This window comes from Nicotiana tabacum, chromosome 11 (genome assembly GCF_000715075.1).
Source record: "Nicotiana tabacum cultivar K326 chromosome 11, ASM71507v2, whole genome shotgun sequence".
Classification (NCBI taxonomy): Eukaryota; Viridiplantae; Streptophyta; class Magnoliopsida; order Solanales; family Solanaceae; genus Nicotiana; species Nicotiana tabacum.
In genome coordinates this window covers 31275563-31347651 of record NC_134090.1, presented here as the reverse complement: position 1 = coordinate 31347651, position 72089 = coordinate 31275563, and the positions used below count along the sequence as shown (strand labels likewise).

Below are 72089 nucleotides of genomic sequence, written 5' to 3'. Positions count from 1 at the left end.
AAGTAATTTATTGAAAGCGCGCCTAAAGTGACTAGCGCGTTATTATTTTGAGGAAAGCCGTGAAATTCATTAGACGGTCCGTCCCGAAATCTAAAATATTTTAATGCAATATTTACTGAGGGGACCGCAACTTCTGCATTTTATTGGGCGAGGCTCGTCTCATTTATTATTTAAAGGCTAATCCTAAAATGACTATTCTTCTTCTATTTATTTGTCTTTAAAGAAATAAAAGGGGGCCCCAATTAGTTAATATTAGAAAATCCTATAGTCTATCAATTGAAAATTAGTAGACCAAATGTCATTTCAACTTTAGGTCCAAAGAACCCAATCCATATGCTGGATCGAGTTTTGAACTACACGACTCGGTTATTTGATTCTGCTAACATTCATAAGCTAACTGATTCAAATTCAAGTAGACTATTGATATTAACCATTAACATGCAATTACTTGTTCCTGCGTCGAAATAGTGAGCTTAACGAACAAAGGAGAGGACATCAATAACTAGCATGTTGGGCTATTTTTAAAAAAAATGCGTTTAACCTGAAATCGGAATAAGCACCACATGTTGACTCCTGGATTAATTGTAGGTCCAAACAATACTGATATTCAATTTTTAACTCAATGTTAACTGAAATCAGTACTAAACTATACTAAGTCTACAACTAATGTACACGAATTAACAGTTTAAACAGTCCTAATTAGGTACAAACTTCACAGTCCACATTTTATTGAGTTATAGATCAAATTGGACTATACAACTACTTATCATCTATATCTACTGAGCTACAGATACAACATCAAATAACTAAGGGCCCGAGCACTTCCATTTCATGTTTACATTTCCAGGGCTACATCAAATTGAGCTTAGTTGTATACCTGGATTGGAGTGAACAGAAGAATAAAGAGGAGGTCAGCAGCAGTACAACACAGCAAACAACAACAGCAGCAAATACCACCAGCAGACAGCAAATTGGAATTCAGAAGCAGCTCCAAACCCAGTTTCAAATCAGAAAAACACTTGACCACAGCTCATAACCAGTTGTGAAACCAAACAGCAAACAACAAATAACTCCGGGCAACTAATTGGACCTCAAACTCAACAAGAAAACCAACCAGTGAACCTCAAACACTCCAGTAAACAGGCTTGAAACTGGAAACAAGCTCTCCAATCTTTAAGCCTTAGAAACTGATTTTCAGGACCCTCTCTAACTGATTAAAGACTCTCAAAAGTGATCTCTGAAACTTGAAGCAGAGAATTTTAAAACTGTTTATGATTCTTAGGGAGCTGGACTATTGGCTGAGACTTTGACAAGTTAATTAAGGTACTCCAACAGTAAAACTCTCTCCCCTCCCTTCCTTCAGGTCTCCCTAAAAGACTGATTCATATCTCTTTTAATAGGCATACCATTAGTGCTCCAATCCCCTAACATCTTATCTTTTCAATTCTTTTATTACCCCCATTACCCTAGTGCTTTTATTTAATCATTAATGCCTATTTCAGTCCCTAAAATCAGCAAGTGCATTCCCCACTATTATATGTTCCTTTCCATTATTAATTCAATTGGTATGGGCATGCTATATTTTAATCAATTCCTTTCAAGCCTCCACATACCATTATGTTTTATTCCCCACTAACACATTAGATTAATGGTTAATTAAGTGCTTTACTGACAGCCCACTTAGCAAGACCATTTTGCCAAACTTTTAAACCCCAAATTACCCCTGAAATTACTGTGATTTACTGTCCTAGTCCAATCCCCTTTCAATCTGCACCCAAAACCTATCGGCTATAACTCATTCCCTAATCAAATAACTAAGTTGATTCCTAATTGATCACCAAACTACAGCAGCTATAACCAATTTAATTCAAATTCACTTAGCAGTTCAAACTTAGAACTCAGATTAGATCAAATGGTATCCAAATGAAGGCCAACGAATCAGGACAAAACATATTTGAACATAACCAGGTTAAACTTCCAACCATGATTGACACATTACGTGGGAATGACTAACTATATTCACAACTCTAAACTAAACAAAATGAATGAAATATTGTAACATACTGGACGAAAATAAACTGAAAAATGATGAACAACAAAACAAGGAGCCAAACATCACAGAAAATGAGACCATTTGAACTAGTAATACTAGTAACCAATTACAAGACTAGACACAGTTTTTGTACAAGAACATTACGGACACTGACTTTTACAACCAAACTAAAAGACAAACACACTCAATCGATTCAACATATGCCAATCAACCACATGAGAAAAAAAAGAAGAAAAACTGGACCAGAAAAAGGTCTGAAAGAGAAGAGAGAAATAAGTCGAAAAGATGATGAAATACACCGAAGCTTAAGCCGATAAACAACAACAAAAATAGAAAAGAAAAAGAAGAAAAATACCTCAAAATTACCGGCTAAACTCCAAACAGTTCCCATTTTAAACTTCGACTCGAACTTTTGAGGTCCAAACGGACCTCAATCGAGTGTTCTCGACTGAAAACACTTGACTAAGGTCGATTAAGAACCTCAAATTTCCCCTTTACTCGGACAGGTTCCAGGTTTTGGCTCTCTAGGGTTATTCAATAGATTTAAAATTTGACCAGTTCTAGCAAGATTCGAGCCAAAGTAGAGGTGGTTTGGGAACGAGAGAGGTCAGGTGGAGCTGGGGTGTGAACTTGGGACTGGTTGGTTAGGTTTAGGGTTTTGCTCGAATCTTCGATTGAAGATTCGAAACAAACTGGGATGATTCGAGGTTAAAGGGGTAGGTATTTGTGTTGAGGGTGGTTAGAAGGTTTAGGGGTGTGAGTTTCGTGGTCACCGGCATCGTTGCCGTCGGCTTTCAGGCGAAGGGGTACAAGGGCGGCTAGGGTTTGGTGGAGGGTCGTTTGGTCTCTGATTCTGGGAGACGAAGGGGAGGGGTTTGTCTTGGGGGGAACGGGTAAGGGATTAGATTTATATACCAGAGGGGGAAACGAATCTTGGCCATTTGATCTGATGAGATCAACGGCCTGGATTGATCATTTAAGTGGAACGGCGCCGTTTAGACACTCCTGAGACCGGATCCATCTCCGGTAAATGGGTCGGTTTGGGGAATGGGTAAGGGATAGATGATCTCGGTCGTTGGATTGATTCAATCCAACGGCACTGATTGAAAGTGACATAAACAGCGTCGTTTGGGATGTCTAAGTGGGTTGATTAGTTGGACCGGGTTAGACACAAAATTTGGACTGGATTTGGTCAAAATTAATACGGCCCAGTCCGATTTCTCTTCTATCTTTCATTTTTTTTTTCTTTTTAAACTAATCTTCAAAATTAAAACCCTAATTTAAATTGTAAAACCAAAATTAACTTAAAATGCTAATTAACTCTTAAAAAAAAGTATCACACAAAATTGAATAAAAGAAAATCACACGATTTTGACATTAAATATTAAAACGCGAAGTACATTATTTTTTGTGAGTTTTTCATTTTTGTAGAGCACACTTAACTACTCCGAATTACAGAATTAAATCCTAAATGTCAATGCAACCTATTTTTGTATTTTTCTTTAATTAAAACAAAGTTTAACATGCACAGACAACACGAATAATTAACAAAGTGCCACGAAAATTCTCCAAATTGCGTACAAAGAAAAACTATTTTATTTTTTGATTTCTTTTGGAGTAGTTCCTGTGAGGCAAAAATCACGTGCTCACAGTTGCACCTCTTTGTCCGAAAACACGAAGAGTTTTCGTGCAAAGATAAAGTGGACGGATACGAACGATTTTTGTCTGTTTGAACACTCCGTGTGAAGCATTTTCTTGAAAGATTTGACCGAACCTCTGCTTCGAAGGTTTTCCTACATATCCCTAGCTAAAAGGGAATCAGGTCAATGTAGTTCGGGAAGTTTTGGTTGCTGAGACTACCATGAAGCTGTGGTTTTACTGTTACTGTTGTTGTTGCTTCTGCCGCTACTTACTAACCTCCTTATTACACCTTGCTAAAAGAAAACAAGAAGCTAGACTAAACTATAGTCGATGAATTACAAAATCTTATCTAGATTTTCAGTCTTGCTCTTGTGTCTCTTGTTGCTTTGATGTCTTGCTGACTGGTATTTCCTCTGACATTTCTTTCTTTCTGTCTTGACTCGTAGTCTTCTCTTGATTGTCAAATTTGAACTGCTTATTTCCTTCTTGTGAGCTTCGAATTATTTTTCTTGCGAAGCTTGAACTACCTTCTCCTGACTAGTGTTGCCTTCCTTCCGCCTTTTGAACTTTAATTTATGCTGGGGATCTTTGTTGCGACCCTCCGCTCTCCGGGCGGGCTCCTGACTTCTGCTATGACTTAATAAGATAATACCTCCATTCTCCAGGCGGGCTCCTGACTTCAATAAACAACTTAAAGATAATACCTCCATTCTCCAGGTGGGCTCCTGACTTCGCCTACAACTTGAAATGATAACAACCTCCATTCTCCAGGAGGGCTCCTGACTTCGACTACAACTTGAAAAATATAACAACCTCCATTCTTCAGGCGGGCTCCTGACTTCAACTACTTAAAATATAATACCTCCATTCTCCAGGCGAACTCTTGACTTCAATAAACAACTTAAAGATAATACCTCCATTCTCCAGGCGGGCTACTAACTTCAACTACTTTTTAAAATATAACACCTCCATTCTCCAGGCGGGCTCCTGACTTCAACCAATATAACACCTCCATTCTCCAGGCGGGCTCCTAACTTCAACTACTTCTTAAAATATAATACCTCCATTCTCCAAACGGGCTCCTGACTTCCAGAAAAATTTCAAAAATTTTCTGCCCCAGTTTGACAATCTTTCTTGTGGCATGTCTTTCTGTCATCCATAACATTTCCTGTCCCTGCTTAAAACCAAAGAGAATTTGTTAGTTTAAAACGTGGGGATGCTCCTGTTGGGGACGGTTTTCCCTTTCGCTTTTTCCATGTTCTGCGTTGTTCGACCATCTTGCAACTTGGCTGATAACTTCCGACCTTCTTGATGATTCTGTATTCACCAACTTCTCCACCATTGTTTTCTACCTTTGCTCCATACTGTCCCGAAATCTTAGACCAATCCATCATTTGGTCTTACAATGACGTCTTTCCCATCCCATCACATTATCCTCGCATGTTTTATCCCCATTTACCTTGCACCATGTTGGCAACTGGTAGTTAGCTCTGAAAATCCTTCTTAAAAACAAACTACTATTGATAAAAAAGAAATGGAAAATGATGACTTCGAAAGATAGAACAAGAAAAATCTTTCTGAACAATTGTTTGAAGAGAAAATAACTTATCTGAATGGTATAACCGATCCCAATGGTCATGTCGTGCATTTTTGGATTAATCAACCCAGTCTATTTACATCAATCAATCTTTCTGATATCCCTACTTTGTATTTCAAAGGTCCCGCAACCCATCTTCCTTTGCCAAAACAACATCTTTATTCTGCTTGATGTCCCGACGGATCCTTTCCATCAAGCTTATCTCGTTTGCCCCCTTTTAATTCCTTGTCACCTTATAGTACCCTTCGAGGGGTTTTCACTAATAAGACTCTCTCGTTTCTCTCAACTCCTGTTGTCTTATGGTGCCTGTGAAGGTTTTCACCGATAAGACTCTCTCATTTTATTTCTCTCAACTTCCATCGCCTTATGGTGCCTGTGAAGGTTTTCACCAATAAGACTCTCTCATTTTCATTAATTTCCCTGCTTGGACCGGAGTATTACCCTGATATGAATCACTTCTGTTTGCTCGACTTGTCATCTCTCGAAAAACTGATCAGAAGGTCTTTCTTTGGACCGTAATGTGGGCTTTTGGATGGGATTAGAAAGAAAGGGTATCAAAGGCTCAAAATAATTTGACATGGGTTTAAAATTACAACTTTTGGATTCACATTTCTTATTACAAAACAACCTCTACCCCAATTTCTTGCTTGGGGATCTTCTGACTTTATTTTACTATGATCGAGCCGTAAAGCTGCCTACGTACCCTTAACAAGGATCAGGTCAAACGTAGTTCACCTGAATTTCCTTGTTGTTATATTTTTTCACTTCTTTTCTTTTCTCTTTTTCTTTTCTTTCTTTTTCTCTCTTTTTCGTTATTGATTCCAAAAGAGGGATATGAAAGAAATAAATAAGGCTCAAAAAGGGGAACAAAGGGTAAAGTGTTTAGATAGTAGAACAAATTGCCTTCGTCATTTCAATCTTCGAAATAATGCCAAATACAAACAATCAACAATTATACCAAAGAAATCATACATAATATCTTTTTACTGCATCAGAATTGATAGCCATGTCTATGCATTTTCCTTCGATATCTGTTAAACATAAAGCACCATTGGACAATACTCTGGTTACAATGAATGGCCCTTGCAAATTCGGGGCGAACTTGCCTTTTGCTTCAACCTGATGTGGAAGGATGCGTTTCAGCACTTGCGACCCACTTCAAATTTCCGGGGACGCACCTTTTTGTTGTAGGCTCTTGCCATTCTCTTTTGATATAACTGGCCATGATACACAACTGTCAATCTTTTTTCATCAATCAAGTTCAACTGCTCCAGACGGGTTTTGACCCACTCATCATCAATCTCAGCCTCAGCGACAATCCGAAGGGATGAGATTTCAACTTCCGGTATTACGGCTTCAGTTCCATATACCAACAAATAAGGAGTTGCCCCTACTGAAGTACGGACAGTAGTGCGATAACCCAGCAATGCAAATGGTAATTTTTTATGCCATTGCCTAGAACCTTCTACCATTTTCCGAAGTATCTTCTTTATGTTTTTGTTGGCTGCCTCAACTGCTCCATTTGCCTTGGGACGATATGGGGTAGAATTGCAGTGTGTAATCTTAAACTGTTGACATACCTCTTTTATCAAATTGCTGTTAAGATTAGCACCATTATCCGTGATGATCACCTTTGGGATTCCAAATCGACAGATGATATTTGAGTGAACAAAATCAACCACTGCTTTCTTGGTCACAGACTTGAAAGTTTTGGCCTCAACCCATTTGGTGAAATAATCAATGGATACCAGAATGAACCTATGCTCGTTAGATGCTGCTGGCTCAATTGGCCCAATAATATCCATGCCCCAAGCGATGAAGGGCCATGGCGCTGACATTGTGTGTAATTCCGATGGCGGAGAATGAATCAAATCTCCGTGTATCTGGCACTGATGACATTTTCGCACAAAACTAATACAATCTCACTCCATGGTGAGCCAATAATAACCTGCTCAGAGAATTTTCTTTGCCAACACATATCCGCTCATATATGGTCCGCATACTCCTAAATGTACTTCGGACATGACAGACGCAGCTTGTCTAGCATCTATGCATCTTAACAATCCCAAGTCTGGTGTTCTTTTATACAAAACTCTTCCACTCAAGAAAAATCCGCTTGCCAACCGTCGAATTGTTCTCTTTTTATCTCCCGTGGCTTGCACTGGGTATATTCCCATTCTGATGTATTCCTTGATATCATGGAACCACGGTTCACCATCCAATTCTTCTTCAATCATATTGTAGTAAGCATGCTGATCCCGTACTTGAATGTGCAAAGGATCGACATAAGCTTTGTCCGGATAGTGCAGCATTGACGTTATAGTAGTCAAAGCATCGGCGACCTCATTATGGACCCTTGGAATATGCCTGAACTCCACTGATCTAAACTATTGACAAAGATCATGCAAGCATTGCCGGTACGGTATGAGCTTCAGATCTCGAGTTTCCCATTCTCCTTGAATTTGATATACCAGAAGGTCTGAGTCTCCCAAGACCAAGACTTCTTGGACATCCATGTCTGCATCTAGCCTTAAACCCAAAATGCATGCTTCGTATTCAGCCATATTGTTGGTACAATAAAAATGAAGTTGAGCTGTAACAGGATAGTGATATCCTATTTCAGAAATAAGCACGGCTCCTATTCCCACTCCTTTCATGTTAGCAGCCCCATCAAAGAAAAGTTTCCAACCTGGTTTTTTGGCCTGTTCTAGTTCATCAATATGCATCACCTCTTCATTAGGAAAATAAGTCCTTAGTGGCTCATACTCTTCATCGACCGGGTTCTCGGCCAAATGATCGGTCAATGCTTGGGCTTTCATCGCAGTCCGAGTCACATAGATTATGTCAAACTCTGTGAGCAAAATCTGCCATTTTGCGAGTCTTCCTGTCGGCATAGGCTTTTGAAAGATATACTTCAATGGATCCAAACGCGAAATGAGGTAGGTAGTGTAGGATGACAAATAATGTTTCAATTTCTGCCACCCAAGTTAGGGCGCAATATTTCCTTTCCAAGTGAGTGTACTTAACCTCATAAGTTGTGAACTTTTTGCTAAGATAATAGATGGCTTGTTCTTTCCTGCCAGTGACGTCATGCTGCCCCAGTACACAACCAAATGAATTTTCCAAGACTGTCAAGTAAAGAATCAAAGGTCTCCCTGGTTCCGGCAGAACCAGCACAGGTAGGTTTGTCAAGTAACCTTGTATCTTATCAAACGCTTCTTGACACTCATCAGTCCACTTGATTGCAGTGTCCTTCTTCAACAACTTGAAAATAGGCTTACAAGTTGTCATGAGATGAGCAATAAACCTGCTGATGTAGTTCAGCCTTCCTAACAAACTCATCACTTCAGTCTTGTTCCTCGGAGGGGGCAATTCTTGTATGGCTTTGATCTTTGATGGGTCCAACTCGATGCCTCGCCGACTGACTATGAATCCTAACAGTTTTTTGGATGGAACACCAAATGCACACTTGGCGGGGTTAAGCTTGATGTTGTACCTGCGGAGCCTCTGGAAGAATTTCCTCAAATCCCTAACGTGGTCGGCCTGATGTTTTGATTTTATGATCACATCATCTACATATACTTCAATCTCTTTGTGTATCATATCATGAAACACAGTAGTCATTGCTCTCATATAAGTTGCCCCAGCATTCTTCAACCCAAATGGCATTACTCGGTAGCAATAAGTTCCCCATGGCGTGATGAAGGCTGTCTTTTCTGCATCTTCTTCGTCCATTAAAATCTGATGATACCTGGCATAGCAATCCACAAAAGATCCAATCTCGCGTTTGGCACAATTGTCAATCAGAATGTGGATATTGGGTAAAGGGAAGTTATCCTTCGGACTTGCTTTGTTGAGATTGCGGTAATCGACGCATACTCTGATCTTGCCATCCTTCTTCGGCACAGGCACGACATTATCCAACCAAACAGGATATCGGGTGACCCAGATAACCTTTGCATCCAACTGTTTAGTAATTTCTTCTTTAATCTTCACGCTCATATCAGTTTTGAACTTCCTCAACTTTTGCTTGATGGGAGGGAATGCTGGATCAGTAGGCAATATGTGGACCACTAAATCAGTGCTCAAACCCGGCATGTCATCATATGACCATGCAAAAATATCTTTGTACTCGATGAGTGCTTTGATTAACTCTTCCCGGATTTCTGGCTCGAGGTGGACACTTATTTTAGTCTCTCGGACATTGTCTGTGTCCCCTAAATTGACGGCTTCTGTGTCATTCAAATTGGGTTTGAGTTTTTCTTCGAAGTGAATTAACTCCTTACTAATCTCTTCGAAGACTTCATCCTCATCATCATATTTTGATTCGTAATCACAATCTACTTCTTGAACTAATATTTCGGGATCAGATTGGTTTTTAAGACTGGGCTGAGGATTCCTTATGCATGTCATGTCATTAGAACCAGCGTAAAAAGAACTGTATAGAAAAGAAAACAAAACAAAAAGAAAACCATCAGGAATGATGAAGAAAGGCAAATTGTATTTCATTGATTGATAAAAGATAACAAGGTTTGCACACTCAAACAGACAGAAAAAATGAAATCTGGATTACAACCCTGGAATAATCCGTACAAACTTAAAGGAAAATCAGAGCAAACTACCAAGACTCCTTCCGAGTAGGGAGAGGAGTAGCCTTCCAATTATTAAGCTTTGTTTTTGGCCCGACAAATTGCACTTCCGTGTTGCTAGTACCCTCTCCAATTTTCACCATGTTCACACTGGCGAACAACTTCTCAAATCTTTCAATCAACTCCTTGTCAGGATTAATCACAGAACTGGGAATTGTTGTCACTGAGCGACTCCTTGTACCGTACTTGACAAATGATCTGGAAAGACGTGGGACCAGCTTTGGAAGGACCTATGCCCTCTGTTTCAATTTCCTGACTCTTTTTATATCTGCGGTTGTGGGCTTGAATCCTAGACCAAATGTTCCCAAGTTTTCAGGAAGAGACATGGGCTGTATGATGCCTTGCAACGCTGATCCCAAGCCCTTTCCTGGTACAAAACCATTCTTCAACATTTCATACGCTACCATGAGTGAGGCAGCGTTTATCTTTGGATTCGGGATACATTTCCCCTCTGGAACTTTCTCGACTAACATTGCGTCAGAAACTTGGTAGACCCATGGTCCCTTGACATCTTCCACTTCAATGAATGGCACAATGGTGCTGTTGTGAGCGCACAAATTATCTTCGCCTTGCACCACTATTTCCTGTCTGTCCCATTCAAATTTGACCATCTGATGGAGTGTTGATGGTATTGCTTTAGCGGCATGAATCCACGGTCGCCCTAATAGCAAATTGTAGGAAACAGCTATATCTAGCACTTGGAATTCCATTGTGAATTCTACTGGACCTATGGTCAGCTCCAACATTATGTCCCTGACTGAGTCTTTGCCTCCGCCGTCAAATCCCCACACACAGATATTGTTCTTATGGATCCTCTCCTCTTCTACTTTCAGCTTGCTTAGAGTGGAGAGAGGACAGATGTTTGCACTTGAACCATTGTCAACCAATACCCGGGTAACCACGTCGTCCTCGCATTTCACTGTCATGTAAAGGGCTTTGTTATGCTCAGTACCCTCTACCGGCAATTCATCATCGGAAAAAGTGACTCTGTTTACTTCAAAAATCTTGTTGGTTATCTTTTCCAGATGGTTTACCGGGATCTTGTCGGGAACATGGGCCTCATTCAGGATTTTCATCAGTGATTGGCGATGTTCATCTGAATGGATTAGCAACGAGAGTAACGAGATCTGAGAGGGCGTTTTCCTCAACTGCTCTACAACAGAATAGTCATGCACTTTCATTTTCCTCAAAAATTCCTCTGCCTCTTCTTTAATTACCGTTTTCTTTATCGGCGTTGGATTATCTTTAGTTCTTCTTAATTCCTCGGGAGCGAAGCACCTTCCTGAGCGAGTCAAACCTTGCGCTTCACAAACTTCTTCTTTGACTTCTTTCCCCTTGTAAATCACCGTCACCCGTTCATAATTCCAAGGAACAACCTTGTTGTTGATTACTGGAAGTTGAGTTACTGGTTTTATAATAACAGGCTCTGTGCGAGCACCCTTCACAACCACAACAGGTTTACTTGCGACCCCTAGCACTACCACTTTAACTTTCTCTGGTTTCACTGCAACAATGTTTGACGACCTTCTCTTGGCTACCACAACTGGCTTATCATCTACCCCTCTCAACTGGACCACTGATTTCCCGCTGATTACTTTTTCCTTTGAGCTGGTTTCGCTGAAACAGATCATCATTACCGTCTGCGAGGGCTTCCTGGGCTCCCCCTCTTTGTGTATCAACTCAATAATATGTGTCTCCTGGTGAGTTGGTAGGGGATTCTGATTGATATTTGGTGCTTCTGAGGCTTGAACCTCGATCCGATGAGTATCAATAAGCTTTTGCACATCTGTTTTTAGTTTCCAACACTTCTCTGTATCATGACCAGGGACCCCTGAACAGTACTCACAACTCACCGAGTGGTCAAGATTTCTAGGGGGAGGATTTGGCATTTTAGGCTCAATTGGATTCAACATGCCCAACTGCCTCAATTTGTGGAAAAGACTGGTATATGATTCCCCCAGTGGAGTGAAAGTCTTTTGCTTCTGTGACCTCTCATGCTTGAGGGCTGGGTTTGGTCGGAAACCTGTCCCGGGGGGATTTCTGTACGCCCTTGGGGTGGATATGTGTTTTGTGGAGCTAGGTATGGATTTTGTGGAGCCGGCGTACGCCACTGTGTGTGTGCCGGGGTTTGGGTATAGGCTTGTGCATGATGGACAGAAAAATGGGGATCTGGCGGTGGGTAGTAGTGCTGTGGAGGGCTATATGAAGTGTGGGGGTAGTTTTGGTGGTAGGATAGTGATTGGCTATGGTAGGGTGACGAGCCTCTAGATCCGAACCAGGCTCCGGACTCAACAGTCGTGACATCTTCTTTCTTCTTCTTCCCAAGTACACCCCCAGTGCCGCTTTGAATGGCCTGGGTGGTTGCCTTGATCGTTGAATAACTCGTGATCTTGTTGGACTTAAGCCCCTCCTCGACCATGCCTCCCATTTTTACAACCTCATTAAAAGATTTGCCAATTGCGGACACTAGATGACCAAAGTAGGTCGGCTCCAAAGCCTGCAAAAAGTAATCAACCATCTCGCTCTCTTTCATTGGGGGATCTACCCTTGCTGCTTGCTCCCTCCACCGGAAACCATATTCTCTAAAGCTTTCACTATGCTTCTTTTCTAGTTTGGTCAGGGGCAGTCGGTCCAAAATGATCTCAAGATTATATTGAAAGTGACAAGCGAATGCTTGGGCCAAATCGTCCCATGTGTACCACCTGCTATGATCTTGTCTAGTGTACCATTCTAACGCCGATCCACTTAAACTTTGGCTGAAATACGCCATCAGTAATTCATCTTTTCCGCCTGCTCCCCTTATCTTGCTACAAATACCTCTCAGATGAGCCACCGGATCACCGTGTCCATTGTACAAGTCGAATTTGGGCATTTTGAACCCTGCCGGTAGTTGTACATTTGGGAACAAACACAGGTCTTTGTAAGCTACACTCACCTGGCCTCCTAACCCTCTCATATCCCTGAAGGATTGTTCTATGCTTTTCATTTTTCTGAACATTTCTTCCTGTTCAGGATTTCTGGCCGGTTTTTCTGCTTTCCCCGGTAGGTCAGAATGTGGATCATGTGGATAGGCTTCAGGCGCTTTGAAGGTAAGCTCCGGGGGATAATACTGGTTGTCCTGCGCTTGGAACACAGGTTCACTCGGGGATTTATGGAGTGCAGCTGGTGGAGATGACACAAAGACAGGGGTGATTGGCGGAGGAGGGTATGGAATTGATTTTGGTGGTGGAGCTTGTGGCGTATGAGAAGTAGTGCCATGGTAGTGCTGATAAATGGGAAAACCTGGATCGGTGGCGGGATGATCCTGAGACTGAGCTAATGGTGGGGTAAAAGTCGGGTTAGCAGGGTAAGCTGGCGGTGATTGCCCTTTGGACCAAGCCTGGTACATTTCGGCCATCTGTTGCTTAAGCTTGAGCATCTCCTCTTTCATTTTACAGACGTCCAACTCCTCTACCTCAACACTAGTGTCGACATCTGGGATAGACATGATTTCCGGTATTGGTCCCTTCGATCTGGTTTGGTAATGATAATGTGCCATTATCCTCTAAATAAACTAACTGCTTGAATTCTCTGGACAATAACAACTTTGTTAGTTTAAGAGTTTAACACATATGCAATTACACGTTGGGATGCAATGCACCTAGGCAATTAACCATTTTCTATCATACATTTGCTTCGGTTGCGTGCGTCATTCCGGCCTCTCATAATTGTGCCCCTTCTTTCAAGCTTCCTTTATTCTATCCTTCTTTATTTATTTTTCATTTTCCCCTTTTTCTTTTTTAGTGGTGGTCGAATCCTATAGAGATTGCCTACGTATCATGTCCCCACATGAATCAGACCATGCGTAGTTCTGTCAGATAAGTGTGCAAGTAAATAAAACATTTTTGGGATTTTTAGCTTTTACACAACAGATGCCTCGATTACACAGACTCAATATCAGCAAATTTAAAAAGACCAATCGACTTTGACGCAAAGGCGACGGACAGACTCTGAAATCAAGATATCACACTCTAAAGAAATGCAGACTCGGAACAGAAAGAAAATGCAAACCCAACATGACTCACAGACTCTAACAAAAAAGGAAATACAGATTCAAACGGAAAATTATGAGTACATCAATGTTCCTGGTGTCCGTGGGACATCGTTCGGTCTCGCCACGGGCCTTTGTGCAAGATCCTTTTGAAGTTGGTCCAAATTGTTCATAATTTGTTTAACAAAGGTCATCACCGCTGCAAAGAATGTAGTGCGAGTCATATCCTCACAAATGTGGCACTTCATAACGATGTAGTCAACGATGTTTCTAATTATCTCTCTGATGACGCCCTTTTCTTGTAACAAACGCCCAATCTGCTGGGCCCTGGCCTCCAAAGTTTGCTTGGCTGCATAGTTTTGTTCCTGACGTTGTTGCAAGTCTATTTCTAACTGCGCCAACGTCGTGTAACAGTGTTCCCTTTCAACCTTGAAGTCTTTTGCCTGCTTGATCATTTTGTTTCTCGTGGCGATAACCCTTGTCTTCAACCCCGCGACCTCATCGTCGTACCTTTCTCTCAACTGCTTAACCAGGCATACCCGTTCGTCTACATTTCTAGCCAATTGTTTTTTAGCCCCGGCCAGTTCACTTTCTGCTTTGTTCAAATAGACACTATAGTTACTCACTTTCTGCCTTAGGTTAGCTACGAGCTTTTCATCTATGTTACTTCGGACTGGATTTTCTGCCGCTACTTTCAGTTTCTGAATTTGAGCTCGGAGGGCCTCATTTTCTTTGGCTAGCCTTTTCTTTTCACCCTCATCCACCGCTGCTTGTAAGCCATTCTCGAATTGAAGGTCTTTGACTTGCTTTTCCAGCTTTCCTATTGTGGCCCTATACTCATGTTCTTTAGTCAACCAATCCCACTGTCCTTGCGACGCCTCGACGAACTCCTGGAGATGGGGTCTTTTGGCTGGCCTCCCAAACTCGATTTCTCTCCTATGCCAAGCAAGGTATCCCGGCGAAACTTCACCTTTGGACCGATCACGTACACACGTATTTGCCGTTAAGTATTGACACTCACTCCAAATTTGGCGGACTGCTGCTTCATGAAATTGTCCGTTGGGCCCGATCTCGACTATTTTGCTACTAAGATCTTCATCTTTCGGAACTATTTGGCATCTCCCCAACTGCCGCAAAACTCGATAAGGGGTATAAGGCTGGATACTCCTGAGCCCCATCAAAAGGAAATGAGGTCCAATGGCTGGCATATATATGATTTCATCCACAGGCAACCATCCAAATGTCCATTCTATTTGGCTCGCAGTGACAGAACGGAGGCGCGCTGTCCATTCTGTGACCCCTTCTGGTAATTTGATTCCATCAACCCTCGTAGGAAATTCCTCTATGCACGTTTTCTTCGTCGACCCATAACTCATAAATTGAGGACGGCGACATAGGTGTTCGATCATCCACATCTGCAGCAACACGTTGCACCCCTCAAAAAAGTTTCCCCCGGCTTTGCAGGCTGTGAGAGCGCGGAAGATTTCAGCTACTATCATGGGTGCGAGGGTGTTGTTGTCCTGAGTAAGTAACGTGCTGATAACCCCGGATACTCGTATGTCAATGTTCCCGTCTTTTCTAGGAAACACCAGGAGTCCCAAAAAGGCTACCATGAATGCAAAACACCTATGTTCTTCCCACTTAAGGCGGTTTCCTTTGCTACAAATTTTGTTTTCCGGCTTGTTGAACCCCCCTATGTGGCCATATCTGTTGTATATAAACCACAAAGTACAAAAACCAGCTGCCAAGTCTGGATTGTGGACCCCCTGCTTATTTTCAAAGAGTCTAGGAACCTGTATACGGCTACGGCCCTTGGAGCGATCAGGTACTGGTGTCTCAGAGGAGCCTTGGGACCCCCGATGTATCCGACTATTTCTTCCAATGTTGGGGTAAGCTCAAAATCCGAGAAGTGAAATACGTTGTGAGTCAGGTCCCAGAATGCGACCAAGGCCTTTATGATATCCCCCCTAGGATTAATCTTCAGCAACCCAGTGAGGCCTCTCAAGTATAGATTGACTGTGTCGCGCCCTGATTCGCCTAAGTCATCCCACCACATGTGCAACTCCAAAGGGATCTTGTTCACAATTGTTACGTGCAAATTCTGACTTGTGCTCACTCTGCACATTTATTAGGGTGGTTAAGCAAAAATGATGATTCAATTGACTCAAAGATAACATGGTCGCTTTTCTCTCTTTTTTCATTTAAAATAAGACCCGGTTTTGCCAATACGGCCTTTCAGCACCTCGGGGTCGAAGATTTTAAGGTTGTATCGGCTAACCGGTGAAAGCCTAAAAAAATGACCACAGGCGGTTGTTCTTGCAAAAATAGCCTTCTGGCACCCTTTTAGGGACATTCGGCTATTTCTAGCAAGAATGACATCACCCTAATTATTTTCAAATAAATTTTTTGTTCTTTTGGTTAATTTTGCAAAAAGTGAAGTTGGACCCGATGGGGGTTGCCTACGTATCTCACACCCTGTGGGAATCAAACTGGCGTAGTTCAGGCCGATAAAACAAACTTCTTTTGAAAACAAGACTCTTTTCATCGGCAAATAAAACTATTTTTTTTTTCTTTTTTTTTCATTTTCTCAAAAATTCGGCAAAGTTTCGACACTATTTGGACTTTGGTTTTTTTTCAAAATAGGCGATTAACTCTCTTTAACCCTCGTACCTCTATCTCTCTTTCTTCAAAATATTCAAAAGTCGGTCAGTATGCAAGTCTGAAGCGAACAAATGCACAAGTAGCAAGTAAGATGCATCAGGATGGTTTTTTGTCATTTTTGGTACCTGTCATAGACAGACCCAACCCCTGTGTTGAGCCTCCAAAGTAAAATGCACGTGATGCAAGCAAACGTTCCTACTAGGGATCCGGCATGAAGCTGAGTTATTCTAGGTTCATAACCTGGGTATTTGTTCTAGACTGTGTACTCGAGTGGACAACTCGAGTCGAGGAGGGGGCTACGTACCGGGAACCAAAAGGTCATCCGGCTTAGTAACTTGTCCGAGCCTCTTTCTTATTTCAAGGTATGACACTAACAAAATAGAGAGTCTCGACCAGCGAGCACATCCCCGAAGATGAGAAGAGAAGGGTTTCGTAGCAGTTTATATGCAGTTCAGATAATATCAAAGCGGTAAAAAGCATCACTTAGCACATTAGGCCCAAACATGTAAAAAATCAGATAAAACAAGCCAATTATAACAATTATTTAAAGCTCGAATTCTGAACCCTGAATCAGAGATTCTGGGTTCGGTCCCCAGCAGAGTCGACAGAGCTGTCACACCTCCTTTTTACCTGCGCCGACAAGGGCGTAAAGGAGTTTTTTCCAATTAAAGGACAATCGAAACGGGATCTATAATTTAATTCAGAGTCGCCACTTGGGAGATTTATGGTGTCCCAAGTCACCGGTTGAATCCCGAATCGAGGAAAAGATTGACTATGTATTACAGTCCGCGAACCAAAAATTTGGATAAGGAATTCTGTTAACCCGGGAGAAGGTGTTAGGCATTCCCGAGTTCCGTGGTTCTAGCACGGTAGCTCAAATGTCATATTCAGCTTATTTATCTGATTTTAATACATGTTGGACCCGTGGGCAAATTTTGACTATTTCCCGCTTTTATTGTTGTTATTTTAAGAGAGAATTGCAACGTCGTGAAAGCACGTCTCGAACCACGTCACATCAATGCACCCGTGGTTATTGACACGTTTCGACTCCGTTGAGATTTGGATTTGGGTCACATAAATGTGCACCCAAGTTTAAGAAAGTAATTTATTGAAAGCGCGCCTAAAGTGACTAGCGCGTTATTATTTTGAGGAAAGCCGTGAAATTCATTAGACGGTCCGTCCCGAAATCTAAAATATTTTAATGCAATATGTACTGAGGGTCCCGCAACTTCTGCATTTTATTGGGCGAGGCTCGTCTCATTTATTATTTAAAGGCTAATCCTAAAATGACTATTATTCTTCTATTTATTTGTCTTTAAAGAAATAAAAGGGGGCCCCAATTAGTTAATATTAGAAAATCCTATAGTCTATCAATTGAAAATTAGTAGACCAAATGTCATTTCAACTTTAGGTCCAAAGAACCCAATCCATATGCTGGATCGAGTTTTGAACTACACGACTCGGTTATTTGATTCTGCTAACATTCATAAGCTAACTGATTCAAATTCAAGTAGACTATTGATATTAACCATTAACATGCAATTACTTGTTCCTGCGTCGAAATAGTGAGCTTAACGAACAAAGGAGAGGACATCAATAACTAGCATGTTGGGCTATTTTTTTAAAAAAAAACGCGTTTAACCTGAAATCGGAATAAGCACCACATGTTGACTCCTGGATTAATTGTAGGTCCAAACAATACTGATATTCAATTTTTAACTCAATGTTAACTGAAATCAGTACTAAACTATACTAAGTCTACAACTAATGTACACGAATTAATAGTTTAAACAGTCCTAATTAGGTACAAACTTCACAGTCCACATTTTATTGAGTTATAGATCAAATTGGACTATATAACTACTTATCATCTATATCTACTGAGCTACAGATACAACATCAAATAATTAAGGGCCCGAGCACTTCCATTTCATGTTTACATTTCCAGGGCTACATCAAATTGAGCTTAGTTGTATACCTGGATTGGAGTGAATAGAAGAATAAAGAGGAGGTCAGCAGTAGTACAACACAACAAACAACAACAACAGCAAATACCACTAGCAGACAACAAATTGGAATTCAGAAGCAGCTCCAAACCCAGTTTCAAATCAGAAAAACACTTGACCACAGCTCATAACCAGTTGTGAAACCAAACAACAAACAACAAATAACTCCGGGCAACTAATTGGACCTCAAACTTAACAAGAAAACCAACCAGTGAACCTCAAACACTCCAGTAAACAGGCTTGAAACTGGAAACAAGCTCTCCAATCTTTAAGCCTTAGAAACTGATTTTCAGGACCTCTCTAACTTATTAAAGACTCTCAAAAGTGATCTCTGAAACTTGAAGCAGAGAATTTTAAAACTGTTTATGATTCTTAGGGAGCTGGACTATTGGCTGAGACTTTGACAAGTTAATTAAGATACTCCAACAGTAAAACTCTCTCCCCTCCCTTCCTTCAGGTCTCCCTAAAAGACTGATTCATAGCTCTTTTAATAGGCATACCATTAGTGCTCCAATCCCCTAACATATTATCTTTTCAATTCTTTTATTACCCCCATTACCCTAGTGCTTTTATTTTAATCATTAATGCCTATTTCAGTCCCTAAAATCAGCAAGTGCATTCCCCACTATTATATGTTCCTTTCCATTATTAATTCAATTGGTATGGGCATGCTATATTTTAATCAATTCCTTTCAAGCCTCCACATACCATTATGTTTTGTTCCCCACTAACACATTAGATTAATGGTTAATTAAGTGCTTTACTGACAGCCCACTTAGCAAGACCATTTTGCCAAACTTTTAAACCCCAAATTACCCCTGAAATTACTGTGATTTACTGTCCTAGTCCAATCCCCTTTCAATCTGCACCCAAAACCTATCGGCTATAACTCATTCCCTAATCAAATAACTAAGTTGATTCATAATTGATCACCAAACTACAACAACTATAGCCAATTTAATTCAAATTCACTTAGCAGTTCAAACTTAGAACTCAGATTAGATCAAATGGTATCCAAATGAAGGCCAACGAATCATGACAAAACATATTTGAACATAACCAGGTTAAACTTCCAACCATGATTGACACATTACGTGGGAATGACTAACTATATTCACAACTCTAAACTAAACAAAATGAATGAAATACTGTAACATACTGGACGAAAATAAACTGAAAAATGATGAACAACAAAACAAGGAGCCAAACATCACAGAAAATGAGACCATTTGAACTAGTAATACTAGTAACCAATTACAAGACTAGACACAGTTTTTGTACAAGAACATTACGGACACTGACTTTTACAACCAAACTAAAAGACAAACACACTCAATCGATTCAACATATGCCAATCAACCACATGAGAAAAAAAAGAAGAAAAACTAGACCAGAAAAAGGTCTGAAAGAGAAGAGAGAAATAAGTCGAAAAGATGATGAAATACACCGAAGCTTAAGCCGATAAACAACAACAAAAATAGAAAAGAAAAAGAAGAAAAATACCTCAAAATTACCGGCTAAACTCCAAACAGTTCCCATTTTAAACTTCGACTCGAACTTTTGAGGTCCAAACGGACCTCAATCGAGTGTTCTCGACTGAAAACACTTGACTAAGGTCGATTAAGAACCTCAAATTTCCCCTTTACTCGGACAGGTTCCAGGTTTTGGCTCTCTAGGGTTATTCAATAGATTTAAAATTTGACCAGTTCTAGCAAGATTCGAGCCAAAGTAGGGGTGGTTTGGGAACGAAGGAGGTCAGGTGGAGCTGGGGTGTGAACTTGGGACTAGTTGGGTAGGTTTAGGGTTTTGCTCGAATCTTTGATTGAAGATTCGAAACAAACTGGGATGATTCGAGGTTAAAGGGGTAGGGATTTGTGTTGAGGGTGGTTAGAAGGTTTAGGGGTGTGAGTTTCGTGGTCACCGGCATCGTTGCCGCCGACTTTCAGGCGAAGGGGTACGAGGGCGGCTAGGGTTTGGTGGAGGGTCGTTTGGTCTCTGGTTCTGGAAGACGAAGGGGAGGGGTTTGGCTTGCGGGGGGAACGGGTAAGGGATTAGATTTATCTACCAGAGGGGGAAACGAATCCTGGTCATTTGATCTGATGAGATCAACGGCCTGGATTGATCATTTAAGTGGAACGGCGCCGTTTAGGCACTCTTGAGACCGGATCCATCTCCGGTAAACGGGTCGGGTTGGGGAATGTGTAAGGGATAGATGATCTCAGTCGTTGGATTGATTCAATCCAACGGCGCTGATTGAAAGTGACATAAACGACGTCGTTTGGGACGTCTGAGTGGGCTGATCAGTTGGACCGGGTTAAACACAAAATTTGGGCTGGATTTGGTCAAAATTAATACGGCCCAGTCCGATTTATCTTCTATCTTTCATTTTTGTTTTCTTTTCTTTTTAAACTAATCTTCAAAATTAAAACCCTAAAAATCCTAATTTAAATTGTAAAACCAAAATTAACTTAAAATGCTAATTAACTCTTAAAAATATCACACAAAATTGAATAAAAGAAAATCACACGATTTTGACATTAAATATTAAAATGCGAAGTACATTATTTTTTGTGAATTTTTCATTTTTGTAGAGCACACTTAACTACTCCGAATTACAGAATTAAATCCTAAATGTCAATGCAACCTATTTTTGTATTTTTCTTTAATTAAAACAAAGATGAACATGCACAGACAACACGAATAATTAACAAAGTGCCACGAAAATTCTCCAAATTGCGTACAAAGAAAAACTATTTTATTTTTTGATTTCTTTTGGAGTAGTTCCTGTGAGGCAAAAATCACGTGCTCACAGTATTTAACTAATGTTATGTTGTGTATGTATAACACAGATAGGTGTAAAAATACTATTTGTTTTCCTAAATGTGCACATATATGTTTTTTGGAATCCCTGTAACATAAGTTTATGAGCATTTCACAATAAAAAACTTCACTAATAAAAAGGAAACCTCCACTGCAACATGTAAGAGCTAAGACAGTTCATGATTCGGTTGCAGTAGATTGCATACAACAGAACCATTTTTTCTGAAAGACAGTGCACTCAAAAAGTTATAATCTGAAATTTATTTATAAAATGCAGACATGCTACTCAACAAAAAGAGATGAGCAACCACATAACTTTGTTCGATCTTAATTATTGTTAACTAAAATATTGATTCACAACCAATTGTATTGCCCTTCCGCAAATAGAGAAGCTCCATAAATGATGGATGAAAGCAATCAACTCTTGCAGAATTTGCACAATAACACAAGTATCCTGCTTAATCGTTAATGAGGAAGTACTCAAGTTAAGCAGGATCTGATGAGCATTTCACAATAAAAAACTTCACAAAGACAATATTCATTTTGATAGACATATTTCTTTTTGACAAAGTTGGTAGGAAACCTTTGTTATAGACATATGTCATGGCCTCACACTTTCTTTACTGTGGAATGGTTCAGTTGGAATCAAATTAGCAATTTTAATGTACGTGGAAATGTAGCATTCTTTTCCGTGTGAATTGGTCCTATTTGTTGGGTATTAACATCTGAAATCTTCCCTTTAAGACTTGGAGCCCAAGCATCAGCTCTTGGTGCAGTGGAGAGCAGGGTTAGTAGTGGTGTGGTTGCAATGTCTTTCCTCTCCGTTTCTCGAATGATTACAGTAGGTGGAACATTTCTTTGATTTAAATCCTAAATGCTTCTATTGATCTCATATTCCCTTATGCACGTCTGTTTTATTATTCTAATATGTAAAATTTAACCACTACTCATAATCTCAGATAAACAAATTAATAATTGAGATAAATGAGAAGGTATTGAATCTGAATGCTTACAGATTGAACTATTGAAGGTATCATTTAATGGAACTAATTGAATATCTATGCTTGGTGCTTATCTACTTGGTTTTGGACATAAATGGAATTTTCACAGCTTATATTCCTTGGCATTTATATTAATATTCCAACAATAAAATTTGCTAGATACATTGCTACAACTTGACTTCTTTTCAGTAAGGACACATTTGGATTGTTGCGACTATAGTGAATCTTCTACTTGAAAAAGAATGATCATATTTGGGGTGCAAGAGATGCTCGAAGAAGGTTTTGACAAAATTGGAAGTAAATTTCACTACAAGAAATGTGATAGCCTTAATAGTTCTGCCACTCATAGGCTTGATAAGCTTCACTATTTACTGTGAAATAGAACTAAAGTTGCAAGTTACAAAAATAAGGACCAATCTTTACTATAAAATATTAAATAAAACTAACGTTCCAATTTCTTATTCTAAACGTGTCTTTCAGGTACAAGCTTCGAGTGCAAGTAATGGATCACACTGGCTTTATATCTTTGTTGCTTTGGGATCGTGAAGCAACAAGTCTCATTGGGAAGTTTGCTAATGAGTTAAATGAAATTTCAATTGAGGTATACTTTTTTTTAATTGTTAGTATATTTTTTCAATAAAGGTAAGAAAGGTAAATATGGTATATTTGCAATATTATAATAAAAGTTAACTCGAACCTCCAGTATACCCTTAAATTAATTGGAATTGACCATTTGTTATATCACTCAAAAGGAAGAGCTCTATTTTTTTTTGATACCATTCCTACCAGAAGGAAAAGTAGGATAACGATTTAAGGGATGGTTTAGTAGTTATACTTTTTATTTTAATTCTTTGTGTTTTCCCATTTCTAACACTAATTCGGTCTTAGACTTCTGTTGTTGTTGTTGATGAGTGTTCTTATCCAGTGGAGTTGTATGATATTCTTGACAAAAAATCCTGTTTAAAGTGACTATCAAGAGCTCCAACATTAAAGTGCATGCGGAAGTTTATAGTGTTGTTAAAATCAGCGAGAACGATAATATTATACATCAATATAGTCAATCTCCACAAGATGATACATTCACTGTATGTGATCGTTACTCAAATACTTCATAATATACCAATTTTCTTTTTGATTTTATATAAGGGATTATCAAGTTTAAATTAATTATGTTATTATTTTCTTAAGAGAACCCTGATTTTGAGTGTGAACAACACAATGATGCAGACACAACTTTCAAGGTGACTAATTCAAAATTTGCCTGTATAGCTTCTTATCTACAATATGGTTTTTAATAATTATTTTTTCCTTTGTAGGATTCAATGGCTGAAAATGAGATGACTTCTCCCGCAAAGACCCTTGCCAAAAGAAGTAGAGAAGAGGATGGGTCATCTGTAGTAGATGTTGGTGATGATCTTGCACAATTTTCAAGTAACAAGGTTAAAAAAGTGATCAAATAGGAGAAAAATCCGTGAATTAAAATATTTACTTCCTTTTAAATGACATTATTCGTACAATTTCATTAGCAAGTACTTTGGTACAAATTGAAGTAGTTTGGTTTGTATTTAATTTGGTTTCTACCATTTAGAATCATGATTTAATATCTGAAATTAGTTGACTCTTTGTGATATGAAGTTTACTTATGTCAGAAGTGCAACTGCATATTTTTGAAATACTGCATTAATATCGTATGTGAACATTTATGCTATTATATCATCAAAAAATGACGAGAAGTAACTTTTGAATGTGATATGTGTAGTTAAGGTTTCTGTCAAACTTCAAACTTCTGATATATGTGTAGTGTATCAGATATTAGAGTCCAATAAAATGAGACATCACCAGTATAGTCAAATGGAAAAAGGTCCCTAAAGTGTAACCTTTATGTATGAGATATTGAAGGCCCATTGTGATGTACATTGTTTGAATCGGACGAAAATCTCGAAAAACCATGTAGATACTCCATGTAGTTTGGATGGGGTAAAAACTGAAAGGCTTTCTCCAGCTCCTCCGGCAGCACCATGTATAGTTCCATTCAAGCGCCCTTATATAAGTGCTTCTCATTGTTTGTTCAAATATTTTGCAGTAAATATCAGCAATAGTTATCTTTGCATCAGTCAATTAGATGAATGCAAAGCTATTTTAATTATGTCGCTTAAAAGTAAATATGATAATACGAAAAAATCCTAATATTTGCAGTATGTTTTAACTAAATGTCGGATGATAAATGAGCAACAGAGGATGGAGTCTGGGGTTGGTAGTAAACAAAATCTGCAGTAAAGTAAGGAGTCTAAATTACTTGGTAATCAGGAATGATGTGCGATACAGAAAAATTGCATCAGATAGCAAAATACATTGAAATACCAACTCCACCATCCATCAATTAGATTATTAATATGCACCAACACAATCTATATATATATATATATACCAGCAGAACACTTAGAAACTATTCACAAATCAAAATGTTACTTAGAAGAGTTGCTTCACTACAATCTCAAGGTACCGTTTACTAGGCTTACCAATGAAAAATATAATTATGGCAAAGAAAATCAAGAACAAGAAGAAGCCAATCACTACATACAATCAAGTCTATAAACTTGTACGAATCACTTTAAAGTAACCAAAAAAAATATACTAAGGCTCTTAGAGAGTCGTACACTCTACATCTGCTATGTAGTAATTAGTTTTGTATGATTGTGCTCATGTGATGCAAGAATACCTTTTAAGTTTCAGCGAAGACAATTTTCAATTGTTGTATCTTTTGCCATGACAATTAATAAAAGTCAAGTCCAGTCATTGTCTCATGTGGGATTATTTTTGAAGAAGCCAGTATTTACTCATGGACAACTGTATATTGCTCTTTCACGCGTGATGAGTAGAAAAAGGTTGAAGATTTTAGTTTGTGATGATGATGGCCAAATAACGAAAGAAGCTAGAAATGTGGTGTATAAAGAAGTTTTCCGTAATTTGGTTTGAAATGAATCTAGACATGATGGAGTTATCAGGTATTTACAATTTGCTTTTCCAATAAATATAAGGAGAGATGACTATAAATCTTAACTGAGCTGTCACTGTTGTTTTGGGAGGAGCGAGAAGAAACTAGGTTCAACAACAAAGTAGAGAATATCAAGGTATCTTCATAACTACAATTTTTGAGTTATTACATTTCCTTCTGTTGGGGGGTTAAGAAGTACTGGCTTTATGTATAGAAAGTTAATTCGATAGTTTCTCCCGGAAAAACTACCGTGAAGCACCAATGTATGTTAACTTCTGTTAGCGATAAGTATAACCAAAATACTTAATCATGTAAATCTCTGAAAGCTATGTTGCACTCTCAACTGTTTTTACTATTCATGTTATTCCACATTGCTAGAAAGACTTTTTTTACTTTTCCCATTATATAAAGATGCCCAAATACTTCCCTTATTATCTGCTTAGTGGAACATTATGTCAGGATTATCTGTTGTTTATTGTTACTATTATAGGTTTTGATTGAAAAATGGATGTATTGATATACTTTTTTAATCTTTTACTGGATATGACTGATAATTTAGTTGTTGTCTGTAGGTTATGGTTGAAGGTTTTTCATTGTTAAGATATAGATTTTTCATGACGCATCGTATGTTTGAATTGATTGATACTACTATTAGTTATACAAGTCTTAAATTGTGACTGTTGTTGCACCATGTTCAATTTTTTGTTTTGTTTTTTGGAAACATATGTAAGTGAAGTTAATGTCTAGGTGCCTATCTTATTTTATTCGTTCATTTAGTTGTAGTTGAAACTGTAAGGTTGGCAGAGTTACCCGGTAACTGTGCTGGTGGAAAGTAGCCAGTACCTGATGCAATAGTCGAGGTGCGCACAAGCTAGCCCCGACAACATCGTCATAAAAAAGAAAAGAAAAAAGAAAGAGAAAGAACAAAATAAATAAAGGAAATCCAGGCATTCTTTTCGCGACCTGACAGGGAGTGATTAGGGCGATCCTCCAGATGTTGTGCACTGATAGACATATGGAGGTCTAAGTTACAATTTTCTGCCATCTTGATTGGTTATGGTTCCACCGAATGCTGTTGATTCGTGGAACTTAATGTAGGATATGGTTCGCGTATGGCATTTGGAGAGTTTGTCCGGAGCTAACAAATGAATCTAGCACAATGGTCTCAACAGCATTTCGGAGAGGGGAATTCCATTCTTGAGGCGCTTGATGAAGAAGTCATGGAAACAAGTAACTTGGAACAAATGATAGATATTTTTAAAGCAGGACTGATGTGTACTGGAGCATTACCATCTGGTAGCCCGTCAATGAAGGAGGTCTGCAACATTCTTCGAAGCTACAACAAACCCTAATTATTGAGGGAGTGCAATGTTTAGTTGTAAGTACGACATAATTGTATTTGTAAATACAATAGAGTGAGAAAGCTATGTTGGCGATGATATCTTTCAGAGATTAATTAGTCCTATGCTTTTTCAGCATTCAACTTCCTTGATACTCACGGAATTGTTAACTGAACTGTCAAAACAGATCAATAATTCTCATCTATTCCAATTTATGTAACACTTCAGAATGCAGTTAATTTTAATCAGACCTCAATATCTAAACTGAAAGAATTTGTCTTATTATATACCTTTTGGATATACTCTTAATCTTGATGCTTACTCAGTGAAGAAGGAAGTGTGATATCATGCATGAACGTAGTTAGAGGAGTCTTCCTTTAGAAGATTTAAGCTTCGCCTACTCAACTTAGTAGTTATTGGATGTAAGGTTCTATGTATAACTTGCATTTCCATGTAAAAGGGGTGACTTTAATATCTAATACATTATGCTTCTCATCTACAATATGATATTAATAATTTATTTTCTTTTCTGATTGTATGGTAAGAACAATATTGTCATACTAATATTCAAAAGTACCATCCGCGCATCGCGCGGGTTTTAATACTAGTATGAGTATTACGAATAGAAATGTCATTAGTGTAGTGCAATATCTCAGTTTTCTTTTGCTTTTTTCCCTTAATTAAGAAATTTCAGTTTTATATCTTGGGTTTTTTGCTCGTATCACCTTTCTACCTTTCTTCCTCCTTTTACTATGTATTCTTCCAGATTTAATGACTACACAAATAGAGAAGTGAAGTGTTTCTGATGGAGTCTGATGTGAATAGGAGAAGAGGATTTTTTTGTTAATCCATTATTACATATATCTAAATTATTTTTAAAACTTTTATATCTGAATCATTATGGTATATCAATTTATACATCGCTACTTTAAGTTTTAATAGTCCTGGTTGAGATTTGGTGGTAAGGAGATGATGCCATTATAGTGTTCGAAAAACTATAGCCATTAGTGCAGCCTGAAATAGAAGCTTGAATTCAATAAATTTCCCCTAAAGAAACAAGTGTAGATTCGTTTTTGTTCTAACTGAGGAGTTGTGCAAATAAATGGATAAATAAGTTCGTTATAAATATATAATATAGTTCGTTTACTCCTTTTTTCCTAGCTTAACTGATCATAGTAGCAAAATTGTACATGAGAGTGGTCTCTTTTCGCTAACCATATTTTTGCAGCTTTGTATAAATAGAAAAGATGGGGATCATGTCCTAGCCCTCGGACAATGTGACTTTTCCAATAATAAAGAAAAGACTTGACTAACGGAGTTTGAATAAGCATATTTCTTTGAGGTTACTTCAAATTTGCTGATGATGATTGCAAGTGGACACATGTTATTGGTCGATCCAACATACTGTTTGTGCCAAAACTTTCTCACAAGAACTATACAGTGCAAAGAGGAAATATCTTAACATAGATTGAATATTACAACACTTTATGTTGCAGTTGTGTTAGCCAATATTCCATCTATGCCTTCACTATTGGTTCGTGTAACTTTATTTGGGTCTAAAAGAGGATGATTGTATCTGAAAGATAAACGATTTGTAGGCTGTGGAACTTTATTACTCCGAAGGGAAAAAAATGGTTGATTAGTTGAGACATGTTTATTTGTGTACGAGTTCTGTCAAGATAATCTATAAAAAATACATACGATACTTTTTAATTGCCCTGTTTTATGTTTTATCTTGATATGTACCTTTTATCTTATATATTTGACTTTTAAAATTTTCATATTTATGTCTTTCATTATTTTTTATTGCTTCTATATTAAATTTAGGAAAAAAAATATATTGAACTGCGCGAAGCGCGGGTAAATTAACTAGTTAAGATATAAAGGAGAATAGAGATGGAGAGAGAAAGAAATTATAGCAATTGTAGACTGCGCAAAAACTACAATAAGACACATTTTCTAAACAGGGTCAATATTCACCATTTTCAGAAATTTATACTATATTATCTAATAATATTTAGCTAAATTATAGCTACCGACTTATTAGAAGCCTCCGAACTATAGCTATAAATTGTACTTACAAATTTTTTTCTTAATTAAGTCGCCGAATCTGGTAGTTGTAGCTCAAAAGCTCTAGAGTTCGGTCGTGAGTTCCTCAAAACAGAGACATTTTGGCGCGAACACCAATTCCAAGCCCTTTTAACATTTGAAAATACACCAAAAAAACATCTCAATACCCCGCCATTACAGTGAAAAGAGCTCGGAGAAGATAGAACAAAGCAAAAAAGCCCTAAAACCTCCAAATCCAATTTCAACTAAAATTCCCAAAAAAATCACATCAACAGATCATCAATCAAATGGGTAAGAACGATACACAGAACCAGCTGGCAGCAGCTAAGAGGGCATACAAGAGCGCGAAAGCAGAAGGGAACCGTTCGGAGGAGGCTAAATGGGCAAATGTGATAGGCGATATCCTCAAGAACCGAGGAGAGTACATAGAGGCGCTTCGTTGGCTTCGAATCGACTATGAAATCTCCCTAAAGTACTTGTCCGAAAAGCAGCTTCTTCCGTCCTGTCAATCGCTCGGAGAAGTCTATCTCCGCATTCAGGATTACAAACATGCCCTCACTTTTCAGGTAAAACTAAGGACTAACTAAAAGACAAGTTTGAATTATATATATTGACAGTATAAGGATTTTAACAGTGTAGTTTAGCTGGTTGTAGCAAGTTTACTAGCATATATTTTGGCTTACCTAATTTATTGAGGAAATGGTTGAACTGTCACAAAGGCGGGACCAATATTTCAAGCTTATGGGTTCAATATTTAGTTTTTTAAGTTACTCGGTTCTAAGTTAATAATTTGTACATATTCAATGAATTTCTTAAGACAAATACAACGCTTGGACCAAAGTTATTGGGTTCATCCAAACCCGTAACACACACTAACTTCGCCCCTAGTTGAACATAACCCTTTATGGTTGAAATAGAAGCAAATGGCCATGCACATATCTTAAGTTTTATTTTCAAATATATGTAAAAATAAATCTCCTGGGAAATTTGATAGCATACAACAACAACAAAAGCTATGCCTTAGTTCCAAACAAGATGGGGTCGGCTTTATAAATCCTCACTTCTCCAGTTACGCTCAATTCATGTCTTGGGAGACTTGATATAAAACTAAAAAATATTGCAATGGGCCACAAAACCAATTGACCCACATAGACAATTAATTACCTGTAGTTGAATTTGGAATGAGCTGAGTGTGCAAGTATTTTAACAGCGCATAAAGTTAAACTTTAAACTAATTAGAAATCAATGTATTTTTTTTTATTAAAAAACAGCACCAAGCTTGATTATCCACCTAGAAGTCTAATTGTTTGCTTTGGGGACTCCTACTAATTAGAAGCAAATGTATCAGCTGCAAGCCATAAAATAATATTTGGGTTGTTGGGGATGAAATGTTAAAGACATAAATGATTATTTCTCTAGATGAGTTGATAAACACAATTCAAAGCTGAGAATAAAGGCCATAGATACTGAGACCCGAGCTAAAGGTGAAGGTTACATAGTTGGTTTTAGGTTTAAATCCTATATGTGTTTCGGTCCAACTTTTATGTTACTATATTCATTTTTTAAAGTGCGGTAGAGCGTGTCAGTTTGCATCAATATCTATTGAAAAGAAAAAAGTCGTGAACTTTGCTTTAGTTTTATTGTGCATGGGACCTTCTCTAGCTCTTGAATGTAAAAGTTGCACCATATGTTGGTGCATTATGCTTTAATGATTTGTACATTTGCAACATTATAGTTTGTATTGCTAATGATGTTTCAGTGGGCTACAGCTCTAATCTGTTTTTTTCTTCCTATTTTATATAATTGGTTATTGACATGGGCGGATTTTCTTGTTTCCTGAATATTGAATGATTGATGATATCATGGAGTTTGAATTTTAGAATAACTGCCTACAGAAACAATATGTTAGCCATATGAAAGACATATGATTAGTGCTGATTAGTTATATCATGTTCTTTTCTCTTTGATCCGATGCCTTATAAAGTTTAACTTTAGTTTTAAAATCTGAAATTTCTAGCATTTACGAATGGGGTATTATCACTTTTAGCCCCCGCCGGAAACTATTTACATTTGATAAAATTTGTATGATTTTTGTATATAACATATAGAATGTATATATATATATATATATATATATATATATATATATATATATATATATATATATATATAAAATATATATTTTTTTGGCTATTTTTTTGAGGCGGATATACAGTGTCATTTTCCCTTTATCAATCCTGATTGCCTGTATAATTTTTGTATATAACATACAGAATGTATATATATACAAAAGATATACATTTTTTCGGCTATTATTTTGAGAGCGGCTATATAGTGTCATTTTCCTTTTACGAATCCTGATTACCTGTTACTCTATGCCTGACATATTTTAGGATTTCAAGATGCTAGTGGAATTGTTTGAATCATTTTCATTATAATCTGGCAACATTGTCGCCTCCTTAGGCATCCAATTTTATTCTCATGATATGCACATGGTGCTCTGGTCGTGCTTTTGGGTTGCTGGACTGATTTCTCTCCCCGTCTATCTGATATATTCAAATTTGGTGAACCCCTTATGCGCACTCTCATAATTCTGTTGTTTGGATGGAAAATTCCAGACCTAACACGTTTCATGAGAAAGATAAGTCTAGACTGAAATTAGCTCGTCCTGATTGAGTATTGTACTTCTGCGTGCTGTGATCAAACTAAACTAATTGATGTTACAACTATTTATATATATTTTCCTAGAAAGGGAAACGTCTAATTTTTTTCTTCTAATCTTGATCTTTTACCCCCTTTTCTTTTAAGAAAATTTTTTTTTTTGGTTTTATATTACCAGTGACATAAAACATTATCTTTCCAACAGTTTTGGTGTTTGCAGTGCAAATGTTTCATTTGTTGGTCATCAATACCTGTGGTTTATATTTTACAGAAAAAGCATTTAGAACTTGCCAAGGATGAAAATGACCTTGTTGAGCAGCAAAGAGCCAGCACTCAACTAGGAAGAACATATCATGAAATTTTTCTGAAGTCGGAGGATGACCATGACTCAGTTCGAAACGCTAGAAAGTATTTCAAATTGGCATTGGCTCTTGCTAAAACACTCAAGAAGAATTTACGATCCAGCAAACATTCTTTTGTGAAGGAATACATTGATGCCTACAACAACATTGGTATGCTTGAAGTTGATCTTGATAACTTGGAGGAAGCTGAAAAAGTTCTCCGTGAAGGATTAGAAATCTGTGATGAAGAAGAAGTAAATGAGGATGATGACGGGCGCAGCAGGCTCCATCATAACCTTGGAAACGTCTACACTGAGCTAAGAAAATGGAATAAAGCACGAGAACATATTGAGAAAGATATTCTTATTTGTCATAGGATAGGCCACTGTCAAGGGGAAGCAAAGGGATATATAAATCTTGGGGAGTTGCATTACAGGGTTCAAAAGTATGATGAGGCCATGAAATGTTATGAATGGGCTCTAAAGCTGGCCAAGTCCATGGAAGATGAAGATGCTTTGATTAGTCAAGCCAATCAAAACATTGAAATAGTGAAAGAAGCATGCAGGGTAATGGATGAGATAAAAAAAGAAGAACAAAATCTCAAAAAGCTTGCTAGGGAAATGGAAATTGCTAGAGGAACAGAGGGTGAGAGGAAGTGCCTGCTGCAACAGAATTCATCCCTTGATCGTCTAATTGAGAAATCAAGTGCAATCTTTGCATGGCTAAAAGTAAGTATGTATTTCTCTTTATGCTTTCTTGCTTTATTCCAAAACTACCAGTTAGCTTGCTAACATACTTCCATGATTTGCTTTCATCATCCATATCATGCTTTTAAACCTGGCTCTGCAACAAATATGGGGTCTTTTGCATGACGAGCTTGTCTCAATCTGTACCTCCTCTACTCCATTAATCCTTTTTTCGCATGGATATCCAGATGCTCGATCAATTTCTAAGGGAGATTAGTCATACCATGAAAGTCTGGGAGAGAGTGGTAGAAATGAGAGTGCGAAGGACGGTGTCTATTTCAGACAACCAGTTCGGGTTCATGCCGGGGCGATCTACCACAGAAGCTATCCACCTTATTAGGAGGACGATGGAACAATACAGGGATAAGAAGAAGGATCTCCACATGGTGTTTATCGATCTAGAGAAAGCGTACGACAAGGTTCCTAGGGAGGTCTTATGGAGATGCTTAGAGGCTAAAGGGGTCCCGATTGCCTACATTAGGGCGATTAAGGACATGTATGATGGAGCTAAGACTCGGGTTAGGACAGCAGGAGGCGATTCAGATTATTTTCCGATTATTACAGGATTGCATCAAGGGTCTGCGTTCAGCCCTTTCCTATTTGCCCTGGTGATGGATGCTATAACACATCATATTCAGGGGGAGGTGCCATGGTGCATGCTATTTGCTGATGACATAGTTCTAATCGACGAGACACGACGCGGCGTCAGCGAGAGGTTAGAGGTTTGGAGACACACCCTTGAGTCCAAAGGTTTCAGGTTGAGCAGGACGAAGACGGAATACCTTGAGTGCAAATTTGGGGCAGAGCCGACGGAAGCGGGAGTGGAAGTGAGGCTTGATTCTCAAGTCATCCCTAAGAGGGGTAGTTTCAAGTACCTGGGGTCGTTTATTCAGGGGTCCGGGGAGATCGACGAGGATGTCACACACCGTATAGGGGTGGGGTGGATGAAATGGAGGTTAGCGACGGGAGTCCTGTGTGACAAGAAAGTGCCACTGTTACTGAAAGGTAAATTTTATAGGGCAGTGGTTAGGCCTGCTATGTTGTATGGGACCGAGTGTTGGCCGGTGAAGATCTCACACATCCAGAGGATGAAAGTTGCAGAGATGAGGATGTTGAGGTGGATGTGCGGGCATACAAGGAAGGATAAGATTAGAAATGAAGATATTCGAGAGAAGGTGGGTGTGGCCCCCATGGAGGACAAGATGCGGGAAGCAAGACTCAGATGGTTCGGGCACATTCAGAGGAGGAACACTGATGCACCGGTGAGAAGGTGTGAACGACTGGCAGTGGTGGGTACGAGGAGAGGTAGGGGGAGACCTAAGAAGTATTGGGGAGAGGTGATCAGGCAGGATATGACGCGACTTAGGGTTACTGAGGACACGGCCCTAAACAGGGAATTGTGGAGATCGAGCATTAAGGTGGTAGGTTAGGGAAATTGTGATGTCTTTGTTACAGCGCACTAGAGTGAGACTAGCCAGTTAGGAAGTAGTCTTAGGATGCTATTGATCAACTACTGATGATGGGCTTTATCTCCTGTGTATTAATACCTTACATCTTTCTCGTATTTCCTATATCTCTTATATTGTTGTTACTTTGTTTTTATGGTATTTATGTTATGTTATGGATTTTATGGTACTTTATGTTGTTTTATTATGAGTCTATTGATAGTACTAATATAGTGTCTCTTGTTGCCTCTTTGAGCCGAGGGTCTCCTGGAAACAGCCTCTCTGCCCCTCGGGGTAGAGGTAAGGTCTGCGTACATATTACCCTCCCCAGACCCCACTTGTGGGATTACACTGGGTTGTTGTTGTTGTTGTTGTTGTCTTTATTTTTTTTGGCCGAAAGGAGCTGATTTAAACTCCAAATTCCCAAGCAGTAACTTTTTATCTGTCTCAACAGATTGCAGTTGTATTCAGGAATTGAGGTTTGATGTGGAAGCACCATTTGTGTTCTTGACTGACTCTTTTTGTGAACCTCAGAGTAAAATTTCTAAATTTTTTGTAATGGTTTAAAAATAAACTGGTGTCCACATGGTTTAAAGCCTATAGCTAAGAGTTCCTACACATGCACAGAACCCTTATACCTCTTTTCTTGTGCTATTTTTCTTTTTCTTTTTATTTTACAATTTGAGTGGGTGAGGTTAATCAAAGGAGCCTCTTGATGATAGAATTGCGACAGTAATAGCTTTTTCTCTTCTGCGTCATTGTCTGATTCATCTAACAATTGGGACATGTGTAATTTGGTACCTTGATTCTTTTGGTTAGCATCATACATATGCCAAAAAGAAGAAGCAAATAGCAAGTGAGCTCTGTGACAAAGAGAAATTAAGTGACTCATTTCTAGCCATTGGAGAATCATACCAGAAGTTTAGGGAGTTTGACAAAGCTCTTAAATGGTACAACAAGAGCTTGGACACATACAGAGCAATTGGAAATTTGGAGGTAATCTTGTCATGCTTAACATCATTTCCACACATTCACATCCATTGTTATTGATGAAAGGCGCCTGAGATACTATGACTGTATTGGGCTGTGTGCACTTAGGACTTGTTGGAAACTGGATATCTGCACAAATTGACTAATTTATATCTCTCTTTGGATATTCGTAATCTCTTCTTTAACAACTTTTATATTGATTTCAGGGACAAGCACTAGCAAAGATCAATATTGGGAACATACTCGATTCTAATGGTAATTGGGGAGGTGCTTTGGTGGCTTTTGAAGAGGGTTACAGGTACTTATCTGTATTGTTACTATCGCAATCTTATGCTAAATGAGTGGTATCCAGCATACAAGTCAAATGTGCTTGGCTGCAACTCTGCAAGAGTATAGATGCCCGACTGGAACTAAATCTCTCATGTGGGGTTCTATGTTGTCTAAAGCTTGATAATTCATGTTGTCAATGTACTTCCTCAGTAAAATCTCTCTCTCTCTTGTGCACTTCTTTCGTGTATCAGCGTGGATACACAACAAAAATGGTGCAACCATGAAGTAGCTCTTATATTCTGTTCATTTATTTCTTACTCCACTGTCCCAATGAGAATATCCTTCTTTCCTTTTCAACGCGTCTCCCAATAGTGTCTTAAATAGAAATCTCTTTTCTCCGCTATAAATTCCTATGTTAATATTTTACTTCTTCAAAAGTTATGTGCACTTTTTTCATCCCTAAAAGATCTCAAACCTCTAGCCCCACTTCCTTTTTAAACTACCATTTAATTTTATGAAGATATGGCCTGGGGACTTAACTCAACCTCAAAACTAGCTCATGAGGGGAGGATTACCCAAGTCCATATAAGTAGACCTCAACCAACTCCCTCAAGCAATGTGGGACTTGACACTCCCGCACACGCCCAGGAGTGGAACTGGAGTATGGATAACATTAACATGGGGGCCAAATATTGCATAACACAACAATCAGGATCGGTGGGTCTGGCTTTGATGCCATACGAAGATATGGCCCTTAGGCCTAACTCAACCCCGAAAGCTAGCTCATGATGGGAGAATTGCCCAAGTCCATATAAGGAAACCACAACCCGTTCTCCCAACCAATATGAGACTTCACAAATTTCAACTCTATTCTTAATATCTCCCTAGTCAAACTACAACAACAACAACAATAACAATAACAACATACTCAGTGAAATCTCACAGGTGAGGTCTAGCAAGGGACAATATGTTGGTGTGTTAAAATTTCTATGGACAATTTGTCTTTTCCTTGTTCTCCATTTCTGTTTGCCGACTTGATGGCATACAAGCAGCTTGGCTTGAGAAACAGACAAAACGAAAAGATGTAAGAGGAAAGCTAAGGATTCTTGAACAAAAATGTTTTAGCAACATAATTTATCATTATTGGTCCTTTTATTATCTACCAACCATATTATCCATGTTACAGGATTGCTACTCAGGCAAAAAAGCCCTCAATTCAGTTGTCTGCTCTAGAAAATATGCACTATAGCCAGATGATCAGGTTCGATAATGTGGAAGAGGCCAGGTAAAATGCTTTTACTTACGAAGTCCTTGGATTTTGGTCCATCCTTAATATGTTACTGAAAGTAACTATCTAGATGTTTTTTGTCTTGCGCATAGTCTTTATGTTGAATATCAGGGGTTTGTATAGATATTGCTTTGTCAGTAATAAGGATGAAACAGTACAGGAGGCTGCAGTCGTCAATTGACAAATTGAAGAAGTCAAAAGTTGGAGATCTTGAAGCACAATATGTTGCAGGGGACTGCTGTTCTGAAAGTGAAACGGAAGTTGGCAGCCAATCACCAATCACGTCATATGATAGCATATTACCAAAGACTGCTAAATTGGGTTTCAAGATATCAAAATCTCATGGCAGCGAAGATGAACTCAACGAGGATATGCCTTTGATATCGCTAGTCCGTCCCAAAAGAAATCTAGCTAAGCTGAAGTCAGCTCATGTAGAAACAACTATTGTATCTACTGAGCTACCCAATTCTTCGTCCCCGAGCATGTTGAGACCTGCTGGTAGTCAAGCAGTTGGTCGTAAGCGTGTCCGTCTTGTTCTCTCTGATGATGAAGGCGACAATGAAGATGTATACAGCTCCAGCAGGATAATTTCTACTCCTCTTGAGGGTGAAATGGGTGATTGCTCAAGAAGAACCTCCCACAAGTGTTCTGTAGAAAATGTTGCTACTTCTGATCAGTGTGAGTTAGTCTGCAGCTAACAGTAAGCTTATTTCATGAAAGAAATAGAACACTGACCACTGACCAGTATTTGCGTAAATTTGCAGTTAAAGACACAAACTATCGGTGTAGTCCATCTCATGGATTGAAGGTATTCCAATTGTTGAACAGAATTTGAAGAGATTTTCCTTTTGGAAAATTTGATTACCTATTATTAACAAGAAAGTTGATTGCTAAGATCTCTATCCTTGTCTGGCAGGATGTTTCACCAGTTGGGTCACGATGTGTTGTCGGTGCTTTTACCCCTGTCAGCCTTGAAGAAAGTACTTGCTCCGACAAATCTAGGACTCCTGAGTTAGGTTCACGGGATGACAAGGATTTCACATATTCAAGCACAAAAAACTCTGCTCCAAAGTTTAGCTTTGGAGGTTGTGGCAGAAAATTGGATGCAGATGTTTCTGGCAATGACATTATTTCCGATCTCACTCTGCATGCCTGTAGTGAACATTGTGTGAGTGTAAATTAAGCCTCAAGATATTATGTTACGGGCTAGAATATTTGAATGTCACGACCCCGGTTCGCCCTCCGTGAACCATCGTGACGGCACCTAGTCTCTACGACTAGGTAAGCCTAACAATGCGGAAGATAAACCAATTTGCGGAAGAAATAATTAAAAACCGAATTAGTGAAGTAAAACAGTATTTAAAGTGCCGCTCGGCATACACAATATCAACTCTCGAAAACTAATAACATTTCCCAAAACCCGGAATCTCATGATCATAAGCCTTTGAATGTCTACAAGTATCTAACTCCAGAATATCTAACAAGGAAACGAAAGTACAGAAGGGCTAAAACAAAAAGGGAGAGAAGAAAGGGACTCTGCGGACGCGGCAGATATACCTCAGAGTCTCTACAAGCGCCTCGTCTCACGAGTGATAAGTCTGAATGGAGGTACCTGGATCTGCACATGGAAAACATGCGTAGAAAAGGCATGAGTACACCACAGCGGTACTCAGTAAGTGCCAAGCCTAACCTCAGTCGGGTAGTGACGAGGAAGGTCAGGGCCCTACCGAGGTTAAATAAAATATAAGGTTCAACAGTGTAGAACAAAACAATATACGTAATTACAACAGTAAGAGTAACACAAGATATAAATGACAGCAACAACTACTACAGAGGCAAAGTAAACACAGAAAGAAATACAGCTCAGCACAAAGATAACAACCGGGAATCTCTCAGGATACCGTCCTGTAGTCCCAAATATAAATATCCAGTGGATCTACCGGGATACCGTCCCGTAGTCCAACTCATAATGCGAGGGGATCTCCCGGAATACCGATCCGTAGTCCCAAATGTAAATACTCAGTACATGGGGGAATCTACCGGGTGCAGTCCCGTAGTTCCAATGTAAATGTGCAGGGGGATGCCTGTGTTCATGCAAGAAGTTATTATGTTTCTGGCAATGACATTATTTCCGATCTCACTCTGCATGCCTGTAGTGAACATTGTGTGAGTGTAAATTAAGGCTCAAGATATTATGTTACGGGCTACTTGTGTTCATGCAAGAAGTTAAATCCAAGGTCAATTGATATGTTTCTGTTTTCACCAAGAATTAGTAATAAGTCAAACTTTTTATCCATAATATACAATAAGATAATTTGGCCATTAACCCATCATGTGTACATCGTTGGATCTTTTTGGTTCGTTATAGGAGACATTGCCAAGCATTATTATCTTCATTGCAATACTGTTATTACACTGCAGTATTGACAATATCTCTTGCTTGATGTGTTAATTGCAGCAACATATCCTCTTCAGAATTGGCAACAATGTTGTACATGTAAAATGGGGTTCAGGTAATGCTGGAATGTTGCTTAACTTGGAGCAGATGAAGGTTGAGGTAGCATGCTTGTACTATTTACAGCTCCCAGCTGAGGAGAGATCTAAAGGTAGGCATTACATTTCAGTTTGAAGTTAGTGTCACCTTCTCACATTGTTGTTTTTATTACTTTTAACGAGGCATTAGCCATTATTCAACTTTCATTAAAGAACAAAAAGACATAGCCAGTGCAACTCGTGAATATTATGGTGCTTTGCAAATCTGAGCATTTTGATTACAACATTAAGGCACCCAAAAATCTTTAGTATGTTGAGCTTTATTATTGTTTTTACCACTACTGCTGCAGCTGCTCCGGTTATCATTAAGAGAACTACTATTATTTTCTAAAATGCAACAGAGCAGCAAAGAAGCAGGATTGTGATATACTTTGTTATCAAAAACGTTTTGGCAAAGGTTGACAATGTGTTACAGAAAGAGCTGTTCTTTTTTTCTTCTGTTACGATTCCACCAAAAGATATTTTGTATCTTTTTTTTTAAATGTATTCATATAAAAATACCGTGAAATGCAGACATTCTCTAGATAGGTTTGTTATTTAAGGCATCATATGTCAATCGGCTGATGCGTTAGTTCCTTTATAGGCCTAGTGCCAGTCATCCAGCATATGATGCATGATGGAAGAGTTATAGAATCACTGGAAGCTGTTAGTATCTTTAATGATAATATGGCTGGAAAGGCATGCATTGACGTTTCAATTGATGGTATGTTTCTTCCAGTTTGTTCATTACTCATGTATTCATATAATCATGTCTCTTATTTTGGTTTTATGTGTATCTTATTTGCTACTTTTCAAATCATTAGTAGCTTCCTCCTTGTCCAGGGAGTGAACTCTTAATGCGTTTCTAATTCCCTAAAGCTGTGAATGCAAAAGTGCTTGAGGATACAAAAATGATTTTATAATGGAATTTGGGGAAAGTGGTGAAGAAGTGGTATTTCTAGTCAAGAATTGAGGGAGAACACGAATGGGGGAAATAACTGATGATCTTATTCTAGAAAACTTATTTGTCTAGTTGATGGTGGATTTTTTTTTTTTTTGGGGGGGGGGGGATCGCCCTGGATCTATCAGGATTTTTTTTCATTTCAACCCTTGTTAATGATGTCTGGTTGAGAGTTGGTTAGAAAACCTACTTCTGACTATTTTCAGATTTTGAAATATGCAAAGCCATGACATTTACAATTATATCCCCCATATTATAAGGCTTCAACTTTGTCATCAGCAGTATGGGTTCCAAAACATCTCATGAAACTGTATATTGATTGCTGCGAGGAGCTGTCTCAGCCACCGATCTTGAAGGTTATTAAGATGCTGTACAATCAAGAGGTAAGATAAAGTTTTCATTACATTTCCTACAATATCTTAGCATTTGTTTCTATGACCTCAGAGCTTTTGTGGAGTGTTGAAATTCACTAACAAGTTAGTAGCTTGTCAAGAAGTTGTTATAAACATCCTGGAACTAAAGGTTCTGTGAGTTTGAGGTCTTCCTCATAACGTGAATTTGTAAATTATCAGAAAACCTAATTCTCTTCTACCATTCAGTTTTCCCCATCCTCTACTGTATCTAATAGCCATGATGTAGTAGTACTCGTGGTAAAAAAAATGTAAACCAAGCAAGAAGCGATAGATTGATCTCTAACTTGTCTTGATTTTATCCGTCTAACTATTTATACTGCTGCTCAACTTCAATTTTTTTTTTTGTAACTGGTTAACTGTTAATGCATCATATATCCTATGAATTTCCATTTATCAAGTCTATTGGCATTATCAGGTCTTCATTTGTGATGTGCACAGAATATATACCATTTATCTGATCTCATCTGAAAAATGTTGATACTTAGAAAAAGCACATGCATTATTTATGAATGTATCTAAAATAGTTCTGGAGTTTGTGGAAGACAGGGTAGTTTTTATAAAGATTTTATGTCAATATTAAGTGATATAAAGTAGGGGACGTGGGACACTGCAAGGTGGTAGTTTATCTGTGGCAGATGCCTCCTAAAGATTAGCAGAGGTGTGCGAAGGTAGGCTCAAGCTAAGATTCTGCTCGTGAGCGTAATAGTGCAAGCCTGTCTGACTGTGAGACTGACTGGTTGAACAGAAGACGAAAGTCCCCCATAGTGATCCGGTAGTCCCGTGTGGAAGAGTAACCTTGACATTACTATGAACTTTCAAAGATCAGAAAATTAGCCATGAAGTGAGGAATAAAAAAGAAAAATGGGAAAGGTCTAAAATTGAATTCAGTCTAGCGCCAAGATCGGGGTTGTATCTTGATATATGTGTATGTCCATGTAAATGTGCACACAGACACATTTCAGATTAAGTTCTGGTTTTCAAAATAAAGATAGATGTGCTATTGCATTTTTTCATCTCTCGGTTACTGGTGATTGACCTGCTACAAAATTAGTGGGTGTCAGTATAATCTTCCTTTTGTTGGTGTTGGAATACTGGTATACACCACCTCAAAAGCAAAGCTGTGAACTTTTTGGGTTTAAAACTAAATAGATCCACTTCATTTATCACAATGAATTATATTTGTTCGATACTTGTCAACATAAATATTGAATATTGAAAAAAATTTTAGAATGAAAAAACAAACAAACAAAAGAAATTTCAGTTGAAAACAATTTGGAGTGGCTATAGGGGTATCCTTCTTTTTATCATTTTCCAAAAAGTTGATAAACTTGGCGGGTATGTAAAAGATATTCTTTGTTTTCCATCACTTTTACTGTATTTAAAACGCGAGGTGGTGGAGGTCATTTTGTGAAGGTGGTACTTGATCTTGTTTGGTTGGAATGGAACCTTGTTTATTGGTTTGTCTGGACAAAATTTGAGGCATCATATTTCTCTTTCCCACTCGCTCAAACACGAACTGACACACATATTGCAGTTTTCTTCTGCTAATAAATGGGATACTCAATATTGTTCAAGTGATAAACTACTATTGATGTTTTAGTTGTTTCAATTTCCCAGACTATTTGTTAATGTCTTAAAGCGAGGGACTGCATGTGGTTTTTTTTGAAGGAGACGTAAAAGCAATTTTAGCAATCATATTTAAAATAGAGCAAGAAAAAGAATGCGTTTGCAAAACCCCTTAATTGTTAGTCTGATTTTTTCTTTTAATATATGTTTACCAGGTGTCGGAGGATGAGATTGTGGTGTCTGACTGCGAACTGCAAGATATATCAGTGGCACCATTAATCAATGCCCTATATGTACACAAAACTTTTGCTGTCTTAGACCTTTCTCACAATCTGTTAGGTAACAATCATGTGGTCAATATCATTCTTCATATTGCTTCCAGAAATGTGCACATTCCAACTTGCTTTTTACGTTATCAAATAGCTTGATTCTTAGCCATTAACTTTTCATTTCTGTGAAATATTAGTTAACCTTTTTGCTATTCCTTTTTCTAATCTTGGCAATGTACCAGGAAATGGGACAATGGAGAAGCTTAAGAGAGTATTCACCTCATCAGGGCAAAATTATGGTGGTTTGACCTTGGATTTGCACTGCAATCGACTTGGTTCAACTGCTTTGTTCCAGGTTTACTAAATAATTCTTAGAACTTTGCAATAGGCCGAATAGCCTACTAGACTCCTGTACTTATTCCGGTTTGACATCCCGGTCACCATACTTCACTTGTATTTATTCAGACACTTCTATTTGCTCAAAACTATTATCTTAAACCCCTCTCCCCCGCGTGTTCTTCACATGCGCTGATGTGGATGACACATCCGTATCCATGTCAGATTTTCTATGACATGTCATTTCTTTTCTTCAAAATTTTTAATTTTCGTTTTCCTTTTTCACTCAAGGATTAGCACACACCATGTATGCAAAGAAAATTGACTCTCACGCACGCATCACTTTCTGAACGAGAATTTTTCAAACTTTCTACCATTTTCAGATTCTCCATTCCTTTTCTACAATTTTGAACTCTCCACCCAATTTTAACCACCGAAACACAACCTCCACGGCATGGATAAAAACCCAAACAGTTATGATCAACAGACCCAACAACAGCAATAGTAAACAACAACAAATCCAGAATTCTCATTTTTAAGATCCCTATTCTTCTGCAAACAGAGAAACAAATCAGAAATCTTGAGAATAAAAATACCAATTACACAAGAATTAAAGAAATTGCTTGGAAAGAGAAATACAATATAGAGAAGAAAGTGAAGTGAAAAAAATGACTTACTGAGAATCAAGAATTATTTTTGAGAAGTGGGTATGATTCAAATTTATCTTATTTTACGTGATTTATGGGTCTGATTTGGGGGGGGGGGGAGATGGTATAGACAATTGGAGGTATATGCGAGAAGATGTTGATAGTGATGGTAGAAGAGGAAAGGGAGGCGACGGCGGCAAAGATGGTGGTGGAAGGAAGCGACCGCAACGTATGGACATGACTGGTTTTGAAGAAGATTGGGTCTTCAAGTGTGGGTTTGAAGATAAGTTGGGTGTTTGTTGTTTTACTTTTTACTTTTCTATTATTTTATATATTTTTTATTTCTATTTTTCTTCTAAAAATTAGAATCACAAATTCACGCGTTTTTTGCACTGGGTGTACCGAGCATTTTATCCATCTCAGCCTTATCTATGCCACATAAGCAAGGTCAACAGTCACAAGGGTTTAAGATAATAGTTTTGAACGCATAGAAGTGTTTGGATGAAAAAAAGTGAAGTAGGAGGACCGGCATGACAAAGTGATACAAGTATAGGTGCCATTTAGGCCATTCTGCCTTTGCAATATGACTTTTCTTTGCCTCTTCCTTAAATGTGATGAACAATGTACTCATGAATTGTGCACAGCATAGCCATGTCCATGCTGGAAATATCATGCTTTGAGGGCAGTGGTTAATGTAGCATTTGCTGGTTATTCAAGTCTAAAAATATATGGCATCTTCTGTAGCTTGAAATGCTAACTTCCAACTCCATGAACATATCAGAAGAGTTTGACATTTTAAAGCTCGCCTGCTTCTAGGAAAACTTCCAACAAGCATTTTTCTTACATGTTACAGAGATCAGGATAATGTGTTAATCACATAATAAGCTGAATGAAGGAGGGTATAATTTCTCTACTTTTTCGTACAATCAATAAGAGGATTTTGTTTTCTGTTGTTTTATTTTATGCTGTTCCATATCAGCAACTTTCGTCTGATATTGGTTCAGATCCAAATAAAGTACTGTAGTGTATATATTGAATAAAAAATATCCTAAAGATTCTAACCTCTTTCAGTTATTACTTCTTGAAATTTGTTTTCTAAGGAAACAGCGTAGTGCATACCATTTGTTGGCTCCTTGATACTCGACAAAATAAAATGGAAGGAAATGCTAAATCTAAGCTAAATCCGACAAAATCAAAACTGATTCCTACAAAATAAGGGAACTAGATTATATACCAATACCAATTAGGAGTCTTCTTATCCGCATTCCTTCTCATATTCCATGAAGCTTGAAACTCAGGTTCTCCATTGCTTCGTGCAACAACTGATTGCTTCTTACTTCTTTATGGTGCATGATTTCACCTACTTATTAACAGTAATATCCAGAAGTTGGTTTCCTATCTATTAGTGATCTAGCCAGTCATCATTTGAGAAAATCTCTATGATTCTATTGGTTCCCCTTTTCTGGAGTCATCTTCAGCTAATTATATCTTGATGTTCTTCATTAGAGTTCTTCATCAATTGACTAATTACAGGATTTGGATTCCTTTGCCTGTGAAATAGGAATATGAAGATCATTAATTAAATAATTTATTTGTAGCGGCACAAGAATATGTGTTACTTTGATATCCTCCCTCGTAGTTGAACTCTGGATCTTGCCATGGCAAGGCTGAGGAAATGTGTATTGCATCGATTTAGGATCCTTCTGATGTCTTGAGCAGACTTTAGGTTCCGCATCGATTTAGGATCCTTCTGATGTCTTGAGCAGACTTTAGGTTCCTTGTTCTGTTACTTGGGACTGGGAGTAGTAAGAGAGGCTACTGTGCACAGTTTGAGACATGGTTTGATCCTCAGATGTAGAGAATTATTGGGGTGGTCTGGTCACAAGAGTGACGGGAATCCAAAATTTGATATTTTTCTAGGCACAATGACTTCTCTCCATGAATGAGTTTTGAGATTAAAGTACATTCTTAATGAATGTTAAAACCATGGTTTGCAGGTATTTTGTGCGTAAGGAGAGTAATATTTGTACTTCTGTAGTCCTTTTGGAGGGGAAATAATCCAGGAAAAGACATTTGACTGATGTTGGGTTGAATTTACTTCCTTAATGAGAGTGAACATGAAAATAGCAAAATATCTGAGTGCTTTTAGAGTATTATTAGTAATGACTCGAATTTGGGAAAAAACTTTTGAGAACACCTGGCCTGGTGAATCAAATCTCTAGTTTCTTGAGGGATTTAGTGATTTGGTAAATTTCTGTTAAGATAGCATCCCCCGATAACTGCTTTGGAACATTACTAGTTCGTGACTGATCGAGCTACCTCGGGAAGGTGTTTATTTTCTTTTGCAGTTATTCCATTCTGGTATCTGCACTAAAATTTGATGAAGCATTCCACTTTCCAGAAGATAATTGCCAAGATTTAAAATTGAAATATTCTTCGCCGTTATCTGTAATTGAGACATGACATTTAGCATAAAATTGATCCTGAATCATTTATAGAATTTCAGAATATGGACACCGACTCTGAATTATCTCTCATGAGAAACTCCTAGGTAGTAGACGTATGGTCTTTTATGCCTCAAATGGCAGAAAAGATATGTGATGCTGATAATGTTTGTTCTATAGATAGATTTGGAACTCAGGTAGGGCACTTCTGCTTTATCAATGGTTATGAACCTACCACCAAAAGATGTGGTGCAGCGAATGGGACTGCTCCTCCCTTAACCAGAGGTCTCGGGTTCGAGCCCTGGGTATGGAAAAATCCTTGGTAGGGAGCGCTTCCCCCCGAATGGGACCCTACGCGGTGCGAATCCGGATATAGTCGGGCTCCAATGCGGGTGCCGGACACCGGGTGGGAAACCAAAAAAAATGGTTATGAACCTCGGTTAACTTAATAGTATCCTAAGTGAGACATAGTAAAGTTACTCATGATTTTAGTCCATCAACATACCACGGTTTTGTGATCTTTTCTCTTGTTTGCAGTCGAGCTAATGAAATACAAAACCTTCTGAGTTGCTCCAGTAGAAAGTCTTATCTGATTGTACTAATTTACAGATTTGTGAATGCCATGTTCTGTACGCCCGATTGGAAGTACTCAACATATCTGGGAACCGTCTAACTGATGCATGTGCATCATATCTTTCAACTATCTTGCAGAATTGCAAAGGTATGTAGTTTCCGCTCTTTTATATTAAAAAAAATTCAAGCTATCTTCTAGTTGCTTTTCATGAAGTGAGTATGCTATAGCTTCCCATTCTGCATGAATTGGATGTAGTGCTTGGTTAGCTTAAAGCCGGCAAGATATCGACTATGCTCCTTATTTAGCGGCTCATGACAGGCAATGTTCTTCAACTTATTCTCACATAACTCTTCTTCTGCAGCTCTTTATAGTTTAAACATTGAGAAATGTTCAATCACATCCAGAACTATTCAAAAGGTTGCTGACTCACTGACTTCTGGATCAGCGCTTACACATCTTTCTTTAGGTACTTATAACTGACTATCTGAATGATAGTTTTCAAGAATGTTTCCTTTTCAATGCATTATTTATTTGTCTCAATCTTTCATTGTATAGGACACAACCACCCAATAGCTGCAAATGCCGTGATAAATCTTTTGGCTACACTTACCAACTTAAAGAGGCAAGTCCTTGAACTTCCTTGAATTGTTTTCTCCTCTTTTTACACAGTAAAAGTTCTAGATTGGTCCCAGTATTTCGAAGTGCATGATCTAGCATTTCCTGTTGTAGTTTTCAAGAGCTTAGTTTAAAGGGAATAAAGCTAAGCAGGCCTGTAATAGAGAGTCTTTGCCAACTTGTCAAGAGCTCTAGCTTGTCTGGTTTACTGCTTGGAAGCACTAGTATAGGACCGGTAAGCAGCTTATCCTTTTTCTTCCTTTTTTCTATTTAAAATATTTATGTGGTGTTTAATTAAAATGAAGGGGAGCCTTGGAACAATGATGAAGTTGTCTCCATGTGATCCATAGTCACGGGTTCAGTTGTAGAATCCACCACTGATGCTTGTGTTAGGGTAGACTGCTTGCATAACACCCCTTTGTGCGGCCATTCCCCGAACCCTGCGTGATCGCAGGATGCCTCGTGCACCAGGCTGTCTTTTTTTCTTTAATTACAATTGAATTGATAACACTGGGATATCTCTGCAGGATGGAATGTTAAAATTGATGCAGTCATTGTCCATAGAAAGTCAAGAACTGAAGCTTGACGTATCATTTTGTGATTTGACACCTGACTGCATTGTCAAATTAAATGCAGAAGTTTCTGTATTTAATCGCATAGTTGAGCTTGACCTTGGGGGTAATCAGCTCAAGCAAGAGGTTTGTCTCTCTTTCTCTTTATTATTTGTTACATAATGAATGTAGACATAAATGTAAACATACTCTCATGTCATGTACATAACTAGCAGAATTATAGAGATTCACAACAGATTTGTAGGATTTCCTTTTTTATTTTTTATATAGTTAGTGATTTATGTACTTGTAAATATACTTTTTACTTCATGGAATAATATATAGAGAGATTTTTCCATTGTCTCTATACTTTAGATGGTATCAGAGCAGAGATATTTGATTCACTGGTGTTGGTTCAGAAAGTTCGTCGAAAGTCGACTTGGTAAGTGACAGAATTGGTCTGTAGTGAGGTACAAGGGACTTGGGATTTCAACCACACATCTAACATGGGGAGGACCACGTCACCCTAATCTACAATACTTCATGATACGATGGCTGGCAGGGAAGCGCGTGAATCTCACGCGCCGGTAAATAATTTCGGGTAGCATCTGTGTAAGCGGCGTGTGGAGACACGTGTATCGTCGAAATCAGTTCGTGGTTATATTTCTGACGTAGCCTTGGCATTTCTGGTTAGAATTTTGTGGGCTCTTGTTCATCAGATGTCGGTTGGGTAGATTTCAAAGCATTCTAGGTTTTGTCAACTTTGTTTTCTTTGGTCAAAATCATTTTTTGACTTTCCATTTGCTGATTTGGTGTCTGATTACTGTTGAGGACTCCATATTCTTAGTAAATTTCTCCTTTGTGAATATTTGGCTTGTTGAGCTTTATTCAAGTGAAAAGTATTTTGGTGATCGAATTAGACAAGAGATTTTGTTACTTGATCTTTTGGGAGATATGTTGGGGTATTTTTTCATTGGAATTTTGCTGGTTCATCTTCTATTAGTTTGATCCGTTGAGGGTTCTAATTAAGTAATTCTTGGTGGAACTTTTCGGATTATATCAGTTAGAAGTCCTCTGATTCATTGGGTAAACTTTTGATTCTATAATCCGTGGGGTAACTTTATTTGTGTAAAGTTCAGGCTGTGGTTAGATTTGTTTAAGTTCCCTTTTTGTTTATTGATTTTGTGGACTACCATTATTGGTGTGGCAGCTTGGGTTTTGTTGGTTTTTGTTTGAATAGTTAAAGAAAAATGGGAAAAAGAATGACGGCTAATATGGCTACATCTCCTAGTCCAACAATCTTGGTTCAGATGAGTTTATGGAATTCCTTCAATGTCAGAAATCAATTAAGTAATCTTCTTGAGTTACTGCTTTTGCTGAGTCAGATAAAACATGTCTTATCACCTCTTCAAATAAATGGATAGTTGATTCAGGTGCAACAAATCACATGACAGGTAATCCAAATTGTGAGTCATGTTTATTTGCAAAACACCATCGCATCTCGTTAGGCTCAGGGGTTAATAAGCGAATTGAGTCAGTTTTTGAGTTAGTTCATTCTAATATTTGGGGACCATGTGCTGTTGTTTGCAAAACTGGGCATAAGTATTTTTTCACGTTTGTAGATAATTTTCTCGAATGACATAGATTTACTTTATGAAGAGCCGTTCTGAAGTGTTTACTCATTTTCCGCCTTCTATGCTGAAGTCAAAACTCCATTCAATGATTTGGTGTGTATTCTAAGGAGTGATAACGCTAAAGAATATATGTCAGAGTTATTTTTGGTCCTACATAAGACAACATGGAATACTACATTAGTCTTCATATGTAGATACACCTTCTCAAAATGGAGTTGCTGAGAAGAAGTATAGGCATCTTCTTGAGACAACTCGGGCGCTTTTGTTCTAAATGAAGGTTCCTAAACAATTCTGGGCTGATGCTATCTCTACGACTTCTTTTCTGATAAATCGCATGCCATCTACTGTGCTTGGTAGTAATGTACCTTACAATGTTCTTTTCCCAAACAAGTCATTATTTTCGGTGGAACCTAATGTGTTTGGATGCACATGTTATGTTCCCAAGGCATTGAAGCGTATATTCCTTGGCTATTCTCACCTTCAGAAGGGGTCTCAGTGTTATTCTACTGAACTTGGCAAATATCTGGTGTCAACTGATGTGGTATTTTCAAAGACTTCCATTCTTCTATGCACCTCTCATTTCTACAGCTCAGAGGGAGGAAGATGAGTGGCTATTATATCAGGTTACCCGTACTTTGACAGAACAACTAGATGATGTTCCTCTATCTCCTGGTTCTTTTATTGAGCATCAATCGACTATTGTGCCTTCAACACCTGCTCCAACTGTGTTAGCAAGACCGCAAATTGTTCAAGTTTACTCGTGGAGACGAGAGACAAATGGTACATGTCCTGCAACGGTTACTTCGTCATTAGATTATTGCTCTTCGCAAAGGTATACGTACTTGTAAATCCACATATTCTATTGCTAACTTTGTTTTCTATGACCACTTATCCTCTACGTCTAGACTAGATCTATGATTGCTTCTCTAGACTCAATCTCGGTACCCACAGTGAAGGAGGCTTTTAATCATCCTAGATGGTTTGATGCAATGCATGAGGAAATAACATGCCTTAGAGGATAACCACACGAGGAATTTGGTGGATTTACCAGAGGGAAAGAAACCAGTGGGATGTAAGTGGGTCTTCACCGTTAGAGTTAATCCAGATGGTTCCGTGACAAGACTTAAGGTAGACTTGTTGCTAAAGGATATGCTCAAACTTATGGGGTAGATTATTCCGACACCTTCTCCCCAGTTGCCAAACTCACTTTTGTCTGCTTATTTATTTCTCGAGTTGCTTACGAGAATTGGCCTTACATCAGTTGGATATTAAGAATGTGTTCCTTCATGGTGATTTTCAGGAGGAAGTGAATATGGAGCGACCACCCAATTTTGTTGCTCAGGGGTAGTGTGGGAATTCTGTCATTTGAAAAAAATCCTTGTATGACTTGAAGCAGAGTCCTTGAGCTTGGTTTTGGCAAGTTCAGTGAGGTAGTTCAAGAGTTTAGGCTGAAAATGAGCAAGTATGATCAATCAGTCTTCCATCGGCAATCAGCAGTTGACACTGTTCTCCTTGTTGTATATGTTAATGACATTGTTATCACAAGAACTGACTATGTGGGGATCTCTTCCCTCAAGTCTTTACTAACTAGGTTTCATACAAATGACTTGGGCATGTTGAAATACTTCTTGGGAGTAGAAGTAAATAGGAGCAAGAAGGGAATTCTTTTGTCTCAGAGAAAGTAAATTCTTGACTTGCTTGCAGAAACTGGAAAATTGGTAGCTAAACCCTACAATACTCCAATGGTTCTTGATATGCATTTTATGAAAGATGATAGCGATCCTTTTGATGATCCGGAGAGATACATGAGGTTAGTTGAAAAATTAAACTACTTCCCTGTGACTCGTTCAGATATTGCTTTTGTGGTAAGTGCTGTTAGCCAGTTCATGCCCACGCCAATGGCCAAACATTGGGCAGCTTTGGGACAAATTTTATGTTACTTGAAAAGAGCTCCTGAACTTGGCATATTATATAGCAGTCACGGCCATACTCATGTTGAGTGTTTTGCAGATGCTGACTGGGCTAAATCCAAAATTGATAGAAGACCTACTACAAGCTATTGTGTCTTTGTTGGAGGGAACCTAGTATCATGAAGGATTAACAAGCAAAATGTTGTATCTCCTTCCCATGCAGAATCTGAGTACAGAGCTATGCCACAATCCACATGTGAGATTATGTGGATATATCATTTTTTGATTGAAATTGGGTTGGAGCATCCAATACCAGCAAAACACGGGTGTGACAATCAAGCTGCCCTCCATATTGCGTCAAAGCCTGTGTATCATGAATAATCTTTAAAAACGAGATAAAAGTTCTTTCACATGGTTATTCATTAATGTTTTAATAATAAAATATTATGGTTAGTTCAAAGGGTGGCTGGAGAAGACCAGAATAGTGAACAACGATGCCATAATTTTGTTCTGAAAGAAGCGTGGGACTTCTAGAACAGTCACCAAAAAGAGAGATCAGTAAATTATAAAAGAAGGAAAACCATTGGTTGGGAAAGCAGTATAAGGCCGCCTGTTAGTAGAGAAACTACTTAGGTCCCTATGTACAAGAGGCTCCCTATATGAGAGTTTATTCTATCAGAAATAAGGAAAGTTTTGACTACCTACAATAAGGAGAATTATCTAATTACTTATTCAATGATATCCTTATTATGCTATACTAATAACCTTAAAACATAGAATATAAATATATAATCTTCCAACATATAGCTGGATTAGTTCTCTTGACTTCTGATAATATGCATGTTTTGGAAGCTTTATCTCCTTTCACCCTACCCAGTATGGAAGAATCCCAACATATATTTGGATCAGTTTATCTGAATACTCTACTTCAATACTTTGAATTTTTCTAATTGAAAATCTAAAAGCTGAAGTGTGAATGCAGGGTGGCAGAGCATTGGCAGCAGCATTGAGTAATTCCAGGTGTTGTTTAAGAGTCTTGCTATTACAGAAATGTCAACTGGGACTTCTTGGCATTCTTTGGATACTTAAGGGACTATCAGAGAACTATTATCTGGAAGAGCTTAACTTGGCTGAAAATGCAGATCGAGAAGAACTTCATGCTTTGCCACATGATCCATGCTCTCTCAATAAATGCTCAAATGTCTTCCAAACAGATGCTAACCTTTTAGACCATATGGCCGAGGCACCTGCAGCTAATGATAATGAAGGTTGTCAAGAAGAGTTATGTACAATAAATACAGATGATAATCTGCTCGAAGCTCCAGATAGTGAAGATGAGCAAGTCGAGGTTGATGCTATAGAGCGAGCTACGAATCGGAGTAGTAACGGCGCTTCTTTAAAGAACCATTCTGACATAGAATCTGAGTTCATTCAAGAGCTTTCGGCTGCTATTCAAATGGCAAAGTATTTGCAATTGTTAGATCTTAGTAATAATGGGTTCACGAAAGAGCTAGCTGAAAGCTTGTATGCTGCGTGGGCATCTAGTTCGAGAAGTGGTTCATCTCAGGGGCACATCGAGGATAATACAATCCATTTGTCAGTGGAGGGACTAAAGTGTTGCCATCTGAAGACTTGCTGCAGAAGAATTTAAGTTATTTGCAAGACTATATTAACTCTGAGACCTCCTGTTTGTTACACTACAATGTACAAAATTGTGATATTACCTTAGACATCAGTGAAGTGAAGCCTCTAAGATATATAGTACTAATTATTACTTGTACTTATTAGTTAATCTAGCTTATGAAGTGTATATAGCATTGAGATAATACAATCCATCTGTCAGTGGAGGGTCTTGACCTTGCTTTATGAAATCCTAGCAGATAAAGTCGTTGTTTTCCATCTTATAAATATAACTAAACATCAGTTAAAGCGCTTGAGTTGCATTTTTGTGCTCTCGTTGTTTAGGGAAAAAAAACATAGTTCTTGATGAATTGTTTTGTTTTATCATTGTCAATTTATCAAAAGTAATCATCAGAAATGATAAGAGGAGCTTTGGAGTAATGGTAATAGTTGTCTTCGTATGACTTAAAGGTTATGAGTTTGAACAAACTTTGCGTAAACATGGAATGCTTCCTGCACTGGAGTGTTCTTTTAATTGTTTGAAATGAAACTTCTTTAGTAATCTGGTTGAACCCTCTAAAATCAGTTAGGCAAAATTTTTTTGAACAAAGGTTGGAGATCTCAGTTGGCTTGCATGGACTCAGGTGGACAGCGATCCATTTAACCTGCCCATAGACCAAGTTCTGTAAAATAGTACGGGCTAGTCAATTTTCAGACTGGTCATTTAAAAATAGCCATTATTTTGCTGTAATACGAAAAGTTCCAGCATAATATACTGGAGATCGGTGCACCTGTGTATGAACTTCTAGCATATTATATTAGAACTCCAACACGCAGAAAGTTCCAGTATAATATACTGGAGATTGGAGCACCGGTGCTCCAATCTCCAGTATATTATGTTGGACCGATATATTATACTGGAGTATTTTTCCAGATTTTGAACAGTGTTTTCGTTCAAATTTATCTTTACATGAAAAGTGGCTAAATTTCGATTACTTTTAAAACTGTGGCTATTTTTGAATGACCACATGTAAATCTGGCTATTTTTGAATTTCTCCTCAAAATTCTCGGACAAATATAAGCCCACGAGCTATGTAAAGGTGGGGCAAGTGCACAAATAGCTAATTCTGGACCCCTATTTAAGAAAGAGAAATTTTTACATTCCTATACCATATAGGAAACCTTATTACCTTCAATGTTTAAGGTTTGATATAATTACATTTAGTATACCAAATTATCAATTCTATACCATAGTGTATTTTAAGGGTACAATTAATGCTGCGTATATCCCTCCTTAATTCAAGGTACCGTATATCCCACCCCTCCCACGTTTCTCTCTCCCAAACCCTCACCCTCACCCACGTTTATGTAATGCTATTAAACATAAAAACCTATTATTATGGAAACATAGATTTGCAACATTAGGTTTATGTAGTCATCAATTCAGCTCCAAGTCCAACACTTCGTTTTTCCCAGGTCGTTAAAGTTATCTTCGCAAACACCAGTGTGGTTACCATCCTGGACTAGAAATTTTTAGATCTAATAGTCTAATACTATCACAAACATAAAGATCCTGAAGTAACAAAACAATCTCCATTAGACAATAGATTCTACATGTATAAGTGGGAAAGAGGGAAAGAAAATGCATTTACGGAATAATGGTAAATAGTAGGGACTGTCTAAAAAACCTCAAAAGAACAATTTACGAATTAGGATTATACTTGATATATATCATGATATTAAAGTATGAGATCACATAGGAAAAGATTCAATCAAATATGAAGTCTTCCAAGTTTGACTACTCCTCAACAGCCAACAATCCCATTCAATTGTAGCTTAATTGGTATTTTCGACATAATTGTGTTTTTTGCAAAAGATTTTGTAGAAGTTTTGGTCGTTTTGGATTTGTGAAAACAGAAAACAATGCATCTACAATCAGAATACAAATAATCTATAATTCATCTACAAAATATCTACAAACCGGGAATATTGAATTTTAATATCCCAATTCCCATTCGATTGTAGTTTAATTGAGATTTTCGACATAATTGCGTTTTTTGCAGAAGATTTGTAGAAGTTTTAGTCGTTTTTGATTTGTGAAAACAGAAAACAAAGCATCTACAATTAGAATACAAATAATCTACAATTTATCTACAAAATATCTACAAACTAGGTACATTGAATTTTTATATCCCAATTCCCATTCAATTGTAGCATAATTGAGATTTTTGACATAATTACGTTTTTTCATAAGATTTGTAGAAGTTTTAGCCATTTTTTATTTGTGAAAACAGAAAATAAAGCATCTACAATCAGAATACAAATAATCTACAATTTATCTACAATTTCTGCAATATGTCTTCTTCTTCGAGTTTCAATCTGAAATTCAGTCAAAACCAAGTCTAATCTTCACCAAAACCCCTCAAAATTGAAATATAAACTCCAAACCATATTCCCGATTATTTTCAACAACATCCAATCCAAACAAATAATGATTTTTGAAAATCCAAATTTGAATTCAAAGCTTTCAAGTTTTTTAATGGCTGTCAATGGTGGAATTGCTGCTCACTTTTCATTTACTTTGTATTACTGAAATTTGCGATTGAGAAATAGAGAGAGATGTAGAGAGAATGTCGACGAACTGAGCTTTTGCAGAACTGATTTCTACAATTTGATTCGAATTTGTTGACGATTTTATCTTTTTTTTTTTGATTTGTGGCTTAAGGAAAAATATCGAAGAATAGAGTTTTTGCAGAAAAGAGTCTATGCAATTTGATTTTAATTTGAAGATATAGGATGCGTTTCAAATTTGATCTGAAGGTCGCTAAATCAATTAGAATATTCTGTTCCTGATTTGTAGCGCGCCTAATTAGGAAGATTCAGCTACTAATAATTAGTATTTAGTGAATGGTATAATAATTGTAGAAAAACTGTGAACATAGCGGGTAAATTAGAAATTATGCACATATTTGGTAATAAAGTTTCATATATGGTACAGGAAGGAAAAAATCTCTTTATTAAATGAATTTTTATTTAAGAAATCACTTAAATTTAAAAGATTTCATAAGTTTAGCCACTTTAAAATCAACTTAAGATATAAAAGACTGAAGTTAAAAAAATCCGGGTCTGAAGTTACAAACTTCAGATATACGGGTCTGGAATTAGGCGGGCCAAAGTCAAACTTTAGACAATTTGGAAGCAATCAAACTTTGAAAATTTTATCTGAAATTTCACTTGGCAGTCCCAAATTGAAATTCATATCTTTGAAGTTTGAACTACCAAGCATAACTTCAGACCCAAATTTTAAATAAAAGATCGTTGCTTCTCTCCTATGTATAAACATGACCGAGCATATATACTCCAGAGTCCAGACTTTATTTCATCTACTAAGAGGATGATCGACTAACTTTAGTAGATTAATCAACAACATAAACCAAATGAAGTTTCAAATTCAAAACATAAGTAGATACAACAATCCCACTAGACTAGTATAACATCAATTTTACTAGTACTACAGATAAAGCAAATTTAAGAATTGAGTAATATATACGAATAATACTAACAAAATGGAGCTTTTTGAGGTATACAAAACACAACAAAGTACCTGCAACATTAGTAATGGGAACACAAACATGTAACTAAGAAGAAGGAGCAGGCAGGTTTTTTTGTTTGAAGTTTGCCAACAGTGGCTATAGGTTAAATAATTTGAAACAACTGAACATAACTTAAATAGCAGCGTGAAAATTGACTACCATATACGTAAGTTTTGTATATTTTGAGATTGTTGTGCAATGTCTTATCCTTACCTTTTTTATTTTCATTTTGAGTCTAAATGATGTTTTTGGGGGGAAACATGGCTAAAATCTAAATGACTAGATAACAACACAGTCTAGTAATCATGAAATGGAACAAATATATTATTGCGCAATGTTATTGTTACTAGTCTTAGGGTACGCGCTTTACGTGTGTACCTTATCTAAATAAGTAATTTTTTTAAAATCATATAGGTATTATATTAAAAATTGTGTTTGAGTTAAAAAGAAAAGTTAAAGAAGAAGTATAAGTTTTTGAAATAATAATTGTAGATCTTAGTTAGCTAACTCAATAAAGGAATAGATTTCCAATAAAAATCCTCAACTCATTCACAGTCAATATATTAAATTTAAATTTATTTTATTTTAATTCATTCCAGTATAAATAAATAATCTTTTAGGAAATAGATTCTCAATCGTGCAAATAGGTTTTTTATAGTTTTGATTAGTAATAGAATTAATTAATCGAGAAAAAAAATATTATTCTAGAAATTTTATTTTACTCTTTTATTTCATTATTTACTATTATTAACTTATAATTTCTTGATTACCTAAATTATAATTCACTTGAAAAAATTCATGATGTTAAAAATTAAAATATAAAGGTTGATACTTGATGAAATTTTGAGCTTAAAATAGGCATGTAAAAATTATTTTGAGATACGAGGGGGAAATTGAAAAGGGAAGTTTGATTGTTAAATCAAAATGTTGGGGGAGAAAATTAATTTTATCCGAATAAAAGATCACTAACATTGAACCATTATTATATCTTAAATAAGATATATGGTAAAATACGAAATTGACCGATTGGTCGAAACTAATTGCATTTGCTATCTAAAAAGTATATAAAATATGTCTATTTTATATATATATATATATAATAGACACATATATAAACAATATATTTTTTATTAGTTATTATTTTTAAGAACAACTAAAAATATATATTTCTCTAAGATATATGCATTAAGATTTGATTGTACGGCATTGTTGCATATTAAATGATAATATGAGGCAAATATCTAAATTAGCATTGGAGAAAATTGGATTGAACAATATTAGATGAAATCCTACCGTTGTATACATAATTCATATATGAAGGGTAATTCTTTCGTATTATTCACTTTTGGCTAAGTTTTGTTGTTTGGAATGTCACATCCACATTAAATTGTCTAGTAGGGTATTGTTTAAATTTGATATTATCACAAATAACTCAAATTTGATGAACAATATTATCATGCACAACAGTAATGTTAAATTATAAACAAAAATAATAATAAAATTTAAATAAAAATACTAAACGAATTAAGGGACAATCTTATAGAAGTAGTATTTTGGAGAAGAGCATAAGATGAAAATTATACAAGGAGAACGAAGGTTACAGGTGATGGAAGAAAATTTTAGTTGATTTCAAGGACATAAATATTAGGAATTTTTTTTTGTCTAATGTGAATTTTAGTTTAAAAGGGTAAAAAAGCCGAACGATATTTCGCTAAGGGCCTCGCGCGCGTGTATCTTATCTAATGAGTAAAAGCTTTTTAAAAAGTTATATAAATATTTTGTTTAAAATTATATTTGAGTTACAAAGGTAAAATGTGAGTCCTGCAAAAAAAATATTGATTCTATATAACTAACTCAATAAGGGGGAAAACAACCACATATAGGTTCTCAATCAAGGTCAATTATTGGGAAAAAAATTCATTCAATATACGAAGACTGAACTACAATAATTTACCTTGATTAAATGATAAATTTAAGTTAAAATATGTATTAATTAATTTTAATTTAGTAATACTATTAAATATAAAGACACGTGTCAAATATAATATGTGTCGTGATACTATAAAGCATATAATTTTTATGCTTTATTACCAAATTTATGTAGGTAGCTACAAAAATGAAGTTCTTGTGTCTATATAAATGAAACCATTTGTGCATTATATTTCTATTTATATATTCTATTTGTATTATATAAAGTAATTTTTATTGTAAAGGAACCTTGTGTATTAGATCTTTTAGAGTTCTAGAATAATATTTTAAACAAAAGAGATCCTTTCCTATTTGAGGTAAAATCTCAATTGAATTTAGACTCCTAAATATTGGGACCTAATTCAATAAGAAAAGATTTAATAACAAAAACTTAGTTTATTTTGAAGTTTTAAATATTAGAAAAGTCACTTAAATTATAATTATATGCAAAGTGAAATATATATATATATATATATATATATATATATATATATATATATATATATATATATATATATATATATATATATATATATATATATATATATATATATATATATATATATATATATATATATATATATATATATATATATATATATATATATAGAGCATCATTTTTATCATTTGTATGTTAACGAGTACAGATTTTTTTAAAAAAAATTATATAAATATTATTAACAAATGTATTTGAATTATACACTAAATAATAAGAAATAATTCAAGTTCTCCCAAAAAATGATAAAGATCGATGTTATTTAGTGACTCAGTGGGTTCAACGCATATAAGGAATCTTGTGATGCCCTACAGTAATTAAATGAAACATATTTCATTTTCATTGTTTTCCTCTTCCGATACTCTCTTATTTTCCAACTTCTCCTCATAATCTTTTCATAGTTTTATTGAACCAAATGAATTATATAAGTCATGCGCTGGCTTTCTAGTGTATGGTAGTGCGATAAAACATAACACCATAAATACTGTCTAAAATACGATTCCAAAAATAAAGGGATGAAGATATTTTATTTTATTATGGTCACTCTTTTTTGCACTAATGATACTGAAGTTGATCAACCTATCATTTTTTATTTTATTTATTTATTTATTTATTTATAAAAAGAGTCATATTAACAAAAAAAGATAGTTATTTCTAACTAATGGATCTGTACAATATGTCAAGCACGTAAAATAAATAATTAGTAAAAGCAACTAATGTTAATTCAGTAGTAAACTGGACTCACCGCCCTATCAGTCGTTCCATCAAATAAATCAATAAATTACAACAAAATTTGTATAAGAATATAAAGACTTTCTCTATTCAGCTTAACATACCTATTTTAAAAACTCCTAAAAGAAGAGATGTAACGACCCGACCGGTCGTTTCATGAGTTACCATTCCGTTTCTGTGACGACCCGGCCAGTCGTCTCATGAGTTACCGCTCCGTCTTCCCCCATTTCAGATTATTTATGCTTCGTTATCCATGTTTTATGTGATCGAGTCGATTGGTTTGCGGTTGGTGTGGTCTTGGTAAGAAATGAGACACTTAGTCTCTTCTAAGAAGGCTTAAGTTGGAAAAGGTCAACCAGATGTTGACTTATGTGTTAGAGGGCTCGGATGTGAGTTCCGATGGTTCGTTTAGCTTCGGGAGGTGATTTGTGACTTAGGAGTGCGATCAGAATGGGTCTTGGAGTTGTAGAGAAGATTTAGGCTTGAATTGGCGAAATTGATATTTGGCAATTTCCGGTTGATAGGCGAGATTTTGATATAGGGGTCGGAATGGAATTCCGAGAGTTGCAGTAGCTTCGTTGTGTCATTTGGGATGTGTGTGCAAAATTTCAGGCCATCCGGACGAAATTTTATAGACTTTTTGATCGAAAGCATAATTCAAGAGTTCTTGGAGTTCTTAGGCTTGAATTCGATGTAATTTGATGGTTTTGATGTTGTCTGAGGTGTTTTGAGGATTGGAACGAGTTTGGAGGATGTTTTAGGATGCGTTGGTGCTTTTGGTTGAGGTCCCGGGGGCCTCGGGGTGATTTCGGATGCCTAACGGGAAGTTTGGAGTTGAAAAATATAACAGAAAAATGCAGCAGCTGTAGCAGGTCCAAGAGGACTGCAGGGGCGCGACCGCGGTAGGCGTCGCGTGGATCGTACTGGCTTGCACGGAAGGGGTGCGACCACGGTAGGCGTTGCACGGACCGCGCTGGCTTGGGCGGACCGCGGTCAATTGGTGCGGACCGCGGTCAATTGGTGCGGACCGCAGTCGATTTGGTGCGGCCCGTGGTGAGAAGACCTGAAGGGTCTATATAAATACGAGGTTTTGGGTTTTATTTGATATTTTGACCTAGAGAGCTCGGATTTTGGCGATTTTTCGAGGGTTTTTCAAGAAATTCATCGGGGTAAGTGATTTTAACTCAGATTTGGCTAGAGTACATGAATCTATCATTGAATTTATCATTTGATTCGTGATTTGAGATGGAATTTGGGAAGAAAATTGTGAAAACTTTCAAAAATGTAAAATAATGAGTTGAAGGACCAAATGGTATCGGAATTGGATATTTTTGTGTGGTTAGACTCGTGAGGGTATGAGGATTCTGAAAATGTAAATTTTACCCGATTCCGAGATGTGGGCCCGGGGCTCGGGTTTTGCTAATTTCGAGATTTTTAATATTTTTTCGAATGTTTTCGTTTAGGCTATGTTCCCTTAGCATATTGTGACCTATTCGTTCTGATTTTGGATAGATTTGACGCGCGTGGAGGCCAATTTGAGAGGCAAGGGCATAGCGAGCTAGAGTTTTGGCTAGTTTGAGGTGAGTAATGATTTTAAATGATGTCTTGAGGGTTTGAAACCCCGGATTTGCACAACGTAGTGCTATACTAAGTTGAGATACACGCTGTGTGACAAGCGTGAGGTTCAATGCTATGGGGATTGGGACTTGGTCCATCCCGAGTGATATTTTACTACATTTTTAATTGAGACATATACTTTATTGTTGTGAATTGGGCTTGTTGCCATACTTGGGGCCTTGTGCCGACCTGTAGAACCCTTAGGGGATTTTTGACTGGTTTTCCTCACTTATTTTGTTAAAGAATTTATCCTCAGTCATGTTTCCAATTGTTTAAGAATGATATGAACCAAAATTTTGAAATGTTAATCATAAATAGGAAGAGATATGAGGGCTGAGATCCCGACCGTACATTATGGGAAGAGGCTGTGATTTTTAAATGACTGAGAGGGGTCGAGGACCCAATAGTGAGGATAGTTTATATGATATGGATCGGGCTGTGCGCCGCATCAGATATATATTATACACATTATGGATCGGGCTGCACGCCGCAACAATTACTTATATGGATTGGGCTGCACGCCGCAACAATTATATAGCACTTAGGGTGAAGGAGCCCCTCCGGAGTCTGCACACCCCAGTGAGCGCAGTCGACTATTATTGTTATGGATCAGGCTGTACGCCACAAAGATATATGGATCGGGCTGCACGCCGCAGCGGTATATATATATTTTGATTCGGTTATCGTGAGAAGTATATGAATTGAGAACTGAGGATAAGAACGAATAAATGAACTGAAATGCTTGAGGAGCTGATTTATACTGATTATATCTGTTTTACCTGGTTTAAAGAATTTCACATGATTTCCTCATTCAACTGCTTAAATGATTTTACTGTTTTGATATAGAACTGCTTAGTGCCTTTACGTGATTTCATACTGTCAGCCATTATTTATTGTTATTACTCACTAGGTCAGAGTACTCACATTACTCCCTGCACCATGTGTGCAGGTACAGGTATTCCTGAGGCATAGAGCGAGCTTTCCTGCCGTTCTGTCTTCATCGGAGTTATCAAGGTAGCTGCATGGCGTTCGCAGACCCGATTTCTCCTTCTATCTCCACTTATCATTCCGCATTTTAGACATATTTCTGTATTAGATTGTTGAAACCTTGTATTAGAGGCTTAGACTTGTGACACCGGATCAGTGGACTATTTTACAGAGATTGTTTCCCGTGATTATGGTTTCCGCACATTTCATCGGTTAAATTCATACTTCTATTTATATTAAATTGGTATTAAATCCCGAAAATTGGTATTGAATTATAAAGAAAGAGATCGTGAGATATTAGTTGGTCGGGCTTGCCTAGCATTGTGTTGGGCGCCATCACGACCGGGGTTGGGGTCGTGACAAGTTGGTATCAGAGCCTAGGTTACTTGGTCTCGCGAGTCATGAGCCGGTTTAGTAGAGTCTCGCGGATCGGTACAGAGACGTCTGTATTTATCCTCGAGAGGCTGCAAAACCTTTAGGAAAACTTCATATCCTTGAAACTCTTGTCGTGCGAACTTGTTGATCCGAGTGCTAAACTTTCGTTATTCTATTCTCTCGCAGATGGCGAGGACTCGTGCTACCGGACGAGGTGGACGACCACCAGTGCCACCTACTGAGGTCACTAGAGGCCGTGGGCGCGGTCGTGGCCGTGGTAGAGGCAGAGTAGCGAGGGCAGCACCTATTGACCCACCAGCTGCCCGAACTCCGGATCAGGCTCCAGCAGCAGCACAGGTTCAGGAACCAGCAGTGCCCATCGTGATCCCGGGTCTACAGGAGGCCTTGGCACAGATCTTGACAGTTTGCATAGGCCTGGCTCAGGCAGTTTCAGCTACCACAACAGCAGCTACTTCATAGGCCGGGGGAGGAAATCAGACCCCCACTGCTCGCACACCTGAGCAGGTAGTGCAGGGACAATAGACACCGGGGGCACCTCCAGCTCAGCCGGTTGCACCAGATTAGGAGTTTGTTGTGCCAGTCATGCCGGACGACGAGCAACGTCGTCTTGAGAGGTTTGGTAGACTCCAGCCTCCGTCATTCAGTGGTGCCGAGGACGAGGATGCCCAGGGTTTTCTTGATAAGTGTTAGTGGATGCTCCGTACAGCAGGGATTCTTGAGACTAGTGGTGTGGCATTTACCACCTTTCAGTTTACTGGGGCTGCCTTCACTTGGTAGGAGGCGTATGAGAGGCGTAAGCCGGTTGGTGCAGCGCCCCTGACTTGGCAGGAGTTCTCCACTCTCTTCTTGGAAAAGTATGTACCGCAATCTCGCAGGGAGGAGCTGCATATGCAGTTTGAGTGGCTAAAGCAGGGAGATATGACTGTGTCACAGTATGAGGCGAGGTATTTGAGTTGGCTCGTCATGCCATTTGGATGGTTCCAACCGATCGGGAGAGGATCAGGAGATTTGTGGATGGCCTTAACTACCATCTCCGTATCTTGATGACTAGAGAGAGGGTATTGGGTGCTACATTCGAGGAGGTGGTTGATATCGCTCGGGATATTGAGATGGTTCGCCGTCAGGATAGAGAGGAGAGGGAGGCCAAGAGGCCTCGAGGCTCTGGCAGTTTTAGTGGTGCTCCTTCGAGGGGCTAGTTCCAGCAGAGTAGTGGTCATTCTTTTAGGCCCGCTCAGTCGTCCCGTCCAGAGTATCGTGGGGCATCCTCAGGTCATGGTTATCATGGGTCGCAGCAGGGCCAGTCATCACTCAGCGCGCTTCCTGCTTAAAGTTCATCTCGTGCCCCATCAGTCTAGGGTTCTTCCGTGGCAGGTCCTTCTTCTGGCCATTCTGGTGCCAGGGGTTCCCTTTAGTCCCCATCTCCAGCACCGGGTAGTTGTTACGAGTGCAGAGAGTTTGGGCATATGAGGAGGCAGTGTCCTCGACTTCGGGATGGTCAGTAATTCTGCTCCAGTTACTTCACCACTCGCCCAGCCAGCTAGGGATGGAGGTCAGGCAGCCAGGGGTCGTCCTAGAGGGGGAGGTCGATCAGGGGTGGTCAGACCCATTTCTATGCACTCCTAGGCAGACCCGACGCCATTGCTTCGGATGCTGTCATTACAAGTATTGTTTCAGTGTTCCACAGAGATGCCTTTGCATTATTTGATCCCGGTTCCACCTTTTCTTATGTGTCATCATACTTTGCTCATTATTTAGGTACACCCCGTGAGTTTCTTGCTTTACCTGTTCATGCATCTACCCCGGTGGGCGATATTGTTATTGTAGACCGTGTGTACCGGTCATGTGTGGTGACTATTGGGGGTCTGGAGACCCGAGTAGATCTATTGCTATTGAGCATGGTGGATTTTGATGTCATTTTGGGCATGGATTAGCTATCCCTGTGCCGTGCTATTCTAGACTGTCATGCTAAGACAGTCATTTTGGCTATGTCGGGTGTATCGCGGATCGAGTGGCGTGGTGTGACTGATTATGTTCCTAGTAGAGTGATATCCTTCTTGAAGGCCCAACGTATGGATGAGAAGGGTTGCCTTTCATATCTAGCATTTGTGAGGGATGTTGGAGCCGAGACTCCTGGTATTGATTCTGTTCTAGTTGTGAGGGATTTTCCCAATGTTTTTCTTGTAGACCTGCCGGGCATGCCACCGGACAGGGATATTGATTTTGGTATTGACCTGTTACCGAGAACTCAGCCCATTTCTATTCCGCCGTATCGTATGGCACCAGCAGAGTTGAAGGAATTGAAAGAACAACTTTAGGAACTCCTAGATAAGAGGTTCATTCGGCCTAGTATGTCACCTTGGGGTGCGCCCTTTCTGTTTGTGAAGAAGAAGGATGGAACAATGAGAATGTGCATCGATTATAGGCAATTGATCAAAGTAACAATTAAGAACAAGTATCCTTTGCCTCGCATTGATGATTTATTTGATCAACTTTAGGGAGCGAGAGTGTTCTCCAAGATTGATCTCCGTTCGGGCTATTACCAGTTGAAGATCAGGGATTCAGATATTCTTAAGACTGTTTTCAGGACCAGATATGGTCATTATGAGTTTCTTGTTATGTCTTTCGGGCTAACCAATGCCCCAACAACATTCGTGCATTTGATGAACAACATGTTCCGGCCTTATCATGATTCGTTCGTTATAGTATTCATTGATGATATCCTGGTGTACTCGCGTAGTCAGGAGGAACACGCGGAGCATTTGAGAGTTGTGTTGCAGAGATTGAGAGAGGAGAAGCTTTATGCAATGTTCTCCAAGTGTGAGTTTTGGCTCAGTACAGTGGCTTTCTTGGGACACATGGTGTCCAGCGAGGGTATTCAGTTTGACCCAAAGAAGATAGAAGCGGTTCAGAGTTGGCCTAGATCGTCCTCAGCCACAGAGATTCGTAGCTTTCTTGGGTTAGCAGGTTATTATCGCCGATTTGTTCAGAGATTTTCATCCATTGCATTGCCCTTGACCAAGTTGACTCAGAAGGGTGCTCCATTTGTATGGTCGGACGAGTGTGAGGAGAGCTTTCAGAAGCTCAAGACAGCCTTGACCACAGTTCCGATGTTGGTTTTGCCATCAGCTTCAGGTTCATATACTGTGTATTGTGATGCTTTGAGAGTTGGGATTAGTTGTGTGTTGATGCAGGAGGGTAGAGTTATTGCTTATGCTTGTCGTTAGTTGAAGCCCCATGAGAAGAACTACCCCATTCATGATTTGGAGTTGGCTGACATAGTTCATGCATTGAAGATTTGGAGGCATTACTTGTATGGCGTATCTTGTAAGGTGTTCACTGATCATCGCAGTCTTCAGCATTTGTTCAGGCAAAAGGATCTTAATTTGAGGCAGCGGAGATGGTTGGAGTTGCTTAAGGATTATGATATCACTATTCTGTATCATCCGGGAAAGGCCAATGTAGTGGCCGATGCTTTGAGCCGAAAGGCAGTGAGTATGGGGAGTTTGGCATATATTTCAGTTGGGAGAGGCCCCTTGCAGTTGATGTTCAGGCCTTGGCCAATCGGTTTGTGATATTGGATATTTCGGAGCCTAGTCGGGTGTTGGCTTGTGTGGTTTCTCGGTTTTCCTTATATGATCGCATCAAAGAGCGCCAGTATGATGATCTGCATTTGCTTGTCCTTAAGGATAAAGTTCAGCATGGTGATGCCAGAGATGTGACCATCGGTGATGACGGTGTGTTGAGGATGCAGGGCCGGATTTGTGTGCCCAATATGGATGGGCTTAGAGTGTTGATTCTGGAAGAGGCCCATAGCTCGCGGTATTCTATCCATCCGGGTACCGCGAAGATGTATCAGGATTTGAGGCAACACTATTGGTGGAGAAGAATGAAGAAAGATATTGTGGGATTTGTAGCTCAGTGTCTCAACTGTCAGCAGGTGAAATATGAGCATCAGAGACTGGGTGGCTTGCTTTAACAGATGGTTATTCCCGAGTGGAAGTGGGAAAGGATCACTATGAACTTTGTGGTTGGACTTCCTCGGACTTTGAAGAAGTTTGATGCTATTTGGGTGATTGTGGATCGGCTGACCAAGTCTGCGCACTTCATTCCTGTGTGTACTACCTATTCTTCAGAGCGGTTGGCAGGGATTTATATCCGGGAGATTGTTTCGGTTGCATGGTGTTCCGGTTTCCATCATCTCAGATAGAGGTACTCAGTTTACTTCGCAGTTTTGGAGAGCCGTGCAGAGAGAGTTGGGTACTCAGGTAGAGTTGAGCACAGCGTTTCATCCTCAGACGGAAGGACAATCCGAGCGCACTATTCAGATACTGGAGGACATGCTGCGCCTGTGTTATTGATTTCGGAGGTTCATGGGATGAGTTTCTGCCGCTTGCAGAGTTTGCCTACAACAATAGCTATCAGTCCAGCATTCAGATGGCACCATATGAGGCCTTGTATGGGAGACGGTGTAGATCTCCAGTTGGTTGGTTCGAGCCTGGCGAGGCTAGGATGTTGGGAACAGACTTGGTTCAGGATGCCTTAGAGAAAGTGAAGGTGATTCAGGAAAGACTTCGTACAGCTCTGTCACGTCAGAAGAGCTATGCGGACCGGAAGGTTCGAGATGTATCCTACATGATTGGTGAGAAGGTCTTACTGAAGGTTTTGCCCATGAAGGGTGTTATGAGATTTGGGAAGAAAGGAAAGTTGAGTCCGCGATTTATTGGGCCGTTCGAGGTGCTTCAGAGGATTGGGGAGGTGGCTTATGAGCTTGCTTTGCCACCCAGCTTGTATAGCGTGCATTCGGTATTTCATGTTTCTATGCTCCGGAAGTATATTGGGGATCCGTCTCATGTTTTGGACTTCAACACAGTTCAGTTGGATGATGATTTGACCTTTGATGTGGAGCCAGTAGCTATTTTGGGTCGTCAGGTTCGGAAGTTGAGGTCAAAGGATATAGCTTCAGTGAAAGTGCAGTGGAGAGGTCGGCCCGTGGAGGAGGCTACCTGGGAGCTCGAGCGGGATATGCGGAGCAGATATCCACACCTATTCGAGGCTTCAGGTATGTTTCTTGACTCGATCGAGGACGAACATTTGTTTAAGTTGGGGAGGATGTGACGACCCGGCCAGTCGTCTCATGAGTTACCGCTCCGTCTTCCCCTATTTCAGCTTATTTATGCTTCGTTATCCGTGTTTTATGTGATCGGGTCGATTGGTTTGTGGTCGGTGTGGTTTTGGTAAGAAATGAGACACTTAGTCTCTTCTAAGAAGGCTAAAGTTGGAAAAAGTCAACCGAATGTTGACTTATGTGTTAGAGGGATCAGATGTGAGTTCCGATGGTTTGGTTAGCTTCGGGAGGTGATTTGTAACTTAGGAGCGCGATCAGAATGGGTCTTGGAGTTGTAGAGAAGATTTAGGCTTGAATTGGCGAAATTGATATTTGGCAATTTCCGGTTGATAGACGAGATTTTGATATAGGGGCCGGAATGGAATTCCGAGAGTTGCAGTAGCTTCGTTGTGTCATTTGGGATGTGTGTGCAAAATTTCAGGCCATCCGGACGAAATTTGATAGACTTTTTGCTCGAAAGCATAATTCAAGAGTTCTTGGAGTTCTTAGGCTTGAATTCGATGTAATTTGATGGTTTTGATGTTGTCTGAGGTGTTTTGAGGATTGGAACGAGTTTGGAGGATGTTTTAGGATGCGTTGGTGCTTTTGGTTGAGGTCCCGGGTGCCTCGGGGTGATTTCGGATGGCTAACGTAAAGTTTGGAGTTGAAAAATATAAAAGAAAAATGCAGCAGCTGTAGCAGGTCCAAGAGGACTGCAGGGGCGCGGCCGCGGTAGGCGTCGCACGGACAGTGCTGGCTTGCACGGAAGGGACGCGTCCGCGGTAGGCGTCGCGTGGACCGCGCTGGCTTGCGCGGAAGGGGCGCGACAGCGGTAGGCATCGCGTGGACCACACAAAAACGGGCGCGGCCGCGGTAGGTGTCGCGCGGACCGCGCTGGCTTGTGCGGACCGCGGTCAATTGATGCGGACCGCAGTAGATTTGGTGCGGCCCGCGGTGAGAAGACCTGAAGGGTACTCTATATAAATACGAGGTTTTGGGTATTATTTGATATTTTGACCTAGAGAGCTCGGATTTTGGCGATTTTTCGAGGGTTTTTCAAGAAATTCATCAGGGTAAGTGATTTTAACTCAGATTTGGCTAGAGTAGATGAATCTATCATTGAATTCATCATTTGATTCGTGATTTGGGATGGAATTTGGGAAGAAAATTGTTAAAACTTTCAAAAATGTAAAATAATGAGTTGAAGGACCAAATGGTATCGGAATTGGATAATTTTGGTGTGGTTAGACTCGTGAGGGTATGAGGATTCTGAAAATGTAAATTTTACCCGATTCCGAGACGTGGGCCCGTGGCTCGGGTTTTGCTAATTTCGAGATTTTGATATTTTTTCGAATGTTTTCGCTTGGGCTATGTTCCCTTAGGATATTGTGACCTATTCGTTCTGATTTTGGATAGATTCGACGCGCGTGGAGGCCAATTTGAGAGGCAAGGGCATAGCGAGCTAGAGTTTTGGCCAATTTGAGGTGAGTAATGATTTTAAATGATGTCCTGAGGGTTTGAAACCCTGGATTTGCACAACGTAGTGCTATACTAAGTTGAGATACACGCTGTGTGACAAGCGTGAGGTTCAATTCTATGGGGATTGGGACTTGGTCCATCCCGAGTGATATTTTACTACATTTTTGATTGAGACATATACTTTATTGTTGTGAATTGGGCTTGTTGCCATGCTTGGGGCCTTGTGCCGACCTGTAGAACCCTTAGGGAATTTTGACTGGTTTTCCTCACTTATTTTGTTAAAGAATTTATATTCTCAGTCATGTTTCCAATTGTTTAAGAATGATATGAACCAAAATTTTGAAATGTTAATCATAAATAGGAAGAGATATGAGGGCTGAGATCCCGACCGTACATTATGCCCGAGAGGCTGTGATTTTTAAATGACTGAGAGGGGTCGAGGACCCAATAGTGAGGATAGTTTATATGATATGGATCGGGCTACGCACCGCAGCAGATATATATATTATACACATTATGGATCGGGCTGCACGCCGCAACATTTACTTATATGGATCGGGCTGCACGCCGCAACAATTATAAAGCGCTTGGGCTGAAGGAGCCCCTCCGGAGTCTGCACACCCCCAGTGAGCGCAGTCGACTATTATTGTTATTGATCGGGTTGTATGCCACAACGATATACGGATCGGGCTGCACGCCGCAACGGTATATATATATTTTGATTCGGTTATCGTGAGAAGTATATGAATTGAGAACTGAGGATAAGAACGAATAAATGAACTGAAATGCTTGAGGAGCTGATTTATACTGATTATATCTGTTTTACCTGGTTTAAAGAATTTCACATGATTTCCTCATTCACTGCTGCTTAAATGATTTTACTGTTTTGATATAGAACTGCTTAGTGCCTTTACGTGATTTCATACTGTCAGCCATTATTTATTGTTATTACTCACTGGGTCGGAGTACTCACATTACTCCCTGCACAATGTGTGCAGGTACAGGTATTCCTGAGGCATAGAGCGAGCTTTCCTGCCGTTCTGTCATCATCAGAGTTATCGAGGTAGCTGCATGGCGTTCGCAGACCCGATTTCTCCTTCTATATCCACTTATCATTCCGCATTTTAGACATATTTCTGTATTAGATTGTTGAAACCTTGTATTAGAGGCTCAGACTTGTGACACCGGATCAGTGGGCTGTTTTACAGAGATTTTTTTCGTGATTATGGTTTCCGCACATTTCATCGGTTAAATTCATACTTCTATTTATATTAAATTGGTATTAAATCCCATAAATTAGTATTGAATTATAAAGAAAGAGATCGTGAGATATTAGTTGGTCGGGCTTGCCTAGCATTGTGTTGGGCGCCATCACGGCTGGGCTTGGGGTCGTGACAATTTCCCCCATTTCTGCTTCTTTATATCTTGTTCAGTTGTATTATGTGGTATCGGGTTGGTCGGTTCGGGTTCGGAGTGGTTTTGTAGAGGAATGAGACCCTTAGTCTCTTAAGTTGTCCATTTAGTTGGAAAAGTCAACCGGAAGTTGACTTGTGAGTAAACAATCTCAGAATTGGGTTTCTATAATTCGGATAGCTTCTTGAGGTGATTTGGGACTTAAGAACATGATCAGAATGTATTTTGGAGGTCCGTAGTAGATTTAGGATTGAATTGGCAGAATAGAAATTTTGGCGTTTTCCGGTTGGTAGTAGAAATTTTGATATCGGGGTCGGAATAGAATTTCGGAAATTGGAGTAGGTCCGTTGTGTCATTTGTGACGTGTGTGCAAAATTTCAGGTCATTTGGAGGAGGTTTGACAGACTTTTTGATTGTTTGCGGAATTCAAAAGTTTTGGAACCTTAAGATTGAATCCCGGTTGATTTGGTATTTTGGCATTGTTTTGAGTGTTCTGAGGATTGGTACAAGTTTGAATAGTGTTATATGACTTGTTCGTATCTTTGGTTGAGGTTCCGGGGGCCTCGGGATGATTTCAGATGATTAACGAAAAGTTTGGAAAATTAAAGATGCAGCTGAAGCTGCTGGTTCTGTAATAACCGCACCTGCGGTTAGGGGACCGCATGTGCGATAATCGCAGAAGCGAGAATCAGCCGCAGATGCGGCCACAAGTGAAAAGTGCAGAAGTCACAAATGCGGAGAAAAGAACGCACCTGCATGACCGCAGGTGCAGATATGGAGTCGCAGGTGCGGTTAGGGAAATTTAAATGAAAATCGCAGAAGCGGTTGGATGGAGCGCAGACGCAGTCCCGCAGGTGCGGGAAATGGACCGCAGGTCGGTATCACTGGGCAGAACATATAAATGGATGCCTTTGCGAATTTTTGGCTTATTTCATCAATTTCTCATTCGGGTTGGAGCTTGTGGGAGTAATTTGAAGAGGGAATTCAAGAGGATTTCATGGAGGTAAGATTCTTGGAACTAAAATTTATTTATATGGTGATATTTTACTGATTAGACATGGAATTCGTGGAAATTAGTGGTTAAAAATTGGGGGTTTGGGGTTTGGAATTAGATATTTTGATTTAGGGATTTGAGGGTCGTTCGTTGTCGGATTTTGGTATATTTGGTATGTATGAACTCGTGAGAGTGCAAGGATTCTAGTTTTATGAATTTTATCGAAATTCAAGATGTGGTCCCGGGGGTCGGGTTTGGCCAAATTCGGATTTTTTGAGTTAAATTGATAATTTTCGTATGGGTTTCACTCCCTTAGTGTATGTTGATATTAATATACTGATTTTGGTTAGATTGGGGCATTTGGAGGCCGAATCGAAAGGCAAAGGCGTCGCGGGCTAGAGTTTGACTTGGCTTGAGGTAAGTAACGCTTCCAAACTTAGTTATGAGATTTTGAAACCCCGAACTATGTGTTCTATGATTACTATTGAGGTGACGCAAAATGCCAAGTGACGGGCATGCACCGTGAGAAATGCAGCCTAGATCACTCCATGGAACCACTTAGTGACTCTTTCATGCTGATATCTGTGTTGTAATTATGTGATTAAGTTAATGAGCTGCAAATTATGCTAATTAT

The 72089-nt window shown here is 38.6% G+C and overlaps 1 protein-coding gene across 4 annotated transcripts; it reads left to right on the top strand.

Annotated features, from left to right (window-relative positions):
- Positions 1-28820: 28820 nt before the first annotated feature.
- LOC107818764 (protein TONSOKU) lies at positions 28821-52979 on the top strand. 4 transcript variants are annotated; one of them, XM_016644815.2, is made up of 19 exons: positions 28821-29429; positions 31796-32593; positions 34876-35052; positions 35253-35344; positions 36503-36601; positions 36765-37282; positions 37369-37412; positions 37521-37772; positions 39063-39210; positions 39741-39860; positions 40380-40480; positions 42292-42415; positions 42588-42700; positions 46382-46493; positions 46708-46812; positions 46902-46968; positions 47076-47196; positions 47489-47659; positions 52039-52979. In XM_016644815.2, exons 1-19 carry the CDS (start codon positions 29151-29153, stop codon positions 52705-52707), a joined length of 4110 nt encoding a protein of 1369 aa, XP_016500301.1. In that variant the 5' UTR covers positions 28821-29150; the 3' UTR covers positions 52708-52979. The 4 variants fall into 4 exon arrangements, with proteins under 4 accessions (XP_016500301.1, XP_016500300.1, XP_075081059.1 ...); XM_016644814.2 differs by having other exon boundaries at positions 28822-29429; positions 40377-40480; XM_075224958.1 differs by lacking the exon at positions 31796-32593 and having other exon boundaries at positions 28828-29429.
- The last annotated feature ends 19110 nt before the right edge of the window (positions 52980-72089 follow it).

Bases quoted from the DNA above. Each gene is read 5' to 3' on its own strand.
- LOC107818764 (XM_016644814.2), top strand. From the start codon at position 29,151: ATGGGTAAGAACGATACACAGAACCAGCTGGCAGCAGCTAAGAGGGCA. The intron at 39,211-39,740 runs GTAGGCATTACA...GTTCCTTTATAG, and splicing joins AGCTGAGGAGAGATCTAAAG to GCCTAGTGCCAGTCATCCAG. The intron at 47,660-52,038 runs GTTTGTCTCTCT...GTGTGAATGCAG, and splicing joins GTAATCAGCTCAAGCAAGAG to GGTGGCAGAGCATTGGCAGC.